Source organism: Amblyraja radiata, chromosome 11 (assembly GCF_010909765.2).
Source record: "Amblyraja radiata isolate CabotCenter1 chromosome 11, sAmbRad1.1.pri, whole genome shotgun sequence".
Lineage (NCBI taxonomy): Eukaryota > Metazoa > Chordata > Chondrichthyes > Rajiformes > Rajidae > Amblyraja > Amblyraja radiata.
The window spans coordinates 23,034,356-23,095,303 of NC_045966.1; the positions used below are offsets into that span (position 1 = coordinate 23,034,356).

Genomic DNA, 60,948 nt, shown 5'->3' on the forward strand with positions numbered 1-60,948 from the left:
TATTCTTTTGATGTCCAGTGATGAATAATGGAATAGACCAGTATGGGAATGGGTGGTTGGCAGAAATGAACACATTAGATCATTTAGAAGGTCTGTAAACTTAAAATAACAAGAGTGCAACTAGAAGGGAGACACAAAGATCTAATGAGAGATTAACACAAGAGGGTTCTGTTTTTAATTTTCCTCATAATTTATGAGGATATCTGATTTAAATTTGTACAGATCGAAAATTGGAAAATTATAACTCCTCAGTTTGCCACAGTGGTGATTCTACTTCTCTCCCAGCAGCTGGTTTCTCCTAAAATAGACACAAAACGCTGGGTAGCTCAGTGGGTCGGGCAGCATCTCTGGAGAAAAGATGTAGCTGATGTTTCGGGTCGGAACCCATCTTCAGCTGGTTTCTCCTGTTTATTGGAATAGGACTGCAGCACATGTCAGGTTTAAGCAGGCACGGGTTCTACAAACAGAGTATCTGACTTGAGAGCAGAAAAACATGCCTAAATTCACTTGCTGCATTTGAGGAGTTCACCAGTGCAATAGAGTGGCAGCTGGTAGCTTAGACAACAGGTCAGAGGATGCCTCGGCTGTCTTATACCTATGCCATTGTGAGAAACTGGAACCACTGTGGAGAAATATGGGTAGAGTGATGACATTGCTTTTGGATCTGGGACATAACAACTGTTCCTGGCAAATTTAATCTCAATGATGCAATGGTTCTTTATTATCACCTGTACAGACATCCAATGAAATTATTTTTTGCATACAGTTCAGTAAAGTATTGCCATAGCTAAGCACAACCCCTTATTAGATCAAAGTGCATAGTAATAGTCCACTGAGAGCGCATGCAAGACTCACCAGGTTGTGGCACCATTTTCAAAGTCCAGTCCGCGTGCTCGATTTCCTGGAGCAACGCCCAATCCAGGCGATCCTCAGGCTGTTGCAGGGTCTCCAGCCATCGCCTCCATTCGGATCGTCCAGCAAACTGTCGTCCCTCTCCTCTCGCAGCCACCTTCAGCCTTTGTGCCCCAGGTGTGAGTCTCGCAGCTGACCTTGAGGACACAGAAGGTAAGACCCCAGTTCACTCTCTTACCGGTCCTTGCTCTTGTGTTCGCCACCACCGATTCCCTCCATCCTCCTCTCTGGGTCTCCAGTCCTCAGGGGATAAGCAGGGGCTGGCTCAGCGGCTCTCTCTACAGGACGAGGGCTGCTGGCCGTGCCTTCTGGCCACGCCAGAATGCCATGTGTAAAAGAAGATCTGAATCTGCAAAATACCAGAAACCTTTTAGACTGCATAACAATTTTATACTAGGAACCCATTAAAGTTTGTTCTGTGACTAAGCCGTAATTAAATTAGACAGAATAAAAACACCACACAGTTCACAATCACACAAAAATAGATGCAGTTTCTGTGAAACCAGAACTACATGATAATTAACCTTATCCACAATGGTGATGACAATTATAGGAACTTGGCACAATTTTAAAGAGTTAACAAGTAGCCAAAGCCTTCATGAAATAGAAATATTTTCTGAAATGAACTATTTGGGATGACTGTGAACTAAATAAGTCTGATTGGTTGTAGAAACAAAGAACTGCAGATGCAGGTTTACACAAAAGAATGCAAAGTGCTGGAGTAACTCAGCCGGTTAGGCAACATCTCAGGAGAACATGGATAAGTAGCATTTCAGATCGGGACCCTTCCCGAATCAACACGTTACCTATCCATGTTCTCTAGAGATGCTGCCTGACCCACTGAGTTACTCCAGCACTTTGTGTCCATAAGTCTGACTGGTTCTACTGCTCTCAGGTTGTAATGAAAGTGTATCAAGGAAAATAGCCTCCAGCATGTTTATTGCAGCCCTGAGTGAAAACAATATTTTTGATTTCCTACAAATGTCAAATACATGGAATTAAAGCTTGCTTCAATGGATCACTTTGCTCTTTCATAGAATATTGTTTTCAATCCAACTACAAACATTTGGAAAAGATCAGCAGAAGAAGATTGAAGAAATGCAACCATTCTTTTTTTACTTTACATAAAATCTTCCAAAAGTGGCTGATATTGTTCCTGGCTGCTACATTTTAGACATAAATTGATAGGAAACCCCAGGCCGACATGCAAAATCATTTTTTTTCTTCTAAATAATTAAACTCCTCTAATGAGGAACTATATACCACAATAGTATTTTGTGTTTTCTATTTTTAAACTAAACTCTACTGTTTTCTCTTTAATCTGAATGTTTGCAGCATTCTATTCACTATAACATTTTCTGTGATCTGTTATCATTAAGATTAATCAGATCTTTCAGGGTAATGATGGCAAAGATGTATTGAAATGCTTAAAGTGTTCTTTTTTTGTGTTTACTTACCATATTTAAAGTTTTCAATTTTATCATATATTTTTTAAAGTGCTTAAATGTTTCTGAGTTTCCCTGATTTGTGTATTGGCACATTTTAATGGGTAGTGAAATCTCAATGGATGTCGAACCATTTTGGCAGTCAAGCCTCATTTTTATGCTTCTATTTTTAGAAATAGAAGCAGGGGTAAGCTATTTGGCCTTTTGCGTCTATTCCATGAGTTAATGACTTTTGTCTTCAAATACATTTTCCCTGCATAAATTCCAAAAATCAGTCAGTCTTTATTCTGAAGAAACTCAGAAACCCAGCCTACACAACCATCTTGAGTAAAAAAATTCAAAAAGTTACAACTCTCTGCATGATATAATGCCTTTTCATTTCACGCCAGAAAGGCTGATCTCTTATTCTGGGATTGGGACTCCTTATGAAATTAGGATTTTGTTGAAGAAACATTAAGGACAATTCAAAGAGTATAAATGTGAGAATCTAAAGCAGAAAATCATTGGTAATATACATAGGATCGATTATATATTTCTTTGGATTTTAGATTGAGGGAAGATCTTATTGAAATATAAGGTCTTTAAGGGCTTGATATGTTGAGATGTTTCCACACGTAGAAGAGGAGAACAAGGTTATAAGATTTGGGGCAATCATTTAAAACTGAGGTGTGATCATATTGAACTGCGGGGTATGCTTTTGGGACTCTAGTGGCCTGCTCGTGCTGCTATATTCTTATGATTGTCACGGACCCCGAACTTATTACCAAGGAACACGGAGAAATCTGTTACCACTCTGCACAGACTTTGGAGGGAGATGTTGCCCATTCATTCCAGTGATGGGCAATTCCAATTACCGTCCACGATGATGCAGCATTTGAATGCAAAGGTTGCAATTTTCATTGCTGCGTAAACAGAGACACCGTCATCAGGGTTGCTGCGCATAATGGAAAGTAAGCTGCTGTTCGATTAGGGCAGCATGACACTGCAACAGATTCTTGGGTCCATGAGTTGGATATCCAGTATCAGTAAGGGTGTCAAAGGTTACGGGGAGAAGGCAGGAAATTAGTGTTGAGAAGGAAAAATAGATCTGCCAAGATTGAACAGAGGAGCAGATGATGACCCGAAAGACCAAATTCTGCTCTTACGTCTAATGGACGTAGTTTTTAGTTTGAGATACAGCGCCCTCCGGCCCACCGGGTCCCACCGACCAGAGATCCCTGCACATTAACACTATCCTATACTAGGGACAATTTTTACATTTTTACCAAGCCAATTAACCTACAAACCTGTACGTTTTTGGAGTGTGGGAGGAAACTGAAGCTCTCAGAGAAAACTCACACAGGTCATGGGGAAAATGTGCAAACCCCATATAGACAAGCACCCATAGCCAGGATCAAACCCGGGTCTCTGGCATTGTAAGTGGATGAAGGCAGCAACTCTACCGCTGCTCCTCCATGTTGCCCTTATCCCATCATACATCATTTAGCGGTACACCTCTCACTGCAGATAGGATAAACTGTGCTTTGAAGTTATGTGCCATATTATGAGCACCAGTGTTCATGCCTAGGACCAATACTGTTTCTTTTACATTTGCTCTCCTTTGCTCCAAAGCCTCAAATTTCCTGTCCTTTTCTATGCTATTTTTTAAATGTACATCTCTTAGGGCATGCTTTGTTTTTTAGAGTTCTTCGTTTTGCCACTATAAAGTGCATGGATAAATTCATTTAAATTTCTCCCGACGAATAGAATCAGGGCCTGCAATTTAGTCATCCCTGGTACTCCTTCATCAAAGGTACAGCTGGGGAAGATCTTCGAATGTAAACTGACATTCTACAATGTAATCTCAGGACATTATAGAACAATTATCCACAAAATCTTGAAAATTAAATCAATTTGATAGGCATGAAAAACAGTGAAACATGAAAAAACATTTGCGATTTAGCAATGAAATTTCATTATAACATTATCTTCAGTGCTGAGAGATACAAACCTCTTTCAGAAGATCAGAGATAATATTATGGCATGAAAAGGCTGCCACAAACAACAACAATTGTTTTATAATCTTCTTTAGTCATTTATGAAAGGCAAAATGCATAGAAAAACAATTTCCATCCAGACTTAAAGAGACACTTTAATATAATTTTTTTTCTGACCTTTGCATTGAAGATTATTTCAGCTCAAGCATTTTAGATTGCTTTTATATGTGAATCCTAACATTCCAGTGCAAAAATGTCATGTGCATATTTGTCCTGAATTTAATATTTAAGTTGACATTCAGAAACAATCCTGTGATAATGTGCATGGAAATCAGTTTGGTAACTGCTCATTTCATTTAGGACTTTAATCATTTTTTCTATAAAGATCTGGGATTGAATTCTGCTTAAGTGGTGAGCTTTAAAATAATGTGAACTTGCACGAACGTTTAAGAAAGATTGAAATCCTTTCAAATATGTAGTAAAGTCAAGCAGCGAATTTGGGAACGTCACAGCTCATAGATTATTTTAAACCGTTACAATGATGATAAGTTGTTGACCAAAACTTTGTCAGAACCATCCAATATATTCTGAGAATGCACATCCCAAGAGAGGAAGTGAAATAGTTGATGTTATTGACAGAAGCAATGATGCTTTACCTGAGAGGGAAAACAAGTATCATCGTATAGAAAGTCAGTCAAATTTGTAAACAAGAATCTGAACTCTATGCACACTGCTTATAAAAGAGACACAGCATGATGCTTATCATTTCCTTAAAAGATGCATGCGAGATTATGGAAATGTATTTACATGGAGGCACAAGGAATTGCAGGTGCTGGAATCCTGATCAAAAACAAACTGCTGGAGGAACTCAGCAATCCAGGCAACATTTGCGAGGGAAACGGATTGATAATATTTGGGGTCAAGGTGCCGAAGGAATTTGATCTGATTTCAAAGCTTCTGCTCAAACCACTTGTTTTTATCGAAGGTGGCCGCAATTAGCAGCCGCACCATAACATGTTAGGCTGTTTCTGTTTCTATGGCTGCAACAGAGCAAATGTCAAAGTGCTCATTCCTATTGAAGCGCGGATGTCTCACATTCTTCCTCACGGAGTTCAGCCTTTCTTGCCGCTCACCTTGTCGGATGTGGTCTCCTGCTACAGACCCTTCCCACCTCCTCCTTTCTTCAGAGGTTTATTTTGTTCTCTGTGCCTGCTGCTCATTCTTTCAGTCACGCTAAAATTCGAAGAGAATGTTTGCTGATGAACTGATGTTTGTTGTGATATAGAACATACTAGACTAAGTGGGACCCGTTGGGTCCCATTTTCACATGGGAAGGCTGGTCCCCCAACGCAATATTCCACCTCTCCACCAATTCCAATATTTGTGGCCAGTGGGGGGGGGGGCTTTCTGGAGCGCTAGTATTAGGGTTGTGGGCTGAAGGGACGTTTCCAGAGGGCTAGTATGGACATTGTGGGCCGAATAGATTATTGGGCTGGCAGCTCAGTCATCAAGCCTGGTGTGCTGGCAGCTGAGTCACGGCTATTCCTTGAAATTTCATTTCAAGCAGGGTGCAAGGCCACCAAATTCAAGTGTAGTTTCATACCACTTCAAGCAGGGTGTAAGGCCATCAAATTCAAGTGCAGTTTCATACCACTTCAAGCAGGGTACAAGGCCACCAAATTCAAGTGCAGTTTCATACCACTTCAAGAAGGTGCAATATTATGAAAAGTGTTTACGTTTACTTTGTTTTGGGATCGTTGGAAATGTAATCCCAAAATGCAAAAAAGAAAAGGATGTGACAATATCCATGTAATTTATGCATATGAGCTGTGCTCATTCTCGCACATGCTCAGTAAATCAGTCAGTGACCTTTGACTTGGAAATAAATCATTTCTGTTTTTGATTCCAACACGAGTGTGTGTCCAGCCATCTTTTTTCTGTATATTATGTGCTACTTTACTTATTTTACAAGTAGACAGATAACAAAACACTTTCCCCAATATTTCTGTGCAGCAGCTTTGAAATCCAGTCTCAGCATTCTGACATACCATTCCCTGCAAATCTTAGTAAATTTATCAAGCTCCTGAGCTTGCACATTAATGGACATCATGATATACCTATGTGGCAAACCTAGGAAGAACATAATGACCTTCACTAAAATGCTACCTAATTCACACTTCACATATGCATGGATCCAATACTTGTAATCCTGGGACTAAAATTACACCACTGAGCCAAAAAGGCAGATACTGCAGAACCTGGACTAATTTATTTGAAATAGTGATGATCCATCAAGTAACCTAAGGCTATAAATTACTTTGTCCTGCAGCAACATCATTTAAAATTATTAAAATAATCTGTCTTTAACTGAAACAAATGTGTAAACAATAGTTCTTTTCCTGAGATGGAGAGTAGCTGGACAAGTAAAAATGCACATCCCATTATTGTGTAAAAAGCAGTTCTACATCTGAAGTGTTGCTTCAATGAGGAGTGAAGAGGTAAATGAAAGAAATCTTTCATATTCTGAAACATCAAATCCAACTTGTCGGTGAACTTAATTACTGTGCTCCGACAGGAGTGCTTTTTTTTTTTTAAGCTTTCAAATTGTCACAATTGGTTTTGTTTTTGCCTTAATGTCTGGATGTTTTGCATTTATGCTCCAGGCAAGCTCTTAATATCAATATGATAGGGAGGACAGTTCACAGGCTCCAGTGTCTTCTTCCCATCGTATCCAATCAATTACTTGCAGCCCTACACTGTAAGAGATATTCTGTTAATCACCATAAATGGAGTGATTGTTGATTCAGCAGAGTAACATTACTGGAATGACCCAGACAACTTCACTTCATTAATTTTACTTAGAGTTTGTTCATCCCAAATATAGCTCCCCCGACTAGTCTTTATTTCATACTGAAAAATGTGTACTTCTGTAGATTTTATACAATTGAATTTCCATCTCCTTCTGTAGAATTATGTTTTTGAATGACTATAGTGGAGGCCAATTTTAACCGCAATGTTTGGATAGAAAACAGAGACGTACATGATTTGTCCAATAAAGAACTAATATGATTATTATTTCCATGATAATAATCATGCAGCAATATACACCAGTAGGTTGGGCACTGAATGTGAAAAATATATATATATTGTCACTAAACAGAGCAAATAATTCACACATGACTTAAGTAGAGCAATTGAAAGCCTGTAACCTCTGGAGTGTCGCAGGAGTTGGTGCTGGGTGCACTGCTGCTTGTTTTGTTGAGAGACACAACATGGAAACAGGCCCTTCTGCCCACCAGGTCCATGCCGACCATCAATCACCCATTCATACCAGTTCTATGTTATCCCGCTTTATCATGCACACAGTGCCATTTAGCCTACAAACCAGTCTGTCGTTAGGATGTGGGAGAACCCAGAGGAAACACACACGGTCACAGGGAGAAGGTGCAAACTCCACACAGACGGCTCCCGAGGACAGGGTCGAACCCGGGTCTCCGATGAGGTGAAGAAGCAGCTCTACCAGCTGTGCCGCAGTAATATTATGTACATTAATAATCTGGATGACAATGTAGTTAACATTGTTAGTAAATTTGCAGACAACACTAAAATTGGTGGCATAATCGACATTGAGAAATTATATCTAAGTTTATGGGATATGCTACAAACTAGAATATTCTGCACAATTTCAGTCTTTATATGAGTGAATATATTTATAATGGAGGTGGTTCCAAGAAAGTTCATGGTTGATTGCCATGGTGTATGTGTTGCTTTATAAAGGAGAATTGAGCAGTTTGGTTCCATACTAATTGGAATCCACAAGAACAAAAGGTAATTTTAATGAAATAAATTAGATTCAGAACGGGATTGTAGTCATTGTTGTGCAGAAGATCTTTCACTATGTGGAAGAGTCTAGAACTAGGGGACACTAAAGGGCCTGTCCCACTTGGGCGTCATTTGCATGTAATTTACGCTATATCATTTACGCACGTGATGCACGCATTGTGCGCATTACGCACGCATGGTGCATGGTGACGTAGGCAGTGATGCGCGGTCACGCGCGGCGCCCCAGGGTTTTGGGATCTACAAAATCTTTGCGCGCCATCTGCGTGACGTGCAAATGACGCAAAAGTGGGACAAGTGGGTGGGGGAGAGAACTTGGAGAAAAGATGGGGCACGGGGAGGGTATCACGGGGGAGGGGAGCAGGAACCAGCGGGGGGGACCAGAGGGGAGGGGGCTCTAGCTGACAGTGCGCTGAGAACTCACAGCGGGTGCTCGTAGCTGGACGTTCTCCTCTGCCGGGATCAGAGTCTCCGTTTTCCGTCTGGCGACATCGGCATCATCGACTCCGCGCCGGGCTGGGCCGGGTTGGGCTGGGTTGGGTTGGGTTGAGCCGGGCCGCTGCTGGTCCCTCCGAAAATTGTGTCTGGTTGGAGACCGGGCCATCCAGAGTCTCCCTCAGCTCAAGTAGAGTCTCCATTTACCATTTGGTGACATCGGTGACATCTCCGACTCTGCGCCAGGCTGGGGTAGGTTGGGCGGGGCTGCTTCCGGTCCCTCCGAAAATTGTGTCTGGGCCGGCCATCCAGAGCCTCCCTCAGCTCCAGTAAAGACACGATGGCGCAGGAAGGCACGGACCGTTCCGCGGAGTGACAGGACAAAAGACCAATCCACGCGGCGCCGACTGGTAGGAGAGGAGATCGATCTGCGCACGTGCGATTTTTAAACCTCGCTAACTTTTACATTAGACGCCCGATCGGAACAAAACTTGGTGCACTCGCTGCAGAGGAGAACGGTGAATACGCTGGCGAAAAATCATAGCGCTTTCGCATACCGTTTTTTCGCAAATACAAAAAACGCGCAAACCGGAAGATAACAAAATCAGAGTTTTAGTTATGTATAGAAGATAGATGTGGGAATTGTTAAATTTTCAATTACCTTCTTTAAGAACAAGAATACACAAACAAATAAGAAAAAGTATCATAAGTATTATACATTGTACAAAAATTGCTATTGTCTAACAAATCTGGTTTTTGTAATTTAGCTTTTTTTTTTTTAAAAGAGGGAATATTCAAGTTCAAGGAAGAATAAGTTTGACACTGCACCCCTTAAACAATTATACCCTCCATGATTAAGTGAACTGTTAGCTGCATTTGCAGATGGTAAAATGATGTTTGCAGCAATCAATTAAACTTCCTTGCCATTTAATTAAAAAGTAGATCAGTTTTAATTTGCAAATCTGTTATTTTACTCCTTGTGAATTAATCTGTTCAACTTTGCATTTATTTATATTTTTAGCAGTGGAAATAGATGTACAAGGTTCAATCTCCTCGTTAGCTTAATTATATTATAAAGGTGAGCTAATAATTGTTCAAATAAATGTTAAACAATGTTATCTCATCAAGCACCAGATGTAATCTGTCTTCAATAGTAATGCAAAATCAGGCTAAAGCAAATTAACAATTTGATTTACCACTGGCCCAATATTGTTCCACTGAAGTTTATCCCCCTGATGCATTGTCAATTTCTGATGCATGAAGTCAATTCTGTGTCAATTTATTTGACAAAGCAATGCCTAATATTCAGAAGATTGGAGCTTGATTATATAAGAAACAGTTGAATTATTCCAGCTGCTGTTATTTTGCAGTAACATGCTCTCAGGCATATTCTTCATTCCACATTAAAACTCAACCAACCACCTTCCCTGCCTCTACCATTGCCTCCGACATGCCTGTTACACATATTTTTAGTCTCTCGCACTTGTGTTTGCTCAAAGTTCGCTTTGCCCAGGCTGACGGTTTCTGTCCAGTGCTACATGATGTCTGTCCTGCTTCATTCTTTACTTCTTTCCAATCATCAAAATCATGCTTTATAGAGCAGTACAGCATACGAACAGGCACTTTTGTCATAAGGAATAGTAGTAGAATTAGACCATTCGGACCATCAAATCTACTCCACTATTCTATTCATGGCTGATCTATCTCTCCCCCCTAACCCCATTCTCCAGTCTTCTCCCCATAACCTCTGACACCTGTACTAATCAAGGATCTATCTATCTCTGCCTTAAATGTATCCACTGACTTGCCCTCCACAGCCTTCTGTGGCAAAGAATTCAATAGATTCACCACAATGGCCCACAACGTTTTGGCCAAAAATGAGGCTGAGTAATCTCATCTGCCTGTACATAGATACATAGAAAATAGGTGCAGGAGTAGGCCATTCGGCCCTTCGAGCCTGCACCGCCATTCAATATGATCATGGCTGATCATCCAACTCAGTATCCCATACCTGCCTTCTCTCCATACCCCCTGATCCCTTTAGCCACAAGGGCCACATCTAACTCCCTCTTAAATATAGCCAATGAACTGGCCTCAACTACCCTCTGTGGCAGAGAGTTCCAGAGATTCACCACTCTCTGTGTGAAAAAGTTTCTTCTCATCTCGGTCCTAAAGGATTTCCCCCTTATCCTTAAGCTGTGACCCCTTGTCCCGGACTTCCCCAACATCGGGAACAATCTTCCTGCATCTAGCCTGTCCAACCCCATAAGAATTTTGTACGTTTCTATACGATCCCCTCTCAATCTCCTAAATTCTAGCGAGTATAAGCCAAGTCTATCCAGTCTTTCTTCATATGAAAGTCCTGACATCCCAGGAATCAGTCTGGTGAACCTTCTCTGCACTCCCTCTATGGCTATAATGTCCTTCCTCAGATTTGGAAACCAAAACTGTACGCAATACTCCAGGTATGGTCTCACCAAGACCATGTACAACTGCAGTAGAACCTCCCTGCTCCTATACTCAAATCCTTTTGCTATGAAAGCTAACATACCATTCGCTTTCTTCACTGCCTGCTGCACCTGCATGCCTACTTTCAATGACTGGTGTACCATGACACCCAGGTCTCGCTGCATCTCCCCTTTTCCTAGTCGGCCACCATTTAGATAATAGTCTGCTTTCCTGTTTTTGCCACCAAAATGGATAACCTCACATTTATCCACATTATACTGCATCTGCCAAACATTTGCCCACTCACCCAGCCTATCCAAGTCACCTTGCAGTCTCCTAGCATCCTCCTCACAGCTAACATTGCCCCCCAGCTTAGTGTCATCCGCAAACTTGGAGATGTTGCCTTCAATTCCCTCATCCAGATCATTAATATAAATTGTAAATAGCTGGGGTCCCAGCACTGAGCCTTGCGGTATCCCACTAGTCACTGCCTGCCATTGTGAAAAGGACCCGTTTACTCCTACTCTTTGCTTCCTGTTTGCCAGCCAGTTCTCTATCCACATCAATACTGAACCCCCAATACCGTGTGCTTTAAGTTTGTATACTAATCTCTTATGTGGGACCTTGTCGAAAGCCTTCTGAAAGTCCAGATACAACACATCCACTGGTTCTCCCCTATCCACTCTACTAGTTACATCCTTGAAAAATTCTATAAGATTCGTCAGACATGATTTACCTTTCGTAAATCCATGCTGACTTTGTCCAATGATTTCACCACTTTCCAAATGTGCTGCTATCCCATCTTTAATAACTGACTCTAGCAGTTTCCCCACTACCGATGTTAGACTAACTGGTCTGTAATTCCCCGTTTGCTACCCTCCAATCCTCAGTAACTACTCCAGAATCTAAAAAGTTTTGAAAAATTATCACTAATGCATCCACTATTTCTGGAGCTACTTCCTTAAATACTCTGGGATGCAGCCTATCTGGCCCTGGTGATTTATCGGCCTTTAATCCATTCAATTTACCCAACGCCACTTCCCGACTAACCTGGATTTCACTCAGTTCCTCTATCTCCTTTGACCCGCGGTCCCCAGCTATTTCCGGCAGATTATTTATGTCTTCCTTAGTGAAGACGGAACCAAAGTAGTTATTCAATTGATCCGCCATATCCTTGTTCCCCATGATCAACTCACCTGTTTCTGACTGCAAGGGACCTACATTTGTTTTAACTAATCTCTTTCTCTTCACATATCTATAAAAACTTTTGCAGTCAGTTTTTATGTTCTCTGCCAGTTTTCTTTCATAATCTATTTTCCCTTTCCTAATTAAGCCCTTTGTCCTCCTCTGCTGGTCTCTGAATTTCTCCCAGTCCTCTGGTATGCAGCTTTTTCTGGCTAATTTGTATGCATCATCTTTTGCTTTGATACCATCCCTGATTTCCCTTGTTATCCACGGATGCACTACCTTCCCTGATTTATTCTTTTGCCAAACTGGGATGAACAATTTTTGTAGTTCATCCATGCAGTCTTTAAATACCTTCCATTGCATATCCACCGTCAACCCTTTTAGAACTAATTGCCAGTCAATCTTGGCCAATTCACGTCTCATACCCTCAAAGTTACCTTTCTTTAAGTTCAGAACCGTTGTTTCTGAATTAACAATGTCACTCTCCATCCTAATGAAGAACTCAACCATATTATGGTCACTCTTGCCCAAGGGGGCACGCACAACAAGACTGCTAACTAACCCTTCCTCATTACTCAATACCCAGTCTAGAATAGCCTGCTCTCTCGTTGGTTCCTCTACATGTTGGTTTAGATAACTATCCCGCATACATTCCAAGAAATCCTCTTCCTCAGCACCCCTGCCAATTTGATTCACCCAATCTATATGTAGATTGAAGTCACCCATTCTAACTGTTTTGCCTTTGTTGCACGCATTTCTAATTTCCTGTTTGATGCCATCCCCAACTTCACTACTACTGCTAGGTGGCCTGTACACAACACCCACCAGCGTTTTCTGCCCCTTAGTGTTTTGCAGTTCTACCCATACCGATTCCACATCCTCCAAGCTAATGTCCTTCCTTTCCACTGCGTTAATCTCCTCTCTAACCAGCAACGCTACTCCACCACCTTTTCCTTTCTCTCTATCCCTCCTGAATATTGAATATCCCTGGATGTTCAGCTCCCAGCCTTGGTCACCCTGGAGCCATGTCTCCATGATCCCGACTATATCATAATCATTAATAGCTATCTGCACGTTCAACTCATCCACCTTATTACAAATGCTCCTTGCATTGAGACACAAAGCCTTCAGGCTTGTTTTTACAACGCTCTTACCCCTTATACAATTATGTTGAAAAGTGGCCCTTTTTGATTTTTGCCCTGGATTTGTCTGCCTGCCACTTTTACTTTTCACCTTGCTACCTATTGCTTCCGCCCGCATTTTACACCCCTCTGTTTCTCTGCTCACCCATTTAAGAACCCCACCACCTCTTATTCTCTGTTTATTATTGTTTTCTTCTTTCCCCCCTACATGTTGGGTCTGAATGCTTTCCTTCTCTGCCTCCTGCCTCACACACTGTCTAATAGCTTTCTCTATTTGAGTCCCTCCCCCCAACCATTCTAGTTTAAAGTCTCCCCAGTAGCCTTTGCAGATCTCCCCGCCAGGATATCGGTCCCCCTCAGGTTCAAGTGCAACCCATCCTTTTTGTACAGGTCGCACCTTCCACAAAAGAGGTCCCAATGATCCAGAAATTTGAATCCCTGCCCTCTGCACCAGTCCTTCAGCCACGCATTTATCCTCCACCTTGCTCCATTCCTACTCTCACTGTCGCGTGGCACAGGCAGTAATCCCGAGATTGTTACCGTTGCTGTCCTACTCTTTAACTCCCCTCCTAACTCCCTAAATTCTCCTTTCAGGACCTCTTCTCTTTTTTTACCTATGTCATTGGTACCTATATGTACCACGACCTCGGGCTCCTCTCCCTCCCCTTTCAGGATATCTTGGACACGTTGAGACACATCACAGACCCTGGCACCAGGGAGGCAAACTACCATCCGGGTCTCCCGACTGCGTCCACAGAATTGCCTGTCTGACCCCCTAACTATAGAGTCCCCTATTAGTATTGCTCTCCTCTTCTTTTCCTTACCCTTCTGAGCAACAGGACCGGTCTCTGTACCGGAGGCCCGGCCGCTGTCGCTACCCCCAGGTAGGCTGTCCCCCCCAACAGTGCTCAAACAGGAGTACTTATTGTCAAGGTGTACAGCCACCGGGGTACTCTCTAGTCCCTGCCTGTGCCCCTTGCCTCTCCCAACCGTGATCCACTTGCCTGCCTCCTGTGGTCTTGGAGTGACCACCTCCCTGTAACTCCTATCAATGACTTCCTCGCTCTCCCTGACCAGACGGAGGTCATCGAGCTGCTGCTCCAGGTTCCTAATACGGTCCCTTAGGAGCCCCATCTCGATACACCTGGCACAGATGTGGACGTCTGGAGGGCTATCAGACTCCATGACTTCCCACATCTGACATCCAGAACAGTAAACTGCCCTGGCCCTCATACTCCCCTTACCTAGGATACAATACAAAACAAACTGCTACAATACAGTACAATCAGCAGGGATCCGACTCCCAATCAGCTGCTCCCTCTTGTCTGCTTCCACCAATCAGCGGCTTCCTCAAACCCACTTGTTTTTGAAGTGGAACTTGGAACGTTGCAGATTTCAGCTCCTCCCTCTGCGACCTCTCCAACGGCTCTCGGGCCTCTGTAGAAGCAAGCCCCGCGCTCCTCTTTAAATCCTACCGCTCGGGTGTAGCTCCTCCCTCTGCGACCTCTCCAACGGCTCTCGGGCCTCTGTAGAAGCAAGCCCCGCGCTCCTCTTTAAATCTTACCGCTCGGGTGTAGCTCCTCCCTCTGCGACCTCTCCAACGGCTCTCGGGCCTCTGTAGAAGCAAGCCCCGCGCTCCTCTTTAAATCCTACCGCTCGGGTGTAGCTCCTCCCTCTGCGACCTCTCCAACGGCTCTCGGGCCTCTGTAGAAGCAAGCCCCGCGCTCCTCTTTAAATCCTACCGCTCGGGTGTAGCTCCTCCCTCTGCGACCTCTCCAACGGCTCTCGGGCCTCTGTAGAAGCAAGCCCCGCGCTCCTCTTTAAATCCTACCGCTCGGGTGTAGCTCCTCCCTCTGCGACCTCTCCAACGGCTCTCGGGCCTCTCGGGATACATGATCCATATCCCTTTCGAAGCACCAACTGCGGGGCCTGTGGACTTTAACATTGTGAACCCCGCAGTCTCTGGTAAGAAGAGGCCAACTCGGGAGCTCCATGCTCCATCGGATAGAGTTTCAACCGCCCCGATGGGGGCTTCGATCGTCGGCTGCAAGAGCTTTGATCGCCCTGACTGCAGATGGTTTGACTGCCCCGACCGCGGGAGAACAAGAGGAAGAAGATCGGACTTTATTGCCTTCCATCACAGTGAGGAATGTGTATTTCACTTAGTATGGCTGAACATAGAAAATAGGTGCAGGAGGAGGCCATTCGGCTCTTCGAGCCAGCTATCCATTTCTTAAGAATCTATCCATTTCTTAAGAAAAGATTAACATTTTTAAATAACCCAAGTGTCGAAATAACATTCACACAAGAATTCACAATATAACATGATTTTTAAATCTCACTGTCATGAATTTATAGGCCAAATGAAAGGAATTTTTTAAATTCCCGTAAATTAATGGCCATTTAAATCATCTTGCGAGTGGGTTTTTGTTGAACGCGATCGAGTGGAACGTTGCGGTTTGCGGTGAATTTGTACCCCATATCGGCAGGAAAAACACTGCCTGTTCGTATGGAGAAAACGGCATTTTAATCCCGCCCCCCCCTGCACACGGCCAGTGGCAGAACTGCAGTGCCGCTGAAGGTAGGTATTGTAACATACCTACAGACAATGTTTCAGGTTAGAACCCTTCTTCAGATCTGACCCAGTCTAACAACCTCTGAAGTTCTTATATAGAAAACAGAAGACAGTTAAAAGGCAGGCATTATGATGATATGAGACCTTGGAGACATAATGAAAAGAGCACATCAACCATATAAAAGGGGATGGGTGGAAATGGTAATGTGAAAGAGATACACTGACACATAGAATTCAATTAGGTTTGATTCAAATGTCACCCCACCCTGACCCTTAATCCCCATGATCAGATGGATTATTATTTTCCTCTACCCTTTCTGAATACATTTCATTTATAACAATCTTTAGCATTGACAGTGGTATAAGACTAAACCATTTAAATCAAATGTGTAGACTTCAGGGAGGGTGCCTGTCCTGAATGGCCTAACATGACACAGTGCTTACGGCATGTGCTATCATTGCCTTTATTGTACAGCATTTTTCTTGACATACTATTCAGCAAAAGAGATTTGCACAGCTGCTAAATGAAAAAAATATGTTCATAAATTGAGATCAAAGTAAAACATTGACAATAGTCTTATTATTATGTTGGTGCAACAATATTCATAAATTATTCATAATGAACTAAATAATAAAGAGCAGGAATTCGGTAATATTTACATTTATGATCAAATATTGGTTAATATTTCTAATCCAACAACCAGTGTTTGGAAGAAAACTAACTAACCATGAATTTTGTAATATACATGAGGTCAGGTCAAAAAGGATTCGGATAAAGCTGTGGCATTTTGTCTCTACCACTGAAGGTACTGATACTTACTTTACTTTATTAATTTATTGTCATTGTAGTGGTGCATACAACAAAATTCAGGCATACTGCCTGAGCGGAGCTCAAATGTACAATATAAAAAATAATAATAAAATAACAGTAAAAAGTGAGAAAAATAAAAATTGTTCATACACTCAGATGCACATACACACAGATTCACACACGCATACACATTATGCCTATGTATGCACCTTTACCAGAATATAAGATATTGCACTCAGAAGGTCATTGTCAGAATATAACCATATAACCATATAACAATTACAGCACGGAAACAGGCCATATAAAATATTGCACAAAATAGTATTATGAAAATATTATAACCGAATATATCAGTATTGCACAAAGATAGGCAATGTACAGTATAAATATTGACGGGGGGGGGGTCAGTGCAGAGTTCTGTGTGGTGATGGCCTTAGAGTAGAAATTGTTTGTTAGTCTTGTGGTGTGCACTTTGATGGACCTGTAGCGCTTTCCTGGGGGCAGAAGGGTAAACAAGTGATGGGCGGAGTGAAATGGGTCCTTTAAGATGCAGGATGCCTTCCGCAGACAACTGGAGCTAAAGATGTCTTCAAGGACTATATTTGGAGCAATTAAACCATCTTACCTCACATTATACACCATACTGAACCATTCCAGGAACTCCCATCCACACAGATATTTGAGTTTAGACTCATACTGACAATTGTGTTACATTTTAGTTGCTACACACTCAGGGTCTATCAGAGCAGTTGCAAGTTTTGGCAACAACTCTCCATTCTCCTCCCTACCCCTAAAATAATAAGTTTACTGGTGTCATGTTATGTTGCTACCTTCAATCTTATTCCAGCAAAGAAAACAACTGATCACTCCATGTGCATGTCATTTTTATTCTACCTTTGGCAAATGGCATGGAATAAATGGAAGGATTCGTAAGTTGGTTAGTGTGAGTGAGTGGCAGAATCTTTCTATTGATGAAATAATTATTTGCCAACCGATAAAGCGGATAGTTCCAAACATCAAGAAGTGTTCCTGCATTCTGCGTGGATAGGGGAGAACCAGTGGATGTGGTGTATCTGGACTTCCAGAAGGCTTTCGACAAGGTCCCACATAAGAGATTAGTATACAAACTTAAAGCACACGTAATTGGGGGTTCAGTATTGATGTGGATAGAGAACTGGCTGGCAAACAGGAAGCAAAGAGTAGGAGTAAACAGGTCCTTTTCACAATGGCAGGCAGTGACTAGTGGGGTACCGCAAGGCTCAGTGCTGGGACCCCAGCTATTTACAATATATATTAATGATCTGGATGAGGGAATTGAAGGCAATATCTCCAAGTTTGCGGATGACACTAAGCTGGGGGGCAATGTTAGCTGTGAGGAGGATGCTAGGAGACTGCAAGGTGACTTGGATAGGCTGGGTGAGTGGGCAAATGTTTGGCAGATGCAGTATAATGTGGATAAATGTGAGGTTATCCATTTTGGTGGCAAAAACAGGAAAGCAGACTATTATCTAAATGGTGACCGACTAGGAAAAGGGGAGATGCAGCGAGACCTGGGTGTCATGGTACACCAGTCATTGAAAGTAGGCATGCAGGTGCAGCAGGCAGTGAAGAAAGCGAATGGTATGTTAGCTTTCATAGCAAAAGGATTTGAGTATAGGAGCAGGGAGGTTCTACTGCAGTTGTACAGGGTCTTGGTGAGACCACACCTGGAGTATTGCGTACAGTTTTGGTCTCCAAATCTGAGGAAGGACATTATTGTCATAGAGGGAGTGCAGAGAAGGTTCACCAGACTGATTCCTGGGATGTCAGGACTGTTTTATGAAGAAAGACTGGATAGACTTGGTTTATACTCTCTAGAATTTAGGAGATTGAGAGGGGATCTTATAGAAACTTATAAAATTCTTAAGGGGTTGGACAGGCTAGATGCAGGAAGATTGCTCCCGATGTTGGGGAAGTCCAGGACAAGGGGTCACAGCTTAAGGATAAGGGGGAAATCCTTTAAAACCGAGATGAGAAGAACTTTTTTCACACAGAGAGTGGTGAATCTCTGGAACTCTCTGCCACAGAGGGTAGTCGAGGCCAGTTCATTGGCTATATTTAAGAGGGAGTTAGATGTGGCCCTTGTGGCTAAGGGGATCAGAGGGTATGGAGAGAAGGCAGGTACGGGATACTGAGTTGGATGATCAGCCATGATCATATTGAATGGCGGTGCAGGCTCGAAGGGCCGAATGGCCTACTCCTGCACCTAATTTCTATGTTTCTATGTTTCTAATAACTAAACCATATTGAAGCTGTGGGAGGGACGTATTCCACTGCACTTCATTGACCTACCAGGATTTGCCGGAATGGGGAAATAATGAACTGTAGTTGCTATGGACACAAATACTGGAGTAACTCGGCGGATCAAGCAGCATCACTGGAGAACATGGATAGGTGACATTTCATGTCAGTACCCTTCTTCAGACTATTTTGACCCTTGCTGGAATGGGATTTGAAACCACCATGTTCTGCTGAAGAACATCCACCAAAGACTCACCCTTTCTATAAAATACTTAATTTTCCTATCAATACTACCTGATGCGTGTAAAGGTCAAAATATTGTTTCTGTTATTCTATTCCTAAAGTTAAGAAAGTGAAAATGTACAATAAATAAAGTCTGTTTTACTTTCAATTATAAAAATGCTTCATAATTATCTTTACTTTGTTTCTTATGGAAGATTTTACCGCATTTTAGTTACTGGATCGTTCCCTTTGCCATCTGATAGAGACAAGAGCTAGCCAAGTCAGTTTGTTGCTAGGTAACCAACTGCATAGTGTATCCTGATTGGATTTGAGTGCCATGCATCCAGTGAAAAGCAGAACAATTGGGGCAGATGCTACTGCTGTAGCAATCAGTCTGACTCATCTAACACCAGCATCCTCACATCCATCACAATGAAATGCAAAGACAACCTGAATAATCAGATAATCCAGATTCCAAATTACATGCTCTTCACAATTTACACTATGCTATTTTCAAAAGGAATTTTTTTTTCTCTCTGGACTGTGTATTAGTACTGAGCATATTATTTGAAATTGGCCCATTTATATCCACACTACCAACTGTGGTTGAGGCGTTTAAGAAGAGTTTATGTTATACTGTGAAATTTATGCGACTCAAATTCCATGGCAACTCAATTTAAAATGTTTCTTTCCTGTCAAATAAATATGTACAAAACTAGGCCGTGCTTTAACTTCAAATGATTCCCTGCCAGTACATTGAAGTTATTGTACTAAGTCATTCTCTCTGAGAAATTACTGAAAAATATTTTATGGCTTGAATATACATTGTAATTAAATAAAAATATAGTCAAGAAATCATATAGTTTATTTTTGCATAGACAGAAATCTAAATTCATCAAGTTAAAATGGTCTTTAATCCAGGTTCACAGGAATAACTATCACCAAAAAAGTGTTATGGACAAGAAAACACATCAATGCCTCTACGTCCTCAGAAAACTCTGGAAATTTGGCATGCCTGCAATGATTCTTACAAATTTCTACAGATGCACCATAAAAATATCCAATGCAGTTGTATCGCAGATTGGAATGGCAACTGTTCTGTCCAAGACTAAGAAATCACAGAGAGTTGTGAATGCAACCCGATCCATCACACAAACTATTTCCCCACCACTCCATTTGATTGCATCCACACTTCATGCTGCCTCTGAAAAGCAGCTAATATAATCAAGGACCACTCGCACCTTGGTTATTTTCTCTTCTCCCCAGATACAAAAGCATGAAAGCACATATCACCAGATTCAAGAATCGCTTCTTTTCAGCTGGAATCAGACCCTTGAACAGACTTTTCATATGATAAAGGGTCAATTTCTTCATCTTCCAATCTACCTTGTTGTAGCCTTTGCACTTTTCTTTATCTGCACTTTTGCTGCAGCTGTAACACTAGATTCTGCACTCTGTATATTTTCTCTTTTGCGCGTACTCATGTACGGTATGATTTGCCTGAATAGTATCATGGTATACATAACAATAATAAACCAATACAAATGCTGAGTTGAAATATCAATAATTAATTATGTTAAATGGATTTTCGTATGACAAATATTTATGAAGACACATTAGCATAACATCATGACTGAATTAATGTTTTTTTAAAGTTGTTATTCCTGCATCTAAACCACCTCCATGTATTTTGAATAAAAAGATCCTTAGCATACATAAGCACCAATAACCATTTTCCAAGCCTAGTCAAATTTCAAGAAATTAATATTTAATTCTGTACATATCATTATCCTCCACGTTTTTACAATTTGTAATTGAATGGAGAACATAAACATTTCTAAATCATTCCCTTTGAACAACAGGCTTAATAATATCTTGTACTGAAATGCAATTCCACTGTAGAATGCCATATGGAATTTGAAAGCTAGTGCACAAGAAATATTTTAGTGGGAGCCGAAGCTTCATCAGCTATGTCCAAATATAAACAACTCAACTAAACCGCAGTTTGCTTCAGGCTTGAACAACTGCTTTCTTATTTATGTATCACAATGGAACTATATTATTTGGCAAAGCCATTTTATCAAATCCAAATTATTTACATATTTTGCTGTTGCAAAACAAATCAACACTGACTTAAAGTGTGATGAGCAATAATATTGAAAATAACCAAAATGTCCAATAATGTCCAAAACACAGTTTTGTGCTTCTGATTCCTTGCAGCAAGAGAATTATCTTGCCTTTCATATAATAAACACTTTATTAATGCATCTGATTACACTTGCGTATGTTGCCGTTGTTACACAACCATTGTGCAGTATAAAAACATTTAATTTTGTATATCAGCTTTGAATCAGTGGATGGTTTTGCTAAATAATTTATCTCGCATCCAAAGTAATTTTACTTTCTGATAAGCAAAAGACTATGCTTTTAAAACCTGTTACAAAACCTTTTATTAATTTACAGGACGTGCTTTACCAACAAATAATATGAATTATGTTCCTACAATGATCCCTCAATACTATGTAAACAATTTTGGGAATGAAAATCTAAAAAATTAGGATGTTGCCAGGGCTTGAGAGCAAGACCTAGAGGGAGAAGTTGGGCAGACTAGGGCTTTATTCCTTGGAGCACAGGAGGCTGAGGGGTGATCAAAATCATATGAATGCACAGAGTCCATTACTCAGAATAGGGGAAGCAAGAAATGGAGGACATAGATTTAAGTTGAGAGGGTAAAGACTTAATAGGAACCTGAGGGGCAACTCGTATAAAACATTATATCGAACAAGCTGCCAGAGGAAGTAGTTAAGGCAGGTACTATCGCAACATTTAAAAGACATTTGGACAGGTACATAGATAGGAAAGGTTTAGAGGGATATGGGCCAAATGCAGTCAAGTGGGACCAGCATAGATGGGGCATCTTGGGTGGAATTGGCTAGTTGGGCTGAAGGCCTGTTTTCTTGCTGTATGACCCAATAACCTAGAACAATAAAGTAGTAATTGCTTTCCAGAATCATTTATATTACATGGTATTGTTTTTTTGTTTTTTTTAAAAAGAGCTTGTTGTGTAACCATAGAGTAGCTTAATCAATGTACTGGTCAAACACAGAACAAAAGTTAGTGCCATATCTATATTACTAAAAGTCTGATCTTGACCACTTCCTGTTTTTCGGTTTCATGATTTTAGAAAAAACGCTGACACTTACGGCTGTGATTTTTGGACATCTTACTCAGAGTCCCCCTCCGCTGTGCAGGACAAGAGAATTGTTCCCATCGATGAAAAATAAAAGAGTTATTAATGTTTTAAAAATGTTGAGATTCTCTCTGCTGCCCCTGCTGGTGGGAGTGGGGAGGGACTATAAAACCCGGAAGTGCCTCAGTCAGTCTTGCAACATGGGGAAGTGAGAGGGTCACATCTTTCAGTCTGAGCTGTGAATAACACTGAACACATGGCTACTAAACTGTGAGTATGGTTTTACTAACCTTGAGTGCCCTTAATGTGGTTTGAAAATGAAAATGAAAATGTGGTTGGTTTGAAGTAAAAGCACTGCAAATGGTTGGTTGGGCTTGGGCTGAAGTAAAAGCACTGCAAATGGTTGGTGGGGCTTGGGCTGAAGTAAAAGCTCTGCAAATGGTTGGTGGGGCTTGGGGGGGTGGGAGATTGCAACCTTCACGTGGTCAGCCCTGTTTCGACGAATGCAATCAACCTGGCATGCACAATCAAGTAAGATCAAATAGAACAAGTTGTCCTACAACTTTAGGCTGTGCACGCCATACGCAAGAAGAAGAAGTGGGGCTTGGGCTGAAGTAAAAGCACTGCAAATGGTTGGTGGGGCTTGGGCTGAAGTAAAAGCACTGCAAATGGTTGGTGGTCTAAACTTGACAACTTCCTGTTTGCACTGTATATTGATTTTAGATAAAACGCTACCACTTACGGCTGTGATTTTTGGCCATCTTACTCAGTCCTCCTACGCTCATCAGGTTCAGAGGATTCTTGCAGCCCTCCCAACGGGTCCCACTTAGTCTAGCACTTACTGTAGATCTCTTTAACACTGTGTACGTTGTAGGAATTTCCACTTACATTAAAAAGGACTTGCTGCTCTTTGATTCATAGTTCAATAAACTAAAGGCTCCTCCTAAAATGCTAACAACAAAGCCTTATTCATTTTGTGCATGAGATAATTTTCTATTTATTCTGCAGAACATTTAAATTTTTTTACAATAAAATCTAAATACTTTCTGGCTTATATTCTTTGCCGTGGCTTTGGAAATGTAGTCCTGTACGGATTTCTGCTGGGTTTAGTTTAGTTTAGTTTAGTCTTGTTTTGTTTTGTTTGGTTTTGTTTAGAGATACAGCATGGAAACAGGCCCTTTAGCCCACCGAGTCCACACTGACCAGTGATCCCTGCACATTATATCTACCCTACACACACTCGGGACAATTTACACACACCAAGCCAATTAACTTACATACCTGTACATCTTTGGAATATGGGAGGAAACCAAAGATCTTGCGGTCATGGGGAGAAGGTACAAACTCTGTACAGACAGCACCCATAATCGGGATTGAACCTGGGTCTCCGGCGTTGCAAGTGCTGTAAGGCAGCAACTCTACTGCTGCCCTACTGTGCCGCCCAACTGATGCTCCAGTTTCTTTCCACATCCCAAATAAGTGGGTTATTAGGTTAATTGCCCTATGTATCTGGCACTAGAGTGTAGGTGTGGTGAAATCTGGGAGGAATTGATGCAAATGTGGGGGGAATAAAATGGTTTGGAAAATAGGTTAGTGTGAATTGGTCCTTGATAGTTGGTGTAGTCTCAGTTAGTCAAAGTTCCTGTTTCTGTGCTGTATCTCTCTCTCTCTATGACTGATTCTTTCTATTAAATGAACCACTGAACCATTGCTATTTGCCCCACAAATTTTAAACACATATTTCAACAATTGGAAACATGGCAGAATTTTTTCATGCACAAGAGTTTGTGAATAGTACTGGGAGAAATACTGTGAGAAACAAAATCTGGCTCAGACCCAAAAGCCAGGCCATACCACTTCGGTCCTAATTGATTTCCTACATGAAGGAGCCTCAGGGAGGTGGTCTCAACAAAATGCCGCCTTTGTTTTATTTTACATAATAAGCTCCTTTTTCCATCTTCTTAGTGTTTTTGGTTTTAGTTTTTGTTCTAGCTTAGAGATACAGCATAGTCAAATGTCCAATTGCAATTATCTCTCTATGACTGATTCTTTCTATTAAATGAACCACTGAACCTTCAGCTCACCGAGTCCAGACTGACCATTGATCAACCGTTCTCATTAGTTCAATGTTATCCCACTTGATCATCCACTCCCCAAAAGGGATAATTTTTACGGAGGCCAATTAACCTACAACCCCACATGACTTTGAGATGTGGGAAGAAAAGGAAACACCCAGAGGAAACCCATGCATTCACAAGTAGAACATGCAAACTCCACATAGCCTGCACCCAAGATCACGATTGAATCCAGGTAGATTTCTAACGCTGTGAGGCATCAACTCTACAATGAAATGTGTTATGTTGTGTGGGATTGAGTTACATTCTTCTTTTCCCTGCTGGTCAGATTCCCAAGAGAATTGGACTCAATAGGGCGGCACGGTGGCGCAGCAGTAGATTTGCTGCCTTACTGCGCCAGAGGCCCAAGTTCAATCCTGACAACGAGTTTTCTGTAAGGAGTTTGTACGTTCTCCCTGTGACTGCATTGGTTTTATCCCAGTGCTCTGGTTTCCTCCCACACTCCAAAGGTTTGTAGGCTAATTGGCTTTGGTACAATTGTATATTGTCCCTGATGTGTAGGATAGTGCTGGTGTATGGGGTGATCGCTGGTCAGCATGGACTCTGTGGGTTGAAGGGCCTGTTTCTGCACTGTATCACTAAAGTCTAAAGTCTTAAGAAGCTTCGTATACAGGGCAATGTAAAAGAAACAATTACCTTGAGAAATAAAAATGTAATTTGGTGGCTAGATTGCAAGCTTCATCAGCAGGATGGTTCAGACTTAATGGGAAGAAATGCAAAGATTTTGGATGCCATAGTAAACCTTTGCTAATATGTAGGAAGAGATTTAATGACCTCTGCAATGGTGTGGTGACCATGCACAAGCGCCATGGTGTCAGTGCTATAACGTAAATACCAGATCAACTTACCTTTGAAAGTGAATCTCTGCAAACAATAATACACACTAACAATTCCAATTATTTGAGAATGTATATAACCTTCCGCATAAGTTTAGTAGATTTGAAATAGATATCTGAAAAAGCATGCAAATACAAGTCTGATAATAATCACCTGCATGTAGAGATCTGGGTGAGAAGAAAAATCCATGCTCCCCAGTCCTTTATCTCATTGCAACAGAAAATGAAGTGTCTAAGAAGTGTTAAAGAATAATTAGGTAGGATGGGTTGTTGGGGGCATGCAGACAAATACTTTAGATATTCTCAAGGAGGAAGCTTCACAATCCGTGTAAAGACAAAAAGGAGAGATTCTAATACTATTGGAGACAAGGAAATAAGGTACTAAAATAAGGCTGGTAAGGACAGAGCACAGTACAGGATTTATCAACTGTTGGTGGTTTTTTATAGCTGCATAATGTCCAACTCCAGTATCAGCACAGAGTAACCTCACACCAGTATCAGGAACTCCCTTCATACAAGTACAGAGCAGCTAGAAACAACGTCCTCATACATACTGTACCCCATCCTTACAGAGTTACTGTCCCCAAATCCATGTTGCAAATCCACACCGATTCCACCCCCACCATTCCATCAATACCACAGCAGGCACAACTGTGAGTATAATGAAGGGTTTCAGAAGAAAATTGACTTACTATTCTTTTGGCTGGACTGCAATACTTTGCAAATCAGATATACTTTACTGTTTTTTAAATGCTAACAGTAGCCAATATCCAAGTGGGAAAAAATATATATATATATTTGCCAAGTCATTTTCTTTGGAAATATCATTCTGGTAACCTCTCCTCAAAGACTTCAGATCAAACGTATGGATCTTTTAAAAAAAATGGCTGCCTGACATCTTCTCGGAAAACAACTTGACTAATATTCAAATAATCGTTTTCATCAAAAAGCTGCAAATCAGTTTTTTTTTTTTAAACTCAAATAGCAAATTTATATTTGATCTTTTTGGTCACTTTCTCAAGCAAATGCCCAGCTTGCACCTTTTATTTGCAAATTAAGTTGATCTTTTACCAAGAATGAAATCTAAATAGTTGAAATTCAATTTTAATCTAAGTAATTTTACATTTGTTTCTCAAAAATTACCCTGTATAATTTGAAAGATAATTCAAGGGGTAGTACATCCTTCTTAGAAACATAGAAACGTAGAAATTAGGTGCAGGAGTAGGCCATTCGGCCCTTCGAGCCTGCACCGCCATTCAATATGATCATGGCTGATCATCCAACTCAGTATCCCGTACCTGCCTTCTCTCCATACCCTCTGATCCCCTTAGCCACAAGGGCCACTTCTAACTCCCTCTTAAATATAGCCAATGAACTGGCCTCGACTACCCTCTGTGGCAGAGAGTTCCAGAGATTCACCACTCTCTGTGTGAAAAAAGTTCTTCTCATCTCGGTTTTAAAGGATTTCCCCCTTATCCTTAAGCTGTGACCCCTTGTCCTGGACTTCCCCAACATCGGGAGCAATCTTCCTGCATCTAGCCTGTCCAACCCTTTAAGAATTTTGTAAGTTTCTATAAGATCCCCTCTCAATCTCCTAAATTCTAGAGAGTATAAACCAAGTCTATCCAGTCTTTCTTCATAAGACAGTCCTGACATCCCAGGAATCAGTCTGGTGAACCTTCTCTGCACTCCCTCTATGGCAATAATGTCCTTCCTCAGATTTGGAGAGCAAAACTGTACGCAATACTCCAGGTGTGGTCTCACCAAGACCCTGTACAACTGCAGTAGAACCTCCCTGCTCCTATACTCAAATCCTTTTGCTATGAAAGCTAACATACCATTCGCTTTCTTCACTGCCTGCTGCACCTGCATGCCCACTTTCAATGACTGGTGTACCATGACACCCAGGTCTCGCTGCATCTCCCCTTTTCCTAGTCGGCCACCATTTAGATAATAGTCTGCTTTCCTGTTTTTGCCACCAAAATGGATAACCTCACATTTATCCACATTATACTGCATCTGCCAAACATTTGCCCACTCACCCAGCCTATCCAAGTCACCTTGCAGTCTCCTAGCATCCTCCTCACAGCTAACACTGCCCCCCAGCTTAGTGTCATCCGCAAACTTGGAGATATTGCCTTCAATTCCCTCATCCAGATCATTAATATATATTGTAAATAGCTGGGGTCCCAGCACTGAGCCTTGCGGTACCCCACTAGTCACTGCCTGCCATTGTGAAAAGGACCCGTTTACTCCTACTCTTTGCTTCCTGTTTGCCAGCCAGTTCTCTATCCACATCAATACTGAACCCCCAATGCCGTGTGCTTTAAGTTTGTATACTAATCTCTTATGTGGGACCTTGTCGAAAGCCTTCTGGAAGTCCAGATACGCCACATCCACTGGTTCTCCCCTATCCACGCTGCTAGTTACATCCTCGAAAAATTCTATAAGATTCGTCAGACATGATTTACCTTTTGTAAATCCATGCTGACTTTGTCCAATGATTTCACCACTTTCCAAATGTGCTGCTATCCCATCTTTAATAACTGACTCTAGCAGTTTCCCCACTACCGATGTTAGACTAACTGGTCTGTAATTCCCCGTTTTCTCTCTCCCTCCCTTCTTAAAAAGTGGGGTTACGTTTGCTACCCGCCAATCCTCAGGAACTACTCCAGAATCTAAAGAGTTTTGAAAGATTATTACTAATGCATCCACTATTTCTAGAGCTACTTCCTTAAGTACTCAGGGATGCAGCCTATCTGGCCCTGGGGATTTATCGGCCTTTAATCCATTCAATTTACCCAACACCACTTCCCGGCTAACCTGGATTTCACTCAATTCCTCCAACTCCTTTGACCCGCGGTCCCCTGCTATTTCCAGCAGATTATTTATGTCTTCCTTAGTGAAGACGGAACCAAAGTAGTTATTCAATTGGTCCGCCATATCCTTGTTCCCCATGATCAACTCACCTGTTTCAGACTGCAAGGGACCTACATTTGTTTTAACTAATCTCTTTCTTTTCACATATCTATAAAAACTTTTGCAGTCAGTTTTTATGTTCCCTGCCAGTTTTCTTTCATAATCTGTTTTTCCTTTCCTAATTAAGCCCTTTGTCCTCCTCTGCTGGTCTCTGAATTTCTCCCAGTCCTCCGGTATGCTGCTTTTTCTGGCTAATTTGTACGCATCATCCTTCGCTTTGATACTATCCCTGATTTCCCTTGTTATCCACGGATGCACTACCTTCCCTGATTTATTCTTTTGCCAAACTGGGATGAACAATTTTTGTAGTTCATCCATGCAGTCTGTAAATGTCTTCCATTGCATATCCACCGTCAACCCTTTTAGAATTAATTGCCAGTCAATCTTGGCCAATTCACGTCTCATACCCTCAAAGTTACCTTTCTTTAAGTTCAGAACCATTGTTTCTGAATTAACAATGTCACTCTCCATCCTAATGAAGAACTCAACCATATTATGGTCACTCTTGTCCAAGGGGGCACGTACAACAAGACTGCTAACTAACCCTTCCTCATTACTCAATACCCAGTCTAAAATAGCCTGCTCTCTCGTTGGTTCCTCTACATGTTGATTTAGATAACTATCCCGCATACATTCCAAGAAATCCTCTTCCTCAGCACCCCTGCCAATTTGATTCACCCAATCTATATGTAGATTGAAGTCACCCATTATAACGGTTTTGCCTTTGTCGCACACATTTCTAATTTCCTGTTTGATACCATCTCCAACTTCACTACTACTGTTAGGTGGCCTGTACACAACACCCACCAGCGTTTTCTGCCCCTTAGTGTTTCGCAGCTCTACCCATACTGATTCCACATCCTCCAAACTAATGTCCTTCCTTTCCATTGCGTTAATCTCCTCTCTAATCAGCAACGCTACCCCACCTCCTTTTCCTTTCTCTCTATCCCTCCTGTTCTCTCTATCCCTCTCTGTCCCTCCTTGTTTTATCTCTATTTTTTTCCAATGGTAGTATAGGAATAATCTAAATTATCAGCAAAATACAATTATTATGCATACATCCATTTGGCCAGTGCTTCCTTCTCCTTTTTCATTCTCAGCTGATTAATGTCACCAAACTAATACTTTTTCTAAAGGAACATGAACATGAGCAGTTATATATTGCCATCCTCTAGCCCATGCCTTCTATTGCTAAGTGACTATTCCTAGATTTGCCAACCATCATGCTAACAGTAATCAAACCATACAACGTGTTTTGATTTACCAGCAGAGTTAATGTTCAAGGTGTGATACCTTCTTCTCTGCCTTTTCCTTGCCTTGACTGGGCTTTTCTTTCTGGTTATTTTTGACACGGGTCAAGTGAAGAACTGCTACTCTGTACAGTGACAGCTCACCTGGTCACAGACTGATCAATGTCAATTTATTAGAAGACGCAGAACATCGAAGTGTAGTTAACAGAACAGAAATTTCAGTAGGTCCTGAAACATATCCATTAAATTGCCCATCAAATCATCAAAATCCAGGAGGTGTTGTATGGACTATGATATACTGTAAGTGCAACATGAAGTTGGATACAAAAGGGCTTTGGTGATCCCTTTGACCATCTAAGCATAATTTGAACTCACTGCAACAAATATCCTTCGCTGCAGTCATATCCTTCATGCCCTCAAAATATAAAGAAACATTTTAAGTAGTACATATTCAACATGCACGTGAGCACTCGCGTACAAAGGTGTTTTTTTTTGTGCAGAATATGAAAATTGCTTCCTACACTATATTTCAAGTGTTGACAACCTTGCTTGGCATGCTGAAGATTTCAATTTAATAACATACTATATGGCTCCCACTGAAATGTATTCAATACTTTTAATCTGATTTTTTTTGAACAACTTATTGCAGGATAATAAATTATATTGCTTACCCACAATGCGGTTGCTTTACACATCAAAAAGTATTTTATTTGGAAGAATGGTATGAAAGAATCAGTCAATTAAATTTTACTGAGGAACATAACTAATCACTAGTGCCATACTAATACATGGCTGTACTCTTTCAAATTACCCTTTACCATGAACATACATTCTCACCAGAATCTTGACTTACTGGTTGAGACATTTGGCTCAGATTAGCAAGTTATTGGTGAACTTTTAAATTGTCTTGGATATCGTGGAATTGCAATTGTCAAATGCAAATGAGGAAAAAAAGCTGAATTTCAATTTGTGATCTGATTGCTGCTTAATTAAGTTGCTCAGTTGTTCAAAGTACTGATTGACTTCCAAGAATAATTGTATTGTATCTTCATGAAAAAAGAACCAAACCACGGGAACATATTTAAAAAGCTGGAGTAAAGCCCCTGTCCCACTTTCATGACCTAATTGGTGATCTCTGCCGAATTTCTGCTTGACTCATACTCGCAGCATGGTCGCCACAAGGTCATAGGAGGTCGTATGAGGTCTTTGTAACTCTTCCTCATGCCCGTGAGTGGTCTCCACGTACTCGTGGCCTCAAGTAGGTTGCGGCGTTTTTTCCAGCCTGATAAAAAATGTCCACGAGTAAAGAAAAGGTCGGCATGGAAAAAATCGATACTTTTTACTCGTAGGTGGGTCGTAGTAGCTCGTGATGGTAGTCGTAGGTAATTATACATAGTCGTAGGTAGTCGTAGGTCGGTAACTGGCCCGAGAAAAAAATGCAAACATGACATCATTTTCCACTCGTAGCTAGTCGTAGTTGGTCTTAGGTGTGGAAGACTGAGGTCGAGGGGGGGTCATAGGAGGTCGTAGACATAGTCTTAGTAGGTCGTAGACATAGTCTTAGTAGGTCATTGGAGGTCTTTTACTTTGGCGAGTCAACACAACCTTGACATTTATTTCAACTCGTCTAGGGTTTTTTAAACTCATGGATTAGGTCATTCAATGGGACAGGCCCTTAACTCAGCATCTCAGGCAACACCTCGTGAGAGAATGGATAGAAGGATCTTGACCAGAAACATCACCTATCCATGTTCACCAGAGAGACTGCCTGACCTGCTGAGTTACTCCAGCAATTTGTCCTTTTGTGTGTTAACCAGCATCTGCAGTTCTTTATTTCTACATATGAAAGTATGCTTTTGTTCATGGGGGCTCAGCTCCATTTTGAATGCAAGCAAGGTGTAAAATGGCTTAAATCCCTGACCTCGCTAATTCAATAAGATACGGTATCCTTAAAGAGAAAGCTAGAGACACAAGAAGCTGCTAATGCTGGAATCTGGAACAAAAAGAAACAAACTGTTGGAGCTACTCAGCAGGTCTGACAGCACCTGTCTGAGAGATAGATGACATTTCAGGTCGAAACCCAACACCAGCAGATTGTTTCTGGCTCCTTAAACAGAAATATGTTTTTCCTTTGAAAATTTGTAAATTATAATAAAAGAAGAGTATATGTGTGCTCCTACATATATCCATTGTCATGGTGACCATTGCTATAAATTTAGTGTAATTTTACAAGCCACTGTACCAAATAATATTTTTTTATATTTAAGGGAAGAACATAAACAAAACTACACAAAGCTGACAGGAAATTGTGTTAATTTGTGCACTTGGTTACTGCTAATTTAAATCCTAATTGTATTATCAAAAGAAATTGCACTTACCGTTTATTTCAAATTTTGAGTAAGCTAGGAATTTGTGATGTAACGCCAAATGAATAAAAACAAAGTATGATTAAGCAAAGATTATTCTCGAACACTTTTACGTTCCTTAGGCATTCACAAAAATATAAAATAAAATTTTATAAAATAACAGCTGCAAGTCATCTAGATAGAATACCTCTGTGATTTCCAGGATTATTTTTACTTATAGCCTTGCTTATTGTAATCACAAGCATTGTAATTATGTTAGGTAATGTGTCATGAGTCAGTTATTCAGCAAAAGGTTCTGACTAGCATAAGGAATTATCCTGTGCTCCATTGTTACCATAGCAATGTTTTTGCTTTATTTTAGAAACAAAATAACGTTCTTGATTTTCATTTTATTCAAGATGTAATATGTGTATTGCACTTCAATTCTTTTCATTTTAGCCATTTTTAAAAGTATTACAAGAACCAGTTATAAATTGACTAGTCCCAGTCTAATGAATATTTCTTTATTGGCAAAATTGAATAATAGTCTTCTTGAATATAAATATTAATAATGTTTGGGGGTATTCTGACTTTGCCTCATTCATTTCCAGTTTTTTTTTCAGTAAACTATATTAATACCTCTGCAAATATGAGAGTATGTAATTGTAGATTGCTGCTCCATACACTATATTGAGAATTATTTTGTGAATCTGTAAATGTTCCAACTTAATTATTGTTTCAGTTAATGTCAAACCATATAAAGAACAAGCTGTAAAAAAAATGCATTTAAGGAAATTATTTTTTTCATTCTAAACCTTGCATTGAAATAATATTGAATCCAGTGTAAAGTGCAGATGCAATTATTGCAAACCAACAATATTTATTTGACAGGCAAATTGATTCCTTATATGTATTATGTAGAGCTGAAGTGCTTTCAACCTGTGAGCATTTTGTATTCCAGTTTAGATATATTACTGTTACACAGAGAAGAACTCACATGGACTGTGACAGGGCTGGATTATTGCAACATTTTCTTATGTGAGTATGTTTATATAAAAAATTCTGATAAATTACTGTGCATTCATTTGCAATCATGTAACATGTTTCCTGAAAAATCTATCTGCAATAGAATTTATTCTGGTAATGCTTGACCTTAATGGGAAAATATGGTGGTTAAAAAATATTGAGAGCAACCATTTTATAAATATTGTCATCAGACTAGTGTGTAAAATATCCTTGCTGATAACACCTTGACCTAACAGATGTTCTCTGCACGTGCATAGCTCTACTATATGGTGTGACTGTAATAAACAAACAACCAAGTTTTGCTCAACAGCTTGGGCTAATAGCTGCCACACCAAACAAGTTGACATTATCCTTAACTCTGCAATGCGGGTCATCACAGGGATGTTTAAGTCAACACCTTTGCAGTGGCTCCCTGTCCTCTCACATATCGCCCCTCCCAGCATACGCAGGAGGGAGAGGATGTTAAAAGATTGGCGCACCATCGAGGCTAACCCTGAACTTCCCATCCATGCTGACTTGAACAAACTGCCCAACATGCGCCTGAAGGCCCACAAACCTTTCTGGTCTTCCGTTAAATCCCTGAAAGACTTTGACTCCACGACTGAGTGGCGCAGAGCCTGGAAAGATGCCAACACCAACGGAGAGGTCATCACAGACGCCACAGTGAAACCACTGGGTTTTGGCCTCCATCGCAAGCAATGGTTAACCCTGAACAGGAACCGCACCCATCCATACAAGAACAGCCCATCACCTGCATTAGTGGGGGATGACAAACAGCCCTGCTTGCGACTGCAGCCAACCAGACCAGACCATCCCACACATCGTGAATGACTGCCCACTGAGGCTTTTCCCCGGTTGCATCAAAGCCATCCACCCAGTAACTGATGCTGTCCTGGCCTGGATGTCTACCCTTGATCTACAACTTTAGGCTGTGCACGCCATTCGCAAGAAGTACGCAAGAAGAATAAACAATACAAGATTAAACATTAGCAAATTTACTGTTTACATATTTAGAGACGTCTATTTGCTTAAAGTCAACCATATAATCTGAAGTAAAAAGATTAAAAGTCAACTATAAGAAACAGAGAAAAAAGATATATCTACTGGACTTTCATCAGAACTACTTAATATGCAAATAAAGGATGTATTTGTTTTAAAGCTAGAGTGCTTTATAATTAACAGAACATTTCCTTTAATTTGAAGTGAAATTAAGTTCAGATTCTGAATGTTTTCAGTCCATTCTCCAAATGTCAATCCTAGGAGGTGAAAATGTGATGTAAGGTTAGGTGTTCAACAAAATATATTCTTAATTCCAAAATAATTAACAGAATAAATAAGAAAGCCTTCTAGCAATTATAAATTTTACTTTAATGTTAGTATTTTATTAAGTTTATGGAATAGTAATGTTCATCACAATCTGAGGCACAGCATCAACAACATTGGAAGCAAACTTAGAAAATAAATGTGTAGGAAAGAACTGTAGATGCTGGTTTAAGCTGAAGAGACACAAAAAGCTGGAGCAACTCAGCGGGCCAGGCAACTTCTCTGGAGAGAAGGAATGGGTGACACCAGGTCGAGACCCTTCTTCAGACCAGTCTGAAGAAGGAGCTCATCCAAAAGTGTCACCCATTCCTTCACTCCAGAGATGCTGCATGTCCCGTTGAGTTACTCCAGCATTTTGTGTCTTTAAGGAAATAAAATATTTATCTTCTCACAAACTTATTCTAAAGCAATATTTCTCCACTGGGTCTTTGTAACGGGTATAGCTTGGACCCAATAGCAGCACAGAATCAGGCAGGTATAGTTGGTAACGAACTTTATTACGATACTGTAACACAGAGTAGTAACACAGGAATGGGTACACCGTACTCACACAGAGGCTCAGGATTGAGCGAGGGTTCCGAAGAGGGGCAGGCAGGAGACGTAGTCGGGGTAGCGGAAGGTCCGGTCACCAGGAGATCCAACACACGATGCAAACAAACCAGCGAGGGACAGACGAAAGGAGAGTCGAAGCCAGGCAGGAAGTCGGGAAATCGTTGGAGAGTCTTGCGTGAATGCTGAGAACAATCTGGCACTGTGTGAACGGTGAGGAGAGTCTATATACCGGGTTAATTGGTGATCAGAGGCAACTGAGTGCAACAGGTGAGGAGAGTAGGGCTGATGAGAGGGGAGTGGCAGGCAGGCAGGTGAAGTGGATGAGAATGAGGAGAGGGCAGACTGTGACAGAACCCCCCCCCCCCTCAAGGGACGGCTCCTGACGTCCCAAAACAAAAACAAAAAAACAATAAAGAAAATAAACCCAATCCCACGCAGAGTTGGGTGGGAGGAGGGGGACCGGAGGAGGGCTGCTAATATTCGTCCGAGACATCCATGTCCGCATCCTCCTCCATAGCATCAGAGGAAAGCTCCGTCTCGTCGTCACTGGGCGCCTCAGACGGAAGAGGGGACAGAGTCTCATGGGCGGCGACCCCTCTAGGAGTGGTGGACTTGGACGGCTGGTCGGGATGACGCCGGTGAAACTCCCTGATGAGGGAGGCGTCCAGGATGTGTCGAGCAGGAACCCAGGACCTCTCCTCTGGACCGTAACCCTCCCAATCGACCAGGTATTGGAGACCCCTCCCGCGACGGCGGGAGCGCAGGAGGCGGTGCACCCTAAAGGCGGGGCCTCCGTCGATGATCTCGGCAGTTTCCTTGGCTGACGGAAGCGTGGGTAGGGGCACGAAGTGAGCCATCTTGCTAAATCTATCGACCATGGTCAGGATGGTGGTGTGACCACGGGATGGGGGCAGGCCGCTAACGAAGTCCAGGGAGATGTGGGACTATGGTCGATGGGGTACAGGCAGTGGAAGCAGATGACCCGCAGGAGCTTGGTGTGAGACCTTGTGCTGGTTGCAAACGGGACAGGCGTTGACAAACTCCCGAGTGTCCTTCTCCAGCGATGCCCACCAGAACCTCCGTAGCACCATCTCCTTGGTCCGCTGAATGCCGGGATGACAGGTGAGTCGCGAGCTGTGGGCCCACTGAAGGACGTTGGACCGCAGGGCAGAAACCACAAACAGGCGATCAGGAGGGCATGCGCTGGGTCCCGGCTGGTTCTCCAAGGCCGCCTTGACCCTCTCCTCCACTTCCCAGGTGAGGGAGGCAACCCTGTGCGAGGACGGGAGGATGGTGTTGGGGCCAGAGGCAGGCTCTTCCTTCGCCAAGAACTGTCGAGAGAGGGCATCGGGCTTCACGTTGCGGGACCCAGGTCGGTAGGAGTGGGAGAAGTTGAAGCGGGTGAGGAAGAGAGACCAGCGGGCCTGACGAGAGTTGAGCCTCTTGGCTGACTGGACGTATTCAAGGTTCTTGTGGTCAGTCCAAACCAAGAAAGGCTGCTCGGTTCCCTCCAGCCAGTGACGCCATTCCTCCAACGCCAACTTAACCGCCAACAGTTCTCAGTTGCCAATGTCATAATTCCTCTCAGCAGGGGTCAGGCGTCGGGAGAAGAAGGCGCATGGATGGAGCTTCTGGTCCCCGGCAGCCCGCTGGGACAGAACAGCTCCCGCCCCCACGTCGGAGGCGTCCACCTCCACCACGAACTGTCTCTCTGAGTCCGGAACTTGGAGGATGGGGGCCGATGTAAACCGTGTCTTGAGTGTCTGAAAAGCTTCGTCGGCCACGGCAGACCACCGGAACGGAACCTCGGAGGAGGTGAGTGCCGTGAGGGGTGCGGCCACAGTACTGTAGCCACGGATGAACCGTCGGTAAAAATTGGCGAACCCCAGGAACCTTTGGAGCTGCTTGCGGGAGTCAGGAACAGGCCAGGTGGTGACAGCAGAGACCTTGGCGGGGTCCATCTTGATGTTCCCTTGGCCAACGATGTATCCTAGGAAGGAGACTGACGGGGAGTGAAACTCGCACTTCTCAGCTTTAACGAAGAGCGAGTTCTCCAGGAGCCGATGTAGAACTGCCTGGACGTGGTGTACGTGTTACTCCTTAGTCCGTGAAAAGATGAGGATGTCATCAATATAGACGAACACGTACTTGTTCAACATGTCCCTGAGAACGTCATTGACCAAAGCCTGGAAGACGGCCGGGGCGTTGGGGAGGCCAAAGGGCATCACCAGGTATTCATAATGTCCCGTGGGAGTGCTGAAGGCGGTCTTCCACTCATCTCCCTCTTTGATGCGGACCAAGTGGTAGGCGTTGCGTAGATCCAACTTCGAAAAGATGGTGGCCCCCTCCAGGAGCTCGAAAGCAGAGGAGATGAGTGGGAGAGGGTAACGATTCTTCACCGTGATGCCGTTGAGCCCCCGGTAATCTATGCAGGGATGCAGAGATTTGTCCTTCTCCACGAAGAAGAACCCAGCCCCAGCAGGAGACGAGGAGGGATGGATGAGACCAGCAGCCAAGGAGTCGTTTATGTATTTCTCCATGGCGCCTCTCTCAGGGGCGGACAGGGAGTAAAGGCGACCCCTAGGAGGAGCGGAACCAGGCAGGAGGTCTATGGCGCAGTCATAGGGCCGATGAGGAGGAAGGGAGGTGGCCCTAGACTTGCTAAAAACCTCCCCAAAGTCATGGTACTCGGCTGGGACCCCCGTCAGATCTGGAGCAGGTGGCCGGTTGAGGAGCTGAGGCTTGCTTCAGGCACACTTGGTGGCAGGAAGGGCTCCAACCCAAGATGACCCCCGTCCTCCAGTCGATGTTGGGGTTGTGTCGCCGAAGCCAGGGGTAACCCAGGATGAGGGGAAGACGGGGAGACTGCAGGATGTGGAACTGGATGGTCTCATGGCGATTACCAGACAGGAGCATGCGCACTGGGACCGTCTGGTGAGAAATAGTCCCCAGGAGATGGCCGTCGAGGGCGTTGGCGGGAACAGGTTCAGGCAGGGGAACACAACTGATGCCAAGCTGGCAGGCTAGTTCCTTGTCCATAAGATTAATGTCACAACCAGAGTCTATGAAGGTGGAGAGGGTGTGAGAACCATCAGACAACAGCAGACGGGCATGACAAAGAGGGCGTCGGGCAGAGGAAAGTTCAGAGGTTCGACTCACCAGTAATTCCTCCGCTACTGGTGAGTCTGGCCTTTTACTGGACACTTGGAGATGTAATGACCCGCCAGGCCACAGTAGAGACAGACGTTCCCCCGACGCCGACGTTCCCCGGGGGTGAGACTGGTGCGACCCACCTGCATGGGTTCGGGTTGCCTCGACGGTTTCCCCGACGAGGGTAGTCCAGTCTCCGGAGGAAAACGAGCTTGGGTGGATAGCTGGCGGTCTGCCTGTCCCTGTCCCGACGTCTCGCCAGGATGCGTCGGTCCAGACGGGTCGTTAGCTCGATGAGCCCTCCCAGAGAAGAAGGAAGGTCGTGGGACACCAACTCATCCTTGATATAGTCATTCAAGCCCAGCAAGAAAGCGTCACACTGGGCCGGGGCGTTCCAATCACTCTGACGGGCCCTGGTGCGAAAGTCGATGGCGAAGTCAGCGACGCTCTGGTTCCCCTGGCTCAACCCCAGCAGACCTCCCGCAGCGTCCGGCCCCATCGAAATCTCACCGAACACCTTGCGAAGCTCCGCGGCGAAGGCCTGGAGAGAGGAGCAAGCCGGCGTGCGTCGCTCCCATTCAGCCGTTCCCCACAGCCGAGCTCTGCCAGTCAGGTGATTAATGGTAAACGCCACTCTCGCCACTTCGTGATGAATGGGTTGCAGCCCTCCGGGTCTCCAGCGTAGCGCTCCGGGGTTCCCACCCGGGGCTCAGGTGATGGTCCTGGCGGACCGGGAGCTGGTGCCGTCGGAGCCGGAGGCGAAGCATGGGGTGTAGCCTGGGCGAGGGTGGTCGTCAGCTGTTGGACCTGGGTGGCTAGTGCAACCAATGCTTGCTCCTGGTTTGACACAGCCTGTCGAACCTCGGAGTTGGAGGCAGTGAGAATAGCTTCGTGCTGCAGGAGCGTGTGCTCAATCCTCTCGAAGCGGTTTGACGGAGACGTTGTGTGCGCTGAGTTCATTGTTGGCCAGATTGTACTGTAACAGGTATCCGGTTCAGATTCAGATTCAATTTTAATTGTCATTGTCAGTGTACAGTACAGAGACAACGAAATGCATTTAGCATCTCCCTGGAAGAGCGACATAGCAAATGATTTGAATAAATAATAATAAGTGATAATAAGTGTCCGGGGGGTTGGGGGGTGATTGGCAGTCACCGAGGTACGTTGTTGTATAGCTTGGACCCAATAGCAGCACAGAATCAGGCAGGTATAGTTGGTAACGAACTTTATTACGATACTGTAACACAGAGTAGTAACACAGGAATGGGTAAACCGTACTCACACAGAGGCTCAGGATTGAGCGAGGGTTCCGAAGAGGGGCAGGCAGGAGACGTAGTCGGGGTAGCGGAAGGTCCGGTCACCAGGAGATCCAACACACAATGCAAACAAACCAGCGAGGGACAGACGAAAGGAGAGTCGAAGCCAGGCAGGAAGTCGGGAAATCGCTGGAGAGTCTTGCATGAATGCTGAGAACAATCTGGCACTGTGTGAACGGTGAGGAGAGTCTATATACCGGGTTAATTGGTGATCAGAGGCAACTGAGTGCAACAGGTGAGGAGAGTAGGGCTGATGGGAGGGGAGTGGCAGGCAGGCAGGCAGGTGAAGTGGATGAGAATGAGGAGAGGGCAGACTGTGACAGTCTTAACTATGGGGATGACGTTATCAATTCAAATTCACATTGAGATGAGTTTATTGTCATCTGCACCAGGGTGCAATAAAATGTCTTGTTTACATAAAGCTAACAGATTTACTGGGTCACATACAGTAATGATTAATGGCATAAATAGAATAAAAGAGTGCAAAACAACAGAATGGTGCAAGATTGCAGTGTAATCCCAAGTAGAGCAAATTAATTAAAGTGCAATAACCAAAATGACTGAATGAGTTGGAGTTAAGAGTACGTGGCAGCATCTCCAGGAAGGGATTGTGAAAGAGGTGATTAGTTCACGGGTCTAAGAATAGTGGGGGGGAAAACAGTTTTTAAGCCTGGACATCTGAACATCTGAACTTCCTGTATCTTCTCCCAGATGTCAGGAAATTGCCAGAAAATAGACATTCTCGACAATATATCAGTCTTCCTGAAGATTAACTGGATGGAGCGGATGAGTGTATGATCGATTGGGCTATATTCACCACTCTCTGCAGGTTCAGACGGTCAAGAGAATAGTAGTTGCCATACAGCTGGAGATACATCCCATCAGAATCCTTTCTATAGCTCATCTGAAGAGGTTCAAGAGAATCCGCATAGACATGCCAACTCTTCTCAGATGCCTAAGAAAGTAGCGATTCGGTTCTCTTTATTAATCATCACACTAATGTGAAGGGACCAGGTGATATGAAGCCATTGACCATCTCTACTGATGCTGCTTTGTTGATAACACCAAGTTATGTTCACCCTGTCATTTGGTCAACAACCAACTCTAAAGAAGTCTGAAGAAGGGTCTCAACCCACAATGTCACCTATTCCTTTTCTCCAGAGATGCTGTCTGAGCCGCTGAGTTACTCCAGTATATTGTACTACAGCATCAAACACAAAGGACAGGTTCCACTTATATTATGGAACACCCTTCTGAAGGCTTTCATCCATTAAAAAAAAGATGCAAACCTAAAGCTATAGCTCAGGGTCTGACTAGCCAGACACTTATTTCCATTAGTTATTTTCTCTCCAGCTGATTAATTATCCTGCCAAGAAGAGAGCTCTGCAAATGAACTCATAGACATCCAGACAAAACTCTTTTTCAAAAGTTTGAAAATATAAATATTTACAAAGCAGGAAAGAAAGACCAATCATTAAAAGTAAAATCACGTGTGTGTGTGTTCTGTGAAAATAAGCTCTGACAATGCAGTTGATTCACCTTCCATTCTCCTCCAAAATTCTCACTCTATTTTCTTCTGATCCCAAATTGGACCTTGACATCACATTTAAACATTACTTTTAGCATTGAGGTAATGTAGAAAATACTTCACTGCAAACATGTTAAAAAAAAAGAGATCTATATTTATTTGCATTCCCTTGGTTAAAAACTTTTTTACCCATCATGTCATTGCATTGATCTAGTGTTTAGTAATGAGGTGATTTGCAAGTCCATATTAACTTTTTTAAATCTTAGCTAGTAATCATGTCAATCCTTAGTGTTTTATTTATCTGCTTCTTAAAGCTGGGTGATGCCATCTTATCAGAAAATAAACAGTTCAAAATATTGTATAGGCTGAAGTCACCATAGCTTTGTGAAGGGGAGATCTTGCTTGACAAATTTGATGAATTTTTTGAAGATGTAAATAGCAGGACTGACAAAGGAGAGACAGTAGATGTAGTTAGATTTTCAGAAAGCCTTTCATAAGGTGCCACACATGAGGCTACAAGGGAAGATTAGAGCCCACGGTATCAAAGGGCAGATATATGGATAGTAGTTTGGCTGGATGGCAGAAGACAAAGTGTGGCAATGAAGGAGGCTTTTTCTGGTTGGCTGCCAGTGACCAGCGGAGTTCCACAAGGGTAAGTGCCGGGGCCGCTCTTCACGTTGTATATTAATGATTTGGACGAGGGGATTGAAGGCTTTGTGGCCAAGTTTGTGATAAAATAATAGGTGGGAGGACAGGTAGTGTAGAGAAAACAGGGACTCTGCAAAAGGTCTTGGACAGGTTGGGAGAGTGGGCAGAGAAGTGGCAAATGGAATATAGTGTAGTAAAGTATGGAGTCATGCATTTTGGTAGTAGGAATAAAGGCATAGACTAGTGGAAAGAATACAGAAATCAGGAGATGCAATGGACTTGAAGTTCTGGTGCAGGATTCCCAAAAAGTTAGTCTGCAAATTGAATTAGTAGTAAAGAAAGCAAACTCAATGCTAGCATTGATTTCAAGAGGGCTTGTATACAAAAACAGGGATGTAATGCTGAGGCTCTATAAGGTGCTGGTAAGGCCGCATTTGGAATATTTTGAGCAATTTTGGGCACCATATCTGAGAAAGGATGTGCTGGCTCTGGAGAAGGTCTAGAGGAGGTTTACAAGAATGATCCCAGGAATGAGTAGGTTCACCTATGATGAGCGTTTGTCAGCACTGAGCCTGTACTCAGTAGAGTTTAGAAGAATGAGGGGTGACCTCATTGAAACATACAGAATAGTGAAAGGTTTGGATATAGTGGATGTGGAGAGGATGGTTCCACTAGTGGGAACGTCTAGGACTAGAGATCACAGCCTCAGAATTAAAGGATGTTCTTTTAGGAAGGAGATGAGGAGAGATTTATTTAGTCAGGCTGGTTAATCTGTGGAATTATTTTCCACAGAAGGCTGTGGAGGCCAAGTTAGTGGATATTTTTAAGGCAGAGATAGATAGATTTTTGATTAGTACAGGTGTCAGAAGTTATGGGGAGAAGGCAGGAGAATGGGGTTAAGATCTACGAATCATTCTGGTAAACCTCCTCTGCATCGTTTCCAAAGCTTTCACATCCTTCCTGGAATGGAGTGACCAGAACTGGGTGTAATACTCCAAATGCTGCCGGACCCAAGTCCTATAAAGCTGCACCATGTAATCACCAATAAAAAATCCAGGTGTGGGATATGGATATTTCCATATCCTATGGAGGACGAAGGCAGGGGAAAGTGGGTTAGGATGGAGATAGATCAGCCATGATTGAATGGCGGAGTAGACTTGATGGGCCGAATGGCCTAATTCTGCTCCTATCACATGACTTTATGACCTTATGATACATTTAAGAAACATTTTGCTAATTTTATTATTCTAATTATTTACACAGAATTTTCATCATTATTAAAAAAATCAATAAATTGTTATTTACATCATAATTTTCTCATTCATTATTCCCCTCATATCTTGATATGAATTTCAAGATACTTTGCATGACACAAACATCAGGAGCTATGGATCTTTTTCATATTTGTAAATAAAATAATTTTTATTTGCTTGTACTCGCTAGAATTTAGAAGATTGAGGGGGGATCTTATAGAAACTTACAAAATTCTTAGGACAGGCTAGATGCAGGAAGATTGTTCCCGGATGTTGGGGAAGTCCAGAACAAGGGGTTACAGTTTAAGGATAAGGGGGAAGTCTTTTAGGACCGAGATGAGAAAAACACTTTTCACACAGAGAGTGGTGAATCTGTGGAATTCTCTGCCACAAAAGGTAGTTGAGGCCAGTTCATTGGCTATATTTAAGAGGGAGTTAGATGTGGCCCTTGTGGCAAAAGGGATCAGGGGGTATGGAGAGAAGGCAGGTACAGGATACTGAGTTGGATGATCAACCATAATCATATTGAATGGCGGTGCAGGTTCGAAGGGCCGAATGGCCTACTCCTGCACCTATTTTCTATGTTTTCTATGTTTTATAAGCCCATTAACAAGCTGGTGTACAATGTTAAGAAGCAAGCAATGGATGGTACCTTTTCAGAATAACCAAAATGAAAATAATGTTCCAGCACCATGACAAAACTAATTAGTTGTGCTTGTTTCTTTTCCCATGTATGAACTCTTTCATCAATGTGCATAGATATAAATTTATTGCAAATCCCAACTTGCTCATACTTGTTCAATGATGATATATATATACCTTTTATTCATGTCTAGTCATAAATGACATTGCAATTCATCGCACCTCATCAGGTATAAACATACTGACATCTTTAAACCAATGCATTATTTCCTCGAGGAGATTTTGTTGCAGAACTGTTTATGTATATCTTGTGATAGAAACCATATCTAATGTATGATTAATATTGTTATATTTGCTGCAATAAATGTATATCATTGTAATATATACACTGGACAGAAAAGATGTTAACAGCATTAAATTTAGTTCTTTCAAATCATCACAATAAGAAACATTACTGGAGAGATTCCAATTATGTTTCTAATAATTGAAAATCAAGTTGTTCAGCTAAGACCGTATTTAACTCACAAAGCACCAAGTTTGTTGTTTCAAAGATAATCCAAGATGGAACCCCGTGGTTACCTGAAAAGAATATATCTATCACATAAAAGTTCAATTCTCTGCAATCATACATTCACCCTAATTACAGAAATGTTCCCACAGTCTTACATCTGTCTCAACTTTGGGGTTAATAACACAAAAAAAAATAATGCAGTGTGGCAAACAATTGTTGCATTCATCTTAATCTCTTTGTTTTCTGCCCAGTTGGAGGATATTATATTTATCAGTAAAATGTCCTATTAATGTACAATTATTGCAAAGAAAGAATAGATACATATCAAATTAACTCAGCATATAACAATATATTACAACAAATTCTAGTATCTGTATAAATGCTAATTATTCCATCACATTTATGCTTGAAATAAAGGTTTCTTGAAACTTTTCTTCTTAGATTTTATGCTTAGCTCATTTGTAGGAACATTGTGGGCGTCTATCAACATTTCCTGAACTCTGTGTGGCATCAAACCATTAAGCAAATGTTTATATGAATTTACTGGTGATTTTTTCCAACTGTGTTTTTGCATTGGTGAGGCCACATATAGAATATTTGCAGAAAGATGTTATTAGCTGAAAAGAGTGCAGAGAAGATTTACAAACATCCTCCTAAATCTTCTCTGCACTCTTTTCAGCTAATAGCTATGGGGAGAGGTTGTATAGGCTGGGACTTTTTTCCTTGGAGCACAGGAGGCTGAGGGACCTCGTTATAGAGGGGTATAAAATCATGAAGGGATTAATAGTGTAAAGACACATTGTCTTTTCCCCAAGGTAAGGGGATTAAGTCTTGACGGCATCTTTTTAAGGTGAGAGTGGAAAGATTTCATAGGAATGTAGGAGACAGTTTTTTCACACACAGGGTAGTGAGTATACAGAACGAGCTGCCAGATGAATTACAATAGTTGAGGCAGATACTATAACAACATTTAAAAGACATATGGACAGGTACGTGGATAGGAAAAGTTGAAAGGGAAATGGGCAAAATGCAGGTAAATGGATTTAGCTTAGATCAGCATGGGCAAGTAGGGCCAAAGACTGTGCGACTCTATACCTTCAGCATGCTAGTTTTTTATTGCTTAATACCTATTTAATTCTGTCAGCAATAAAATGTAATTCCATCAGACCTTAAAGACAAAGCACAAATCCATTGAAAATACATTTAGAAGGTTCTTTTAAAACTTGTGCAAATGGGCAAATTTAATTATATTTTAACAATTTATATACACATGAGAAAATGCAGCTTATATGTTCTCCATGGATTTAGGGATTTTTTAATAAACCTCGCTTTCCCTTCACCACAAGTCTAACTTGAAATGAACATTCACTATGTTTTAATTTCTGGTACATAAAAAAATCTAACTTGATGGAGAAAATGTACATACATCACTGCCACCTTCATACAATTCTAAACAATTCAATCTGTATATAATAACAAACATAAAATGCAGAAAAATACACAGACTTTCCCATGCATTATGAAAGTCTTGTTCACTAGTATTTAGGGTAATCCTTTGGATAAAGCTCAAATGCCACAATCTATACAGAATGGGTTTGAGAGTATTTTGAAAGAATATGAAAGGTTTAGAGGGATATGGGTCAATCATAAGCAGGTTTGTATAGTGTAATGGGACATTTTGGTTTGTATGGGCAAGTAGGACCAAAGGGCCTGCTTCCATGTTGTACGACTCCATAACTCTGATTAATGTATCCATGGAAAACTAGACACAATGACATGGCTTTTCACTCTCTTTGGAAAATGTAGTTTTCATGACACTCAGTAGTGAAGAACAACTATAAGCTATTTAGTGCTTCTCGTAAACTTCTTCATAAATAGACTTGCTAATAATCAAATGTGCCATTTACATGAAAAAAAAATTGCCTACTGCGTGGAGTTTCCTATGTTTTTAAAGGTTCAAGGGACAGATATAGCGGGATTTAAGATTTCATGATTATAGACATTTCTAAATAGGGTCGAATGGTATTGTTAATGTTCAACTCTGTTTCGAAAATTTAGAATTATTCTCATACAACCAGACCCAATTCATTAATTGACAATTAAAGGTCTTAAGGCAGATGTTGTCCCTTCAATCTCCCATTGGCTTGTCCCCAGGGCAGCGGCAAACACATGGAGTTAGCAAAGATCAGTCATGATCTAAATGAATAATTGAAAAGGCTCACAAGGCTAAATGGTCTACTGTTGCTGGATTCTCTATAAATAGGACATACCGATCTTTGCCCACACCAGGGCCTAAAAATATCCTGAGCACTTTGTAAAAACACCCGTTAATTCCTCAGACTATTCGCTGCAAAACAAAATATTTAGTTACAAATTAAACAAATAGGCCGGACAAACCACAATCATATTCCAATAGTCTGAAGAAGGGTCTCGACCTAAAACGTTGCCTATTTCCTTTGCTCCATAGATGCTGCCTCACCCGCTGAGTTTCTCCAGCATTTTTGTCTATCTTCGATTTTCCAGCATCTTAAACATCATATTCCAATATATCACTTTGAGAGGCCTGTAAGGGTTAACTTTATTTTTGCCAGCCCTTTGTTTAATCAAAATGGACTTTGGTCTTCCTTCAGCTCTCATACTCTGAAACCTCTTTCTCCCTTTTGTAATGCATTGCTTAATTGATGAACTTTGCCCTGAACAATTTCTTTTTTCAAGTTGAACTCGTGAGTATTATTTTTTTTGAGTAGCCAAAATATTCTGCTTTTAGACTTAGATTTTCTTTGACACTAGAAATGGATACCGAATGAACAATACTACTTTGATACAAAACAAGTGTAGTCTTTCTTAATATAATTTTGGGAGCCTTAGGGCGTTCTTACTGTTAAAGGCACTATATAAATACACATTGTTACTGAAAAGTAGATCTGCTATTAACAGAGAGATACAAAATATGTTAAAGAATACTTATGTGAAGCTTCAACAGTAACCTTTTGTTGTTGGTTGTCTACTATGATAACCGATAAATTCATATACCAAGAAATTATTTCTGACCCTTTGTTAACTTTAATCCATCTCATATCCACTTCATTTTCTTAATTAGACATTATGAATGGAATATCTTTTAAAAGCACCAAACAGATTTCAAATCCAGTTATATTAGTCTACTGAAATATATACTTTTTAAAAAAATACTAAATACAATAAAAACCTTAAGGCCTTCATGATTCTATTCAGTAATCAGGTAATGAATCGTCAACATTTATAATCATAATCATATTCATAATCATACTTTATTAGTCAAGGATGTTTTGCAACATACGAGGAATTTGATTTGCCATACAATCATCATACTAATTAAAAGCTACAAGACACATAAAGTACATTTTAACATAAACATCCACCACAGTGACTCCTCCACATTCCTCACTGATGGAAGGTGAAAAAAATGTCAATCTCTTCCATTCTTTGTTACTTTATGACAGTGTAATGGATATGATGAAACAACTATCCTTTATGGCAGTGTGATTTATGGATATGATGAAAAAAATATTTTTCACCCTTGAGTAGAACAATTATATGTTCCATTCTATTTTAAATAGGCTTGGTTCCAAGTGTTTTAAATCTTGTTGAAGTAGTTTAGTAAAATAGTTTAGTATAATTGGTAACTTTGTAAAATTTGGCATTATAGATATGAATGTACTACAAGGCTGTACATTGCCTCTTCGAACATCTTAGCCAATCAAGAACAGCCTTTTTGACAATGTTCTTGAAGGTGGACCTTCCTTTGTCAGCAATTGCTACATTTGTTTTTCTCACCTTTTGTTCACACATTCATATTGTAAATCTGGTGTTCAATTGGAACTGCAGTTTCCCCTCGGAGCAGAAAGTGTTTGCTGCCTAGGAGCGAGATTTACCAGGGTTCCATAGTTATTAGCAGTAGATTTCTACATGTGTTCTGTGGTTAAGTGATGCACAAGTAAACAGGGTTTAGAAATCACAAATGCATTCAAACCTCCTCTTAACACTGTGTCCACATTTGCACAGTGATAAAATATGTTTGTGTCATTTTCTGAAGTCCATTGACGAAATGCAGCTTGCATAATTATTTTTTCACAACTGCAGTAATAGTTGAAACGGTCTACTTGTAATGATGCACTGGTTAACTAATCCCGTTAACATTCAGTGATTCCTATGCAAATAAGAAAAATAAATTATAGTGTTAAAAGCATCCGGGCATTTTTTTGATATGTTTTTGTAAAAGTCAGACCATATAAACAATTAATGAAATGCAAAATTATGAAAAGTGGTCAGATAGTTGCTGAGAACCTCGCTGTGCACTAAAGCCTAATGTTATTAATTTTCCATAGATGGAAGCAGAATTAATTGCCAGCAAAGGAATAACCTTTTTAATGACTGACGTTTAGATTATCGCTTTCGTATTCTTAACAACCCCATATCATTAATAGTTTGCAGTTTAGAGACTGGTGTCTGACTGAAATCATTAGCTCAGGAACACTCAGGACCAATTTCACTTCCTTTATGTCAGTAGGAAGAAGAATGTGGCCCAATTTCTTTGGACAACTATTTCCAGTTCCCCTTTTTTGGTAGAGAGAATATGATGATCATTTGTGGATTTTATGTAAGTTTGTGTGGAAGTTATTGCAAATTAACTGATCACAGACCCTAGAAATCTGAAGAAAAAACATAAGGTGCCGTTAGTTGTAAGATGTGAAACATTATTGCTGTTTCTCTTTCCACAGATGCTGCCAGACCTGTTGAATGTTTCCAGCATCTTCTATTTATTTTCATATGACCATTACACATTACACATTACATTACATATGTGATGCGAGGTCAGAACCTTGAAGGCATTCCTATATATTTCATAGATTCAATTCAGTTATTTTCTAAGTTGATTTAGAATAATTAGATCAAACTCAACCACACTAAATTTAATAATTTTCACGCGCGGCTTCCAGGTTCAAAAATGAAAAATATATAAATAGAGCCAGAGTCAATAACTAATTATTCTGTAAGATGACAACATTACTCCATGACCACATATAATCTGGAATTTAACACATGACATGAAACCCAGTAACTCGTCAATTTCAGGGGGTGTAACCAGTTGCCGGGTTCCCCCCTGGAAATTAGCTACTTGGTGGATCTTTTACAGGAAGCGTTGTCGTTCTGGGTTCTCAACTTCATTCTTCCAGTTCTGTAATTCTTCAATGTCTGTAAAGTTCAAATCTCTAAGAGTGAGTGGGCATTTTTACACCTGATCTGTGTCATGTCTGTAATTATTTCCTAGTGACGCTTCCTAATATCCAGGTAACTTATAACATGAATAAAATATCCCATGTCTTTCGCTGGACCCACCTTCACAGAGCATATTCACCGCAAATCTGTCCAGAAAATTAGGATTTTAAATTAAGATGTGTTGCATTCAATGTTACAGGCATTGAAGAATTCAACAGGTCTGGCAGCATCTGTGGAAAGAGAAACAGCGATAACGTTTCACATCTTTAAACTAACGGCACCTTATGTTTTTTCTTCAGATTTCCAGGGTATGTGATCAGTTGATTTGCAATAACTTCCACACAAACTGTTACATAAAGTTCACAAATGATCATCATATTCTCTCTACCAAAAAAGGGGAACTGGAAATAGAAGTTGTCCAAAGAAATTGGGCCACATTCTTCTTCCTACTGGCATAAAGGAAGTGAAATTGGTTAATCATCCCTTAGTGTTCCTGAGCTAATGATTTCAGTCAGACACCAGTCTCTAAACTACAAACTATTAATGATATGGGGTTGTTAAGAATACGAAAGCGATAATCTAAATGTCAGTCATTAAAAAGTTTATTCCTTTGCTGTGCCATGTCTGAAATTATTTCCAAGTGACACTTCCTAATATCCAGGTTACTTATAAGATGAATAAAATATCCCTTGTCTTTCGCGGGACCCGCCTTCACAGAGCCTATTCACCACAAATCTGTTCAGAAAATTAGGATTTTAAATTAAGAAGTGTTGCATTCAATGTTACAGGCATCCAATAAGGCTACTGTATGATTTCCTTCCAAATGCTTCTTTGGTCTGATATTCCCTGGGCCATGCTATTCACGGGCATCTGTTGGACACAAATTCACATTTCCTCTGCAATTGCTGTTTACAATTTGAGTTAATGACTAAAATCAAGAATGCGGCCGTTATTTAATTTACCGGTGTCGGAGTTGATAATATATTACCCACTGATACTTTCAAATTAATCGCTAAAATGTACGAACAGTGGGCATTACATTTCCTGAGCCGCCGTTGAACGAGCAATCCATTAAAACGAAGTACTGAAGTAGACACATAATTCCAAAGAAATATTTGGCGCGTGTCAAAAAACACAAGGAACTAGAGTTGCACATAGCAAGTACTGATTGCTAATGAATGGTGGAATTATTTTCTATAATAAGCAAAATCCAATTAATTTTGACGATTTCCCAGCGTCCAGCTTACACAGCTCCAATGGAATTTCCATCATCGGAAGTAGGGAATGTATCATTTTACTAATTGACATCATGTGGCAATTTTGGTCTCATCATTTGAAGAAGGACATCCTTGCTACTGAGGCAGTGCAGCATAGTTAATCCCCGGGATGGCGGGACTGTCATATGAGGAAAGATTGGAAAGACTGGGCTTGTATTCACTTGAATTTAAAAGGATGAGAGGGTATCTTATAGAAACATAAAATTATATAAGGACTGGGCAAGCTAGTTTCAGGAAAAATGTTCCCAATGTTGGGGGAGTCCAGCACCAGGGGCCACAGTCTAATAATGAAGGGGAGGTCATTTAAAACTGAGATGAGAAAAACGTTTTCACCCAGGGAGTTGTGAATGTGTGGAATTCTCAGCAGTGGACTGCCAATTCACTGGATTAATTTAAAAGAGAGTCCGAACTCTAGGGGTTTGCGGATTCAAAGGATATGGGGAGAACGCAGGCACGGGTTATTGATTGTGGATGATCAGCCATGATCACAATGAATGGTGGTGCTGGCTCGAAGGGCCAAATGGCCTCCTCCTGCACCTACTTTCTATGTTTCTATGTGGCTCCGATCAAGAGTCCAACCCTTTGCAGGCATTGAATTGATCACCGGATTCCAACACTCCGCCCCCATCTCCACTCTACACTGACTAAACACCACGCCCAACACAACTTGAACATTTCATCCGTAAGATGTTTCTTTCACTTTCAATCAATGTGAATGTATAATAAATAGTTAGGGTTTACAAGAGAGACCGCCTGCTATTTAGTTAATCGGTTCATTTCCTCTGAAGCGTTCCTGTCCCCACATTGCGTTGGTTTGAACACATCGGAAAATCGGCCCAGCCCCAAGTCATTCACCTCAGGCAAAGTAAAATGTGAAATATTGGTAAGGAGGGGTGACAGAAGGGTGTTGTCAGTGTTACCACTCGGCGATATACTCGCATGCACACTTATGTTAACACGCATGCTCTTGCCTAGTGTATTGAATGCAACCCAATCAGCATTTATTCACATCTGCTCTTGGTTTAATCTCAAAAGGTGCAACTTCTGAACGCATTTTCTGGGACTGGAACGCAGCCCCGAATGTCGGTGCAATGCTGATAAAGGATCTAGGTGTCAATAGGGAGACACACAAAAAAACGGAGGACGTTTCCAGGGAGACTGAAGGGCGCCTCCTCCTCCTCCGATACGGCTCCAGCCTTTCTGTAGGGATAGCGGAAAGCCCGGAGAAACCAGAAGCCGGCTGGTAATCCTTTGAGGAAAGTCCCTCTTTGCATTTCTCCAACCGGTCAGCAGCCTCCGAGGCTCTAGTGCATTCCCAGGAGAGACGAGGACTGTCTTGTGTCCAGCGCAGGAGGGTGGGAGAATCGACCAGGAGGGGCCTCCTTCGACTGCGACACGCCAGATCCAGGTGAGGGGGGTGAATTCGTCCATTGGTTCGATCCCGGGTCTCTCCAACCTCGCCATTAATCAAACAAGTGGGGGTGCGAAATCTTTCCAGAAAGAAGGTGGGGGGAGAGGGAGGATTGTCGAGAGCCCAGCGTATGGGAAGGCAAAAATAAATAAAACGAGTGCGATCGAGATAGGATTCGGTTCGGACTGTAGAAAAATCAACCAGTTGTACTGGACGGGTGGGGGGAATGAACGGGCGCTGCTCGGTAACGGCGGGACGATGCCTGGAGAGTTGTCGATTTCAGGGGGAGTTGGTTTCAGGGTCAGGAGCTGCGGTCAGACCTGGAGGGAGGAATGGGAGGAATGCTGCCTAGAAACTCCCCACATTGCAATCATTCCTCACCCCCGGTGTACTGTAATAGCCCGCTTCAAACAGCGCGATGTGCCACTGGAGTGATTCAACAATTTGTTGGCTCAATTTTAATTTTCGCCTGTAGACACAAATTTTAATATTCGCTCTTTCGGACGGTCTTTTCAAAGAACGTTTCTCGCTTTTTAAATCCACATTTTCATTTTGTGCACGATGTTTTCCTCTCTCTCTTTCAGACTTGAATGCTTCCGTTTTCCGATGGAAATCTCCTGGGGATCTGAGCAAAACACAAACAGCCCATTGTAAGAACAGAGAGAGCGCAGCCAGTTCAGCGAAAGCGCCACGTTAACTATGAAACAAGATGGGGACCATTAAAGATCTGAACAGTTTGCAGTTTTCAGTATCAGATCCGGTTGAGATGGAGAGTAAGGGCACGCTGGCGGCTGCCGTTGTCGCTACCCCCTGCAATAACCAAGGGGGGGATCCTGCGACTCAGTCCAACAGCCCTATTCTTTGTTCCAATACTTGCTCGAACGATATGAGCACCAGCCGCCCGCTGGAGATCAGCGCTAGTGTGGGTGAACTTGCCAGCGCAGAAATAGACAATCCCAGCGAAATCTCAGAGCAGGCGATGGATATAAGCAAGGAACACGGGCAGGAAGAATCTAGCGGCAACTTCTGCAGTAACGCTGCCGAGATTAACACAGAGATAGACCAAAATAGAAAAGAAACCATAAGGTTAGATATGAAGAGCTCTGACCCCAGTGCCGATGTGCCCTTTGCCGGATTGGGCCAGGAGACCAGGAGAATAGAGACAGCCCACAACATTAATGTCCAGTGCCTCGCTGATCCGGCAGAGGTAAAGAAAACGAAGGTTAATTTGCGTGTTCAGCCGGATAGGAATATCACAGAAAATGGTCGGCAAAGCGAGAGTGAGAACGAGGACTTGGGGACAGTTGCATGCTGTTCACAGACATGTATGTCCACATCAACAAGTCAAGACGCTGAGGTGCAGGTATCAATCCAAGTGCAGAGCAGGTCATTTGCTACCAGCCCCATGGCTCCTCTGGATAACTGTCCAGTGTTTACAATTCCTGAGGTCATCTTAAGCGATCCACCCGTTGAAAAGCCAACTGCTTGTCCACCAGATATACCATCTGTAACAGCGCCACCAAAAAAAGATGTTCAGATGCAAGTGGATATAACCGTGCAATGCAAATCAGTTGGCACCGGCCCAATGACTCCTTTGGAGAAGACTCCGTTACCTACTCTCCCTGAGGTGTGTGTGGAGGCCATGGAAGAGGATGAGCCGGTGCGCGAAGTCCAGTGGGATGAAAAAGGTATGACATGGGAAGTCTATGGAGCATCCGTGGATGCTGAAGTCCTTGGAATAGCTATCCAGAAACATTTGGAAAAGCAAATAGAGGAACATGGCAAGCAAAATATTGAGGTGTACCAAAATGATAAACCTAATTCACTGAAAGGATCTTTGGGAAAGGAAGAAAATAAGAGAAGACAAAGCAATGTTTTTCAGGCAGTTCTACACAACATTAGAAGTCCGCAATGTTGTATTCGTGGGAACACTGCTGCGGAATGATATATCTTTGATCAGGATTGTTGACAAATTATCACAAAACCTGAAAAAGTTTGTCTCATTAGTACATTTCCTATTGTTTCTAACCTTTTTCACGTTTTGCCTGGGCAAATTAATAAAGCAGCAAAATTAACCTGCATCATAGACAAATAAAAGATTATAAATACTTAGGCAAGTGAAACATAAAAGAGGCTAAAAGCTGAAAATCTGTTTTACTATTTCTTGTATCTTTACCTTAACTCATTTTAAACAACAGTGTTTTGCATTTCATAATATTTAATTAATATGTGTGTAACGGCAAACGTACATAGATTCATTGATTTAACACAAAATCAATATTAAGTGCTATTTTATCCCCACCACTTGGAATTGCCAGTTGCTATCTAGCTAACGGCTAAAGACTAAGTTGGCAGAAAGTCGCTCTGGCATCATCCACCACGTGTTCTGAAAGAGCCCTCTTTGAAGTGCTTGGCAGTGCCCCAGGAACAATGCAGCATTCCTTATAACCTCTGCAGTACATTTTATCTACTTGCCTTGTATTTGTGTATCCCCCTCACTGGTAATAGACAATCAAATCCAGTTTCATATAATCTTGTGACATTTTATTAGTTAACGTTTATTGGGCTGCACAACCACATCGTCAAAATAAATTTAGTTGAAAGTAGGACTGATTATTAAAAGTTTCCCTCTTTTAATTTTGTTTTTGTATTGTCAGAAAAAACATAGGACTTTTTTTGAAAAGATATGGGAATGTATTATTTACTAAACCCCCCAGTGAAAAGACAAATTAATTCTAATATATACTAAATGAGGACTTCCCAAAAATGTTTTAAAATACTTTTACAGGAAATAGTTGGTTTGCAGCAATGAATAAGAAAAATGAACGCAAAATAATTCAACATTTGAAGATATTTTGAGATTAGTTAGACAGAATCTGAAAAGAATCCTGTTACCTTTTGACGATATATGTTTCTATTTTTCTCACTACTTCTAGCTTTCATTTTGGCTGTCAACCTAACTGAATATAACTTGTCAGTTGAATGTATAAAAAATCACCTAGGAACCCATTTTCCTCCATTTAATTGATGTATGAAGCCATTTTCCGTATGTAATAATCTGCTAGTTTTTAGAGTTGAGTAGGATATATGGTGGTATAGTTAAGTTAACTCAAGGTTTTGTATTTTGTCACTTCAAATGATATATTGTTATTATTGATATTTCAGATTCCCCAAAGCTGAAAATGGAAGGAAAGTAGCTGCTGAATGTTATGATGTGTGTTTGAATTGATCCTTTGGGTACTATTTGTTGAATTGATAGAAATAACAGTCAAATGTTATGGTTTACTTCATCCCCTCATTGGAGAAATCTAGTATTTTCTCATTAGTTTATTTTCCTTTGTGGAAGATGCTCCCTGGATTCACTTAAAATAATCTTTCGGTAAAATCTTGCTGTTTTTGTGACTAATTTCAATGCCAGACGTTGTTTCTTTAATAAAATGTCACTGTCTAGTTTCTGTTCTAGTGTTATTAACATTTTCTGAGTGGGTTGGTAAAATAATGTCATCTCGATTGTTATGATACACAATAAAAATGGGATAGATTGAAATATCAGTCACACTCTCCAGTTGGAATATTTTTCTTTCATTTTAATAACAGGAATACTAATAAATTTGTTGTCGTAATTTGTTTATATTGCTTCAACAGCAAAAACTGAAGAATATTAAAATATGAAAACCATTTATGATCCTTGCTTGAAATCGCCAGCCAGAGTGCTGAAATTATATTTAAGAACTGTTCTATGTATCAATTTGCGGCATTGTGATAATGTACGATATGAATATTTACAGCATATTTTATTTTTACATGAACCATCTTTGTATGTAAGCCACAGACCTTGCCACTTCCCTTGGTTTATTCTCTCGCTTGGGCCCGATAAAGTATTATCTCAAGCTCATTAGACATCTGGCTGTTATAAACCCATCACTTGGTACTCTAATAGTCAATTTGTCCTGCTTCTTATTTCTCTCTTCATTACTGAAATTCATTGATTGCTTGTTTTATATCCATTCACAGCTAAGGATGCTCTGAATATTTTTTGAGGTCTATGCAAAATCTTTATTACCATCCTTAATATACACAGCCATGTAATGGGGATTTATTGTTAAATTATAATATCTACCCCATGTAACTCGAAATGAACACTCACAAAATTATCCACTTTATGTGTTTGCTTAGCTGAGACTTACAGACAATATTGAAGCCTCTGAATCTATTGGAAATAATTTTATTTTATTTATTCTCACATGTACCGAGGTACAGTAAAAGCTTTTATGTGCTAACCAGTTAGCAGAAAGACAATACATGATCACAGTCGAGCCATCCATAATGTACAGATACATGACAGCAGCGAAGCAGCAAATATAACGAATGTTCAAATAGTTGCCTTCAAATGTATCATTATAATTATTCTGCTCCAGCAAAATTAAATGAAAATGATAGACACAACTTTCTACTGAAGGAGAAAAAGCCTTGTATTGAATATGTGCAACAATATTAAAGAGTGATACAAATACAATGGACTAACACTAATTACAACTTACCTAAAGATAAGCTTATCTTGACAGAACTGCATGGCTCAATCACCCTTTCAGCTTTTTGTATATGGTTGATGCCATTTGGGTGGTCTGTGGGTAAATAGCCATCACTGTGTGTATCACGTGTTACATATACACCAATGTATTTTGTAAAACAAAACAATGTGTTTTCAACTAATTTTAATAGCTGACATCTGTACTGCTTGGATGTTAAACAATGACTAAGTAACACTAATTTAACTGCATTGCAAAGATCCACTAACATAAAACAGGCAAAGAAAAATGAGATCCATTGATATTCATTTGATAAGGCTGTTAGACGTCACCACCACAAACGAACATTGACTTCTCTAATTTCAGGTAGTCCCTGCTTTCTCCTCCCCTTCCCTGCTCTCCCTCAGCCCACTGTCTCCGCCTCTTCCTTTCTTCTTCCCGCCCCCCTCCCACCCTCACATCAGTCTGAAGAAGGGTCTCGACCCGAAACGTTGCCTATTTCCTTCGCTCCATAGATGCTGCCTCACCCGCTGAGTTTCTACAGCATTTTTGTCTACCTTCGATTTTCCAGCATCTGCAGTTCCTTCTTAACCACATGCAAACTGATGTATTCTGTCTTTCTGAACTAAATATTAACATTCTTTTGAATGTTAAGCTTTGTGCTAATCTTTATCACTAGCAAGATCCCTCTTTGCAATTTCACTATGTAGACATAAATAATTTATTGAATCTCTCCAGATACCTCTTGTCTAGGCTTTTTTGGTTTCATGCCGTAAAAGTGTTATATGTTTTAATCAACTGTTTTTTCCTATAATTGATTCCTTCTGTCTTTCTAAATTGAATTGGCTGAGTCTGTTGTTAAAGTTGAAGAAACAACTATCTAATGTTAGCAAAAAGAAACACCATCATAGCATGTTATCTATATTGTGTAGGAACGAACTGCAGATGCTGGTTTACACCGAAGATAGACACAAAATGCTGGAGTAATTTAGCGAGACAGGCAGCATCTCTGGAGAGAAGGAATGGGTGATGTTTCGGGTCGAGACCCTTCTACAGCCATTCCTTCTCTCCAGAGCTGCTGCCTGCCTGTCCTGCTGCGTTACTCTAGCATTTTATGTTATCTATACTGTTCATCCTTCAAATGTGTAATAGCGCAGTTTTGCTTTAATAGTATTAAGGATATGTTGGGGAATCGAAGCAACTGGTTGATGTGCTTTTGAACCCTACATAATATAGTTTGGGGCGATAATGAGGGTACTCTTTATATATCATTTATATCTCACAGCTTGCATATCAAAGACAAAAGTGCAGCTAATGCTGTAATCTGATTGTTTGTTTTCTTACTTGGTTTGAGCTGCCATCCATGCTGAGAGGTGATAAGGCATTTTGGAATTGTATATAAAGCATCTCCTCAAGGTTTTTATTCAAATTGCAGGGATGATTTATAGTTTCAGGGCTTCATCTTTTGAAAGAGTGTTATTAGGTAAAATCAACTGATTTAAAATATTGATTCCTTTAAGTTCACTTGTTTAAAATGAACAGTTTGATTCAGAATATTCAGTATAAAATTCCTACCATTTGTGTGTTACCATCAGTCACAACAATCAGAAATATAGTGTCAGTAATTCATTATTTTGAGTGCTTAAATGAACAGTAAAAGGTACACAATGCGGATTGTGAAAAATTAGGTCTTCTCACATAAGATCCAATTTCTTTCACAATGATTAAGATCTTGGCTTAGGAAATGAACATTATGTGCAAGGAAAGAATATCTCAATGAAGTATTACTTTAGTATTGTCAAAGCTTAAAATTGGTAACTATTCACACTAGCTTACACTGCCTTCAGGGATCATGAAAGGAATTTTTCATAATTTTTGTTATGCTTTAAATAGGTCTTTTTTTTGTTGTTGCAACTCTGTGGATGGTGTGAGTTAGAATGGGTTAGATGAACTAAAGCTATTTAATCTGTAACAGGATAAATGGAACAGGTGTTCTTTTTAACTTTTATTATATTTTGATTGTCTTTTTTTCAAAAGTACATTCCAATGTTATACTGTTGACAGACACATTCACTTTCACTTTAACATTTGTACACCAATGGAGATTTTCATCAATTCCAGCCAGCTGTTAATGCAAAAGTTTATGCAATTCTCCTGAAATGCAGCTCTACTGCCCTGCTGGCTGGGAAGCATCAATAACATGATTTGTTCTGCTGCCTCTGTGTAGGAAGGAACTACAGATGCTGGTTTAAACTGAAGATAGACACATAATGCTGGAGTAACTCTGCGGAACAGGCAGCATCTCTGGAGAGAAAGAATGGGTGACGTTTCGGGTCGAGACCCTTCTTCAGACTGCAGGTGACGTTTCGGATCGAGACGCTTCATCAGTCTGAAGAATGGTATCGACCAGAAATGCCACCCATTCCTTCACTCCAGAGATGCTGCCTATCCCGTACTGTTCCCTCTGATGTACTGCATAGATCTATACCGGCTTCTTCCTATTCCCCATTTGCATGCTAACCTTCAACAAAGTCATTCAAAATAGTGACCTCCATATGAACACAGATATCATCACCTTTCTTGATGACTTTGCTGCATTAATTATTGTTAACGTAATGTAACATACATCATATTACCTTAATTTTATTGACTACTTTTGTAAGTAATGTAATTACTTAAGAAAAACACTTATCAACTCTGACTGCTGTATCATTGGAGAGGTTGAGTCTTCAGCACAATGAATCGACTGGCCTTTTTTGCAGGACTCCATGTTAAGCCCAGCATCTGAACACAGTGACCAATGCTTTGTAGAAACAAGGAACAGCAGATGCTGCTTTACCAAAAAAAAGACACAAAGTGCTGGTGTAACCCAGGCAGCATCCCTGGAGAACATGGATAGACGACATTTTGGGTTGGCACTCTTCTTCACACTAACTGATGCTATGATTTCTGTTTCTCCAAGACTCGGGAAACACATTTGACAGTACCTTCTACAAACACATTTTACTTTTAAGTACTTTCAACCAAACAAAAACAACAATTATTTCTTTTTTAAGACTGCACTTGCACCTAGTCAAGCAATGTGCATTTGAGCTAACATTCAGCAGCTGCAGACCACAAGAAAATAAGCTAATGTCAGCATGGACATCGTACTTGGCAACATGTATAAACGGCCACATATTGCAGCATGCATCAGACAGTTAAAATACGGTTGCAATCCACTGCGAAATGCTGAAATACTCTGCATAATTATCTCAACTGAGGCAAACATGGAAGAATGATTTTTATTTAAAGCATCATAACTGAGATGGCCTGTCTATTTCCTGACTAGCACAGTTGCGAGGAATTATATTGGCATTTACAAATACTATATTAACTGAGAGAAACATAAAAATCTAACATATATTTCGTATACCCTGATTATATTGTTGCTGATCCCCTAACTCGATTACAGAAAAATAACAATATGAAAGCAGAAGATGGTGATCTCAGTCACTTTATAATGCCCTTTTTCCTCAATCTCCCACTCCAATTTCATAATGATGTCAAACATGTTAAACATATTTATTACAAAAAAAAATCAAGTGCTGTTTAACAGAAATAAAAGATAATGATGTAATTAAAATATTGCTAATATTTTTAATATGAAATATGGGTCAGAATTTGATCTCCAGTTTGCTTTGAAATCATATGCATGGATCCAGGGATGAGGGGCCACAGTATTGTATTTAATCACAAGATGTCAACATATGTATGCTAGAATTTCACAGATATGGTCAGCAAAATTCCAGAAAAAGAAGACTATTGCTGTCTTTGTTCCCTCCTTCCACACAGCTGGCCTCCCCATCATTCAACTGCAGGTATTTAAATTCTAAAGGTATTTAACTGATAATTATTAAAGTCAACTGCAGGTATTTTAAATCTTCTATCAAAACCATTGTGAAATATTTTATATAAAATGTGCATTGTAAATGTAGGTTATTGTCGACAAAACTCTACACCTTATAGACACAAATTGCTGGAATAACTCAGCGGGACAGGCAGCGTCGCTGGAGAGAGGAATGGGTGACATTTTGGGTTGAGACACTTCTTCAAACTGAGAGTCAGGGGAGGGGGAGACTAGAGATATGGTAGGGTAAGGTGTGAAAATTACAGATCAAAGCCAAAGTTGATTAAGGAAATGATGAATGCTACATTGTTAGCTGAGGGGTAGGTGACAATGGGCCATACAATCAGTCAAATTAATCAGGAGGACTGTGAAACTAGTCGGAGAACTACAGTGGGGGAGGGATGGAGAGAGAGGGAAAGCAATGGTTACTTGAAGTTAAAGAAACCAACATTCATGCCCTGCTGTGTTGTAAGCTGCCAAGCAAAATATGAGGTTCTGTTCCTTATGTTTGAAGCTTTTCATCAAACATGTTCTGGAGAGATGCAACCTTAGGATTAAGAGAGGAAGCTAATAACTACTTGGTGAGAGAACCAGACAGAGGCTCTGGAATGTCAAGGTCTCCAGA

General features: G+C 41.2%; 1 protein-coding gene across 3 annotated transcripts; it reads left to right on the top strand.

The window, feature by feature from the left end:
* Positions 1-51,355: 51,355 nt before the first annotated feature.
* gprin1 (G protein regulated inducer of neurite outgrowth 1) lies at positions 51,356-55,583 on the top strand. Of its 3 annotated transcripts, XM_033029483.1 has the most exons (3): positions 51,424-51,902; positions 52,490-53,593; positions 55,071-55,583. In XM_033029483.1, exons 2-3 carry the CDS (start codon positions 52,615-52,617, stop codon positions 55,100-55,102), a joined length of 1,011 nt encoding a protein of 336 aa, XP_032885374.1. In that variant the 5' UTR covers positions 51,424-51,902; positions 52,490-52,614; the 3' UTR covers positions 55,103-55,583. The 3 variants fall into 3 exon arrangements, with proteins under 3 accessions (XP_032885373.1, XP_032885374.1, XP_032885372.1); XM_033029482.1 differs by lacking the exon at positions 51,424-51,902 and adding an exon at positions 51,356-51,377 and having other exon boundaries at positions 52,490-55,583; XM_033029481.1 differs by having other exon boundaries at positions 52,490-55,583.
* Positions 55,584-60,948: the final 5,365 nt, after the last annotated feature.

Excerpts from the sequence above, each read along its gene's own strand:
- gprin1 (XM_033029482.1), top strand. The coding sequence starts at position 52,615 with ATGGGGACCATTAAAGATCTGAACAGTTTGCAGTTTTCAGTATCAGAT.